Source organism: Lytechinus variegatus, chromosome 9 (genome assembly GCF_018143015.1).
Source record: "Lytechinus variegatus isolate NC3 chromosome 9, Lvar_3.0, whole genome shotgun sequence".
NCBI classification, from domain to species: domain Eukaryota; kingdom Metazoa; phylum Echinodermata; class Echinoidea; order Temnopleuroida; family Toxopneustidae; genus Lytechinus; species Lytechinus variegatus.
In genome coordinates, this window is record NC_054748.1 from 14,280,967 (window position 1) to 14,353,055 (window position 72,089).

The 72,089-nt window shown below is 37.1% G+C and overlaps 3 protein-coding genes across 5 annotated transcripts in view; 2 read left to right on the forward strand and 1 right to left on the reverse strand.

The window, feature by feature from the left end:
• LOC121421409 overlaps positions 1-5,028 on the reverse strand; it is a 6,562-nt gene extending 1,534 nt beyond the window's left edge. The window contains exons 1-2 of one of the 3 annotated variants that reach the window (XR_005970969.1): positions 2,397-3,325; positions 692-758 (exon numbers count right to left, since the gene is read on the reverse strand). Coding sequence is in view for 1 of the 3 variants with exons in the window: in XM_041616106.1 (XP_041472040.1) it covers positions 3,854-4,867 (1,014 nt within the window). In the remaining 2 variants the exon portion in view is untranslated. Of the gene's footprint in view, positions 1-691; positions 759-1,729; positions 1,908-2,396; positions 3,326-3,730 lie in introns of those variants that run through there. The other 2 variants (XR_005970968.1, XM_041616106.1) reach the window with 2 other exon arrangements.
• A 22,264-nt stretch (positions 5,029-27,292) lies between these two features.
• Positions 27,293-39,153, forward strand: LOC121421787. The gene is made up of 3 exons (XM_041616587.1): positions 27,293-27,516; positions 36,232-36,421; positions 38,728-39,153. Exons 1-3 carry the CDS (start codon positions 27,369-27,371, stop codon positions 39,044-39,046), a joined length of 657 nt encoding a protein of 218 aa, XP_041472521.1. The 5' UTR covers positions 27,293-27,368; the 3' UTR covers positions 39,047-39,153.
• Positions 39,154-42,058: 2,905 nt separating this feature from the next.
• Positions 42,059-45,505, forward strand: LOC121421826. Its single transcript, XM_041616627.1, has 3 exons — positions 42,059-42,067; positions 42,944-43,711; positions 45,074-45,505. The coding sequence occupies exons 1-3, from the start codon at positions 42,059-42,061 to the stop codon at positions 45,503-45,505; spliced, it is 1,209 nt and encodes a 402-aa protein (XP_041472561.1).
• Positions 45,506-72,089: the final 26,584 nt, after the last annotated feature.

Sequence of the window (72,089 nt, forward strand, 5' to 3'; positions counted from 1 at the left end):
TAGCTTTCAGAGCAATGCCTAATGGGGAAATAATGTGTTTATTTCAGAAAATAAAATTCCAGCAATTATGCATGAAAAATGAAAAAAAAAAAAAAAAAAAAAAAAAAAAATATCAATCATTACTGGAAAGAGCCAAACAATCTAGGATCCTGTAATAATGAGAGGAAATGCAGTTGTATTGACTGTTTTATACATGTAGGTAAACATGTATAGTAATCATGACAACATAAAATTTTAGAATTTGTTTCAATTTCGGCTGACATGATTACTCAAGTTTTAAATCATAATGAGGGGGTCATTATTCTCATCTTAATGGATGAAAAATGGGACAAGTTTAATTTCATTATTGGAATAGCTCCATCATAAAACCTGTCCAATTGGTTATCAAGTCAAAATCAATAGCGATAGCAAAGTTTTCTCTCATTTTGATGAAGAAAAACTAAAAAAATAATTGTATTTCATATGATTAGCATAGCAAATAATGGTGAATAAAAGGGTGTTGTAATAAATTAAAAATAAGGATTAAAACAAATTAAATAGCCATGCATTGTAATAACAGTTACTGTACCATTAAACAACATCACCATTTGGATGATATTGAAGAGAAAATAGATAAATAAATATGATGAAATAAAGGAAGCATGCATGACATGACCAGAGGAACATACATTAAATAGTCAATATTACTTACATGTAACTGTAAACTACCAGTCTACATAACCTACTATGGCTTTCTGGACTAAGCACAAAATCTTTATCTAAATATAAAAGGGGAAATGCAATAATGTATTCATTAAAGACATAAAATTCCAATAATTTGTAAAATGAAATGACATTAATTATTGGAGAGGGTCAAACGAAACTAGAATTCAGTAAAAATAAAGAAATGCAGTTGTATTGACAAGCTAAACATGTACTATAATCATAGCAATAGAGGTTATTGTTTCAATATATCAGTCAACATAACCTACTATGACTTTCAGTGCTATGCCCAATAAGTATAGTCAAATTGTAAAAGGGAAATAATGTATTCATTTCAGAAAACATAAAATTCCAATTGTTATGCATGAAAAAAAAAAAAAAATGACATTAATTATTACTGGAAAGGGTCAAACAGTATAGGATCCAGTAATAATGAGAGAAAATGCAGTTGTATTGACTGTATTACATAGTCGTAGTAATCATGACAATATAAATTGTTTGAATTTGTTTCAATTTTGGCTTACATGATTACATCAAGTTTCAATTCATAATGAAGAGGTCATTATACTCATCTTAATGGATGAAAAAAAAGGACAAGTAATTTCATTATTAGAATAGGTCCATCATAAAACCTGTCCAATCAGTGTACCAGTCAAAATCGTATCCATGATCGGCTGAATAGTGATAGCATAGTTTTCTCTCATTTTGATGAAGAAAAAATAGAACAATAATTGTATGTCATTTTGCTTCGATTTGCTTCATTTCATTCTGGTTTGATTCACTTCAATAATTTGTGATGCCAACAAGGAAATGATTAGCATAGCAAATAGTGGTGAAAAAAGGTGTCGTAAATAAAAAATAAGGATTAAGACAAGATAGTCATGCATTGTAATGATAAACGACAGTTACTGTACCATTAAATAACATTACCATTTGGATGATATTGGTGAAAAAAATAAAATTGAAATAAAGGAAGCATGCATGACATGACTAGAGGAACATACATTCAATAGTCAATATTACTTACATGTAGCTGTAAAGTACCAGTCTACGTAACCTACTATGGCTTTCTGGACTAAGCACAAAATCTAATCTAAATATAAAGGGGAAATGCAATAATGTATTCATTGATGACATAAAATTACCAACAATTTGTAAAATGAAATGACATTAATTATTGGAAAGGGTCAAACAATCTAGAATCCAGTAAAAAAAAGAAATGCAGTTATTGATTAGCTAAACATGTACTATAATCATAGCAATAGAGGTTATTGTTTCAATTTACCAGTCAACAAAACCTATGATGATTCAGGGCTATGCCCAAAAGTCTAGTCAAATTGTAAAATGGAAATAATGTAGGCCTATTCTTTTAAGAAAACATAAAATTCAAATTATTATGCATGAAAAATGAAAATGACATCAATTATTACTTGAAAGGGTTGTGCAATCTAGGATCCAACAATCTAGGATCCAGTAATAATGAGAGAAAATGCAGTTGTATTAACTGTATTACATAGACATACATGTAGTAATCATGACAATATAAATCGTTTAAATTTGTTTTAATTTTGGCTTACATAATTACTCAAGTTTCAATTCATAATGAAGGGGGTCATTTTAATGGATGAAAATGGGATAATTAATTATTTAGCAATTATCCAAATGGGGATAGAACATGATGGGGTATATAATACCTGTATCGAAGATGGATCAGGCCTACTCCATTCGTCCTTGCAAAGTTATGGGGATTGAATGTGACTCGGTCTCCAATGATATTCATAATTACCATAGTCATGATGTTGCATGTGATAAGTAAATCTACTCAGTCCAAGTTGACCACTGTGAAGAAGGTGCATTAGGGTTTTTAGTCTGTAGCAGTACTTTGGTTCCTTGAATCCTTATCCTGGTTTTCAATTGCTTGGTTCTGCGAATGTTATATGTAACTGATGCTAGATGACCACGCTCGCGTTTCATAGATGGGGGGTAGGTCAGTACGGACGGTTACACGGTCGCCATCCCTACGGTTGCCGTCAGTAGCCCGGGGTTGCCTTGGCTGCTCGAAGGCGCGAAGAATTCGGTCCCGGTCGTATATCTATGCAAAACGGACTATGATGGGATCAGAAGCTTCAGGGGCCGGGATTCCGCTGGCTCCGTTGTGGGTCCTCTTCGTAGGTAGACGATGAGCATTGGTAATTTGAATTTGGTCTGCCTCTTCAACGGGAATTTCCAGTAACTTGCCCAATGCAAAAGATGTGGTCTTGTAAATATCCTCATTGGTTTGTTTGGGGATGCCGTAGAACAACAATTTTTTTTTGTTTTTTTGTGTGGTGTATTTCTAGGTTCAGTAGCTTGTCGTCGAAATCAGCTCTAACTTTGGCAATAAAACGTTCTATACCAGGTAGTAATATCCGCTTCTACGGTAGATATTCTCGCTGAAGTATCCGCTGAAGAAATTTCAAAGTCATGTACAGCGGAATTCACCATCCTGATGTCTGATTTAACAGCATTAAGATCCGAAATTACGTGATCCAATTTGATATCAAAATCACGCTGGAAATCCGTGAACATTTTCCGCATTTCAAGTAGCAAGTAGTCATCTTTATGGTCCTTAGGCGTGTAGGGGTCTGAAGCGGGAGAAGAAGTAGGAGGGTCAGCTTGATGGGCTGCCATGGCTCCGGGGGGTACGGCTGTAGGCAGGTTGGCCACGAGTTGGGGGGCTTGTTGGAAACAGTTACGGGAACTGGCGAAGGTGTTTTGGCACGTTGATTACCATGGCTAGAGTCCTTTTGGGTGGAAGGTTTTAACTCAAATTATAGTCACGACTATTCGAAGAATTCTGCATTTTGCAAACAAAATGTAGTATTATGTAGAATATATGTTCAAACTTGCAGTCAGAATTAGAAGTCAAAAGGCATCTCTCCAAGTTTCAATTCATCATGAAGGGGTCATTTTAATGGATGAAAATGGGATATTTAACTATTTAGCAATTATCCAAATGGGGATAGAACATGATGGGGGTATATAATACCTGTATAGAAGATGGATCAGGCCTACTCCATTCGTCCTTGCAAAGTTATGGGGATTGAATTTGACTCGGTCTCCAATGATATTCAAAATTCCATAGTCATGATGTTGCATGTGATAAGTAAATCTACTCAGTCCAAGTTGACCACTGTGAAGAAGGTGCATTAGGGTTTTTAGTCTGCAGCAGTACTTTGGTTCCTTGAATCCTTATCCTGGTTTTCAATTGCTTGGTTTTGCGAATGTTATATGCAACTGATGCTAGATGACCACGCTCGCGTTTCATAGATGGGGGTAGGTCAGTTCGGACGGTTACGCGGTCGCCATCCCTACGGTTGCCGTCAGTAGCCCGGGGTTGCCTTGGCTGCTCGAAGGCGCGAAGAATTCGGTCCCGGTCGTACATCTTTGCAAAACGGACTATGATGGGATCAGGAGCTTCGGGGGCCGGGGTTCCGCTGGCTCCGTTGTGGGTCCTCTTCGTAGGTAGACGATGAGCATTGATGATTTGAATTTGGTCTGCCTCCTCAACGGGAATTTCCAGTAACTTGCCCAATGCAAAAGATGTGGTCTTGTAAATATCCTCATTGATTTGTTTGGGGATGCCGTAGAACAACAAATTTTGTTTTCGGTGGTGTATTTCTAGGTTCAGTAGCTTGTCGTCGAAATCAGCTCTAACTTTGGCGATAAAACGTTCTATCCCAGGTAGTTTATCCGCTTCTACGGTAGATATTCTCGCTGAAGTATCCGCTGAAGAAATTTCAAGGTCATGTACAGCGGATTTCACCATCCTGATGTCTGATTTAACAGCATTAAGATCCGAAATTACGTGATCCAATTTGATATCAATATCACGCTGGAAATCCGTGAACATTTTCCGCATTTCAAGTAGCAAGTAGTCATTTTTAGGGTCCTTAGGCGTGTAGGGGTCTGAAGCGGGAGTAGAAGTAGGAGGGTCAGCTTGATGGGCTGCCATGGCTCCGGGGGGTACGGCTGTAGGCTGGTTGGTCACGAGTTGGGGAGGCTTGTTGGAAACAGTTACGGGAACTGGCGAAGGTGTTTTGGCACGTTGATTACCACGGCTAGAGTCCTTTTGGGTGGAAGGTTTTCTCAAATTATAGTCACGACTATTCGAAGAATTCTGCATTTTGCAAACAAAATGTAGTATTATGTAGAATATATGTTCAAATTGCAGTCAGAATTAGAAGTCAAAAGGCATCTCTCCAAGTCGAAAATTTAGGCGTATATTCCATGTGATAAAAAACGTAGCGGAGCGGAGCTCACTTTAGACACGTCCGTTCATGGCGAAATCTCAGTCAGGCTTGACTTGAGGTTCCCATGCTACAATTGGGGCATATTTAACATAATTCAAATCTTTATGAAGCAAGTGCTGGACATTAAGATGTTGAATTTATTTTGGGGGACAGTGAAAAGTTGCACTGTTTTGTTTTCAATCTCTTTTTGTTCTTGTAACAGTGTATTGTCCATGCCCTGAATCATGAACTGAATTATCTCCGCAAATAAATAAAATAAATTGTTGGAAATAGAACACAGCTCTAGCAGCACTTCACAACAATAAACAATAAGCAATTTTGTTACTGATTTACTATTGTGCAGATTTGGGAAGTCACTCTTTAGAGAAATGTGGCAATTTGCTCCCCTATTTGGTGAAGTGCCCCCGGTTAGATTAGCATGCTATTTCTTGTTAGCAAATGCTGAAAAAATGACTTGATATTTTAGTACCCGACTTTGAATGAGAGGTATAACGTTAATCTTTTTTAATGACATTCTTGATGTCCCCTTATATTAACTATATAATTAAGGCTCATCAATACTTATGAAAGTGAATAAATGTACTCTTTTTTCCTTTTTTATTTTTTCCCTCTAGATTTTACAAAAAAAAATACATCCCCTCCCTTGTAATAGCTCTTCAATTTCTGTTGCATTCATTATATGCATTTTGCTGATGTAATGTGATGCTTTGGCGAGAAAAAAGGATAGGAATATATTTATCACATATTCAAAATTGATTTCTTAATAAACATTTTAATTTGAAATTTACTTTCTAATCATGATATTTGTGATTTTTTTCATCCACCAATTCATGTTGCGTGAAAGCTATGTGATGATGATGTTATTGCTACCAAACTCTGTTATGATGAAATGGCACTATTTAGATGATGGTATTGATGATAATGAAGAATACTTCTATATGACTGTACAATATGATGGTGCTACTCGGATTGATTGATTTTGTTTGTCAGGTATCTATGGGTATAATACTAGTACAAAATGTAAGATTATAACATTAAGTATCAAACTACCATGCATGCATGGCAAGATAGCCCATAACATGGCATAATGTGACATTTCAGATCAGGCGTAGCCAAATTAAATATTCTTCCTAAAGAGATAAATGAGTTTGATTGAAGAGTGGGATAGAAATAATGAGAATAATGGTATACTTGCATGATTATGTGGTATTAGTCCAGGATAGAAGAGGCATAACCTGTTTTTTTTTTTATATACAATATTTTTTTATGGTTTCTTGTCAATTCAAGGGTGCTGATTACGAATCTGAATGATGCAACTCGTGTAACCTTGAGCATTTTCCGCAAATTGGCAAAACCCAATATGGCTGCCAAAATATTCAAATTACCCATGAAAATCATAAAATTGTCTGCACATTGGCTAAGGAAATGCATGGAATTGTGTGGCAGGAGTGAAATACTCTCTGAAAAAATAATTTTTGACAAAATATTTATTTTCCTGATATTCAAAATGGCCGCCATAGGCCCTTGTATACTCTGTTATGTATAATATGAATAGAGGAAACTAATTTTCACAAAAATGAGCACTAAACTGCAAAAAATTGCGATGTATGAACGAAGTAATTTATGCAAAATCATCATTACTAATGAGATATATCATTTATTATGTAATGTATGGGAACATTGCTGTATTTTGATATCTAAAATAGCCGCCACAGGCCCATACCGTATTGCGTACAATGGCAATGGGGGCCCAAAATTCACAAGAGTGATCACTAAAATGCATATTAAGATTAAGCGAGTGGAATACTGACTAAAAACATAATTGTTTACGAAATATATTATTAATATGCCATGTATGTGTTGAATGTTGTATTTTGATATTCGAAATGGCTGCCAAAGGCCCTAAAAGTATTATACACAATGAGAAAGAGAGATCAAAGAAATCACAAGAAGTGAGCCCTAAAATGCATATGTGATGAATTAATGGGATACTGTCTAAAAACGTATTTTCTAACAAAATATATCATTCAGGTTTCAAGTTTGTGTTAAATACTGTATTTGACTTTCAAAATTGCTGCCATATACATTAAAGGACAAGTCCACCCCAACAAAAGGTTGATTTGAATAAAAAGAGAAAAATCCTACAAGCAAATTTCATCAAAATCGGATGTAAAATAAGAAAGTTATGACATTTCAAAGTTTCGCTTAATTTCACAAAACAGTTATATGCACATCCTGGCTGGTATGCAAATGAGGAGACTGATGGCGTCATCCACTCACTATTTCTTTTGTATTTTATTATATGAAATATTCAAATTTTCTCCTCATTGTCAAGAGATACAATGATTAATTCCTCCCTGAACATGTGGAATTGGCATTGTTTAATACTATATGGTTCAGTCAAGTTGGTCCTTATTGTCAAATCTATAAAAAAATGAAATATATATAATTCAAACAATAAAAAACAAAAGAAATAGCGAGTGATGGACATCATCGACTAGTTGTGCATATCACTGTTTTGGGAAAAATAAGCGAAACTTGAAAATGTCATAACTTTCTTATTTTACATCCAATTTTGATGAAATTTTCAGCACTATGCTAGTTTGATTTTTATCTATTTATTCAAGTCAGCATTTTCCTGGGGTGGACTTGACCTTTAACAGTATTGTGTACAATGCAAAGGGGGAAACCAATATTCACAGGAGTGAGCACCATAAATGCACGTAATAGTGATCTATGAGTAAAATGTTGTCAGAAAGCATAATTTCTATTAACCCTAATCTCCCGGGGTATTTTAATTCTTGTCATTCCGGGGGGGGGGGGTCCATTATGGACCCCCCCCCTAAAGATCTCAGCCGCGGATTGCGTGATCACAACGAAAATTTGCATGATGGTAGAGAATGACGTAATCTTCGCTGTTGCATTGGTAAATTTCAGTGAATTCATATATTCTTATTTTATATGAATCATGCTAATTTATTATTCATGAAATCATACTTTTTGCTCTGATTCACTAAATAAAGCTCCTAGAAAGATATTTTTTGTTGAAAATATTCTTTATAGCATTCGTTACAATTGTGAATGAAAAAAAATTTGGTACCAAGACCGATTTATATGTATTTTATTTTTTTTATTTCTTATGTATTTCTTTTTTTTTCTTTTTTTTATTGTTTTTTTCTATGGGAATCGTTCCAGACTTAATTCTGATCATAAACAAGGCAAAATTAATTAGGTTTGATCAGTAAAAAGATTTATTTCTTTATTATATCTTCTAAGAATATTTCAAATATTTCTATAAAATTTTATTTTCTTTTTTTTAAACAAATATATATGTATAAGAAGCTAAATTGATTGATACATTAAAGAAAGATATAATGTTGGGTCCATTACCACCATGTCTACCAATCACAATGTCTTTATAACCTATATCGTTATTTTTAATATTCAGATTAATGGTAGCACAAAATTTACTGAATTTTAAACCAAAAGAGTCTAGAATAATGGCAATCATAAAATAGGTGATAATAATTGTTAATAGTTTTATATTCTAAAACAAAGTGGGGATTCTGCCAATTTAAATCGAAACAAATATTCATTTGACATCAAAAGTTTATACAAAAATTTAAAGTTGAATTCAGCTAAACGAAATCCTACAATGGAAGTAACTTTTTCTTTCCAGATATTGTTCCAAATCAAATTTTCTTTGAAATAAAGTGACCAATATTGTTCAACATTTGGGGTTGTAAACTTTTTATCCACAAGAAAATTGTATAATCTTTTAGAAAGTGCAATTGATAAATGTTTACTTTGTTTCATATGTAAAACATGATCATGGTCCTTCAATTGAAAGTAGCTAACAATTGAATAATTTGAGAAATGTTTATCTTTAACCATTCCCCCCCATTTTTCTGGTATACAACTCCAAATTAATTTCGATTCACTTAAATAATTCCCTTTTTTCTCTATAATTTTGCATGAACACACACTATATCCAATAGTCCATCGTTGTTAATATCTCCAATGACAAGAATGTCTGAGCATACCCAATGCTTCAAAAATAAACACTTATTCTTATACAGAATGTTTTTATTACCCCATAACAACTGCTGTGTAATATCTTCACCTGTATTCTCAAAAGATGGTTAGTTATTACACATTTTCCAAGCAGTTATACATTTGACGATAAAATAATGGAAGTTGTTTCATTTCAGGCATTTGGCTGAACTTCGCTAGGTCACGGTATTGTAACTTCCGTGACTGGTTGCCCCGAGGCCAAGGTTCTTTGAGGCAATTGATACACAGTAAGAGGATACGTGAAATCAAATGCAGGTTTCAATATTTTGGAAAATAAATTAGTCCCCTCCCCCCGTTACCCAACATAAACAATAATGTCTTACAATTGCTTCTTCCAAAACAAACTGAACTTTCACTAACTGCCCCCCCTTCTCTCTCTCAGAAACTTGACACACAAATATATGCATACAAGCAAACAATTCTCCTGTCACTTTAAATACTTCCTGTCCCACTCTAATCCTTATTTCTCTTGAAGAATATTTCAACTGACTCATGATGTCACAGTAGCATATCACATTTCAGTACACTGTGCAACATCTTATGCCAATTGTGCTTAACAAATTTCGGCTGCAATATATCATCACAAATTGGTAAATGATAAATGAAAATTACAAGATCAGATAATTTCATTCAAAATTAAAATGTTTATTAAGGAATCCATTTTCTAAAACATTGACAATAACATAATAATAATCAGGATCTACCAAACATTAATTTACATTTAAAACAAGTGGAATGCCTCTGCCGGTCTCACCTGCATCATGAGATTCAATATTGCACGGTGCTGACTTTGACAACTACTATAAAATAATTATTCACAAAAACACCATTCATATAATGATACAATACTATGTTCATTGATATTTGACCTTGATCATGTGACCTAAAACTTGTCAGTGATACTTGATTACCCCTATATCCACATTTTAAACACTAAACCTTAGGTTAAGATTTTGATGTTGATTCCCCCACCATGGTCTAAGTTCATTGACCCTAAATGACCTTTGACCTTGGTCATGTGACCTAAAACTCGCATGAGATACCTGATAACTCTTATGTCCAAGATTACAGATTACAGAGTTTAATGGTAATTAAAAAATACCCCCGACATGGCCAAAGTCCATTGACCTTTGACCTTGGTCATGTGACCTGAAATTCGCAAAGGATGTTCAGTAATACTTGATTACTCCTATGTCCAAGTTTTATTAACTAGACCAATAAACCGTCAAAGTTATGATAGGAATTCAACAAATACCCCTAACTTGGCCAAAGTTCATTGACCCTAAATGACCTTTGACCTTTCATCATGTGACCTGAAACTTACACAAGATGTTCAGTGATACTTGGTTACTTTTATGTCTAGGTTTTATGAACAAGACCAATAAATTTACATAGATGTGATGGTAATTCAACAAATACCCCCAACATGGTCAAAGTTTATTGACCTTAAATGACCTTAGACCGTGGTCATGAGACCTGAAATTCGCAAAGGATGTTCAGTAATACTTGATTACTCCTATGTCCAAGTTTTATGAACTAGACCAATAAACCGTCAAAGTTATGACAGGAATTCAACAAATACCCCCAACTTTGCCAAAGTTCATTGACCCTAAATGACCTTTGACCTTTAATCATGTGACCTGAAACTTACACAGGATGTACAGTGATACTTGATTACTATTATGTCCAAGTTTCATGAATCAGATCCATAAACATTCAAAGTTATGATGGTAATTCAACAGATGCCCCAAATTCGGCCCAAAGTTCATTGACCCTAAATGACCTTTGACCTTGGTCATGTGACGTGAAACTCAAGAAAAATGTTTAGTAATACCTGAATAATCTTATGTCTAAGTTTCATGAACTAGTTTATATATTTTTTAAGTATGACATTTCAAAAACTTAAACTTAGGTAAGATTTTGACGTTCATTCCCCCAACATGGTCTAAGTGCATTGACCATAAATGACCTTTGACCTTGGTCATGTGACCTGAAACTTACACAGGATGTTTAAAAATACTTGATTAACCTTATGGCCAAGTTTCATGAACTTGGTCCATATACTTTCTAAGTTATGTTGTCATTTCAAAAAAAGATTTGGTGTTGATGCCGCCGCCGTTGGAAGAGCGGCGCCTACAGTCTCACTCTGCATCGCAGGTTAGAAAAAAAATTGAAGGCAATGCATATCTAAAAAGGCTGTTACTGGTTGGGGGTAGTATGGGGGGGATAAATGTATAAAAATAGGATTTAGTACATTTCTTCTACACTTAAATCATATTGCACAATGTGTATTGGAATTTCATTCAAAAGATGTCGATGAGCCTAATAGTTAAAATGAGGGATGCATCCAAGATTTAATAAAAGAGCATAAAAATCTTTGATATTGTGTTGATTTTTCCACAAAATTTTGTCACTAAAAAAAAAAGAAAGGCAAATTCCTTTCAAATTTGCTGGCAAGAAATAGTCTACTCATAAAGTGGGGGGGGGGGGGGGGGGCTAATGCCGGAATCTCCCTAAAGAGTGCCTTTCCAAATCAATACATTAGTGAATCATTAACAAAATTTGATATTGTCTACTGTCACTGTGGTTAGAATTCAATCAATTTTTAAACTATAGTCTATATATTTTTGCATTTACATTTTAAAATATTTCAAAGAGTAAGATAACAAATAAATGGAACTTAATATCCCTACATAATTACTCAAGCATCATGAAGATTTGCAATCACGGTAACTTTGCCCCAGCCTGTTGCAGCTACTATAAAAAACCTTGATTTCTTGCTCAGCCCTGTTAACATGGTAATTGTCATAATGACAAGATTACAATAGTAATAACTTGTTTATGAAATGAGGTCCAGGAGCGATACATTTTTTAATCCTCTGATCACTGTTATATATAAGAATAATTTTAGAAGAATTGTAAAAGCAATTACATTCATCTATTAGTTATTTCCCTTTAAGGTTAGCCAAGAATTGTAAAGAACATTCAAGAATGTCTTTTTATTATGCAGGCCTTGCCTATTTAAAAGGCCAAGGAGTTGTATTGTTATTTCTGAATAGAGATTAGGAACAATAGGCTTAGCTATGCTATTGACACTCTTGATTTCAATGAGGTCATTCAAGAGTCTTCTGGATTTTTGACTGCTCCATTATAGGAGAATGTTCTTTTGAAAGAAGGTGTTAGAACCTTCTATGGTGGTGACATTTTTTTAGAAGCTTCTAGATTAGTTGAAACTTAGTATATATAGCTGCAGTTTCTTTAATCACATCATCATATCATCATATCATATTAGATCACACCATCACATCATATGAGAGCAGGAGATCACATCACATCATATGAGATCACTTCACCAGATCAGATCAGAGCAGTTTATGCATCAATGAACTGTTTGCAGTTATTTTAAGAGAGAAATTATCAGTTCTCATCGAGATCATCAACATCATCAACCTGTTCAATGAACACGCTTCAACCCATGGATTGCTGAAATTGACTGTTAATCATCATCAACATCGTCTTCACGGACATTTCAACTCGTTGCAGTGACTCTTATTATTCATCGGACTTCAACATCAGTTTCATCATCGCCATCATTGTGAATTTTCGCCAGTCAACTGGGATTTTATCATTTGGATTATTACTTGGATATAGTATCATCACTTCGGGATTTTACATCGGACACTTCAAGAGATTTATGTAAGATCATTATTTGTTTTATTTATGTACAATTATTTCCTGTAAATAAAAAAAGAGGAAATTAAAAATCAAATTTACTTGTTATTTGTTGCAGTATCGTAACAAATAATTTTGGGGGCTTGTCCGGGAAACGAAAACCAAATTTGTACAAGCCAAGGCAATTTTGAAACAAAACCAAATTTGTATAAGCCAATTTGAAATTAAAAACAGTTTTTCAGGAAACGAAAGCCAATTTGAGACGAAAGTCAATTTAAAACAAAAGCCAATTTGAATCGGAAACATTTTGGAAATTTTTGGAAAGTTCTAGAATTTACTGTACTGTGTTATTACGTGCTTGTATTTGTGTATATTCACTATGGCTACATTTGATGTTGAAGAATTTCTTGCAAAGACAGAATTGTCATATGATCATTTGAAGTCACTGAAGAAGGATGATTTGATAACAATTTGTGATCATTTGGGTGTATCTCTAGCCCCAGGATTAAAGAAGGCAGAGATAATTGACTTGTTAGCTAGTCACATGAAGCTTACAGAGGAGTCTGAAACTTCTGTTACTGTTTCAGATGATGCTCAGATTCAACTGGCAAAGTTTGAGATGGAAATGAAAATGAAAGAAAACCTTGAAAAGGAGGAAATGAAAATGAGAGAAAACATTGAAATGGAGAAAATGAGATTGGAGTACCAGTTAAAATTGAAAGAAATGGAGTTAGCTCATGCAAATACTAACTCTACTAAAGATAAATCTCCCCAAGGCTTTGATGTGGCGAAAAATATTCGCCTTGTGCCAAAATTTGATGAAGAGGGAGTTGATACATATTTTGTGTCATTTGAAAAAGTGGCCAAGAGACTGAACTGGCCCGAGGAATACTGGACTCTTCTCCTCAAGTGTTTTTGTTGGAAAGGCTGCAAAAGTCTATTCTTCGCTCTCTGAAACGCAATCATGTGACTATGCTACAGTAAAAGAAACAATTCTCAATGCATATGAGTTAGTACCAGAAGCGTACAGACATAAATTTAGGAACATGCAAAGACAATCAGGCCAGACGTATGTTGAATTTGCTAGGGAACAAGAAATGATGTTCGATAAGTGGTACAGATCACTGAAAGTTGACAAAGATTTTGTTCACCTTAGGGAAGTTGTCCTCCTAGAAGAATTCAAAAAGAGTCTTCCTTTTGGCATTAAATCTCACTTAGATGACCATAGAGTTACTGAAGTCAGTAAAGCAGCCATAGTAGCTGATGAATTTGAGGTCACACATAGAGGTAGTGGAGATAGGCCTCCTTTCAAGAATTATTGGAAAAAGAAAGGAAAACGGTCATTTAAATCCCACAGTAAACCTAGTGAGGGAAAATATGCAAGCAAGGACAAAGACGCTAACAAGAATCAGGCTAGTGGGGGCACAGAATCAACCAAAAGGTCTGAGAGTCGTAGTTCCAAAATTTTTACTCATTGTCATAAATCGGGACATTTGAAAGAATCATGTTGGAAATTGGTTGGAATGCCAACCAAAACTAAGAAAGACATGGGTTTTGTCAAGCAAACAAGTGTTCCCTCGATGGAGTTTGTTCCATCAGAGCCCAATCGAGATGTTGAGAGTGTTTCTCTAGAATTTGCTGATAAAGTCAAGCAGGTTGATGAAACTTTTAGAAGTTTTTTGCATGATGGTGAAGTATCCCCTGTTCGACTGGTGCTGCTGGTAGGTCAGTGGTGATCCTTAGGGATACAGGGGCTGCACAGTCCCTGATGGTGCCAGGGGATTCGGCTCTTCCTCCGGAGAGTTCAGAGAATGCCAACGTCTTAGTTCAAGGTATTGGCCCAAATTTCATGTCGGTTCCTTTGCATAAGGTCGACTTAAAGTGTGACTAGTTAGTGGTCCTGTGACTGTTGGTGTCGTTCCAGAATTACCCATGAAAGGTGTTGATTTCTTGTTAGGTAACGACTTGGCTGGAGATAAAGTTGTTGCATCTCCAGTGGTTTCGGAAAAGCCCGTTGAGGTAGCTGAAACTGAATTGTTGCAGGAAGATTTTCCAGGGATTTTCCCGGATTGTGTTGTTACTAGGTCTCAGACTCGTAGAGCTGAAAAGGATGATGCGGAATCTGCTGATGTAGAGGAGAGTACTGATGTCTGGTTAGCTGAAACCTTTTTCAAGGATTTGAATGGGGATAGTGTTGAAGGCTCTGTTGCTAACAATGATAGTTTGTTTAGTAAATCCTCCCTTGTACAGGCACAACAGGCAGACCCAGAATTAAAAAGCTTGTCACAAAAAGCATGTTCTGAGGCTGAGCTGATAAGGTTCCTGAGTGCTTTTGCTTTTATGTCAAAGATGACATTTTGATGAGGAAATGGAGACCTCCCCGGAGACCAGCTGATGAAGATTGGTGTATAATTCACCAGGTTGTAGTTCCTCCTTGTTACCGCACAGATATTCTGAAAATGGCTCATGAGTTACCTATGGCAGGTCATGTCGGTATTCGGAAGACAGAAGATAGAATTATGAGGCATTTCTATTGGCCTAAGATGCACAAAGATGTTGTGCATTTCTGTAAGACATGTCACACATGTCAGATTATTGGTAAGGCACAGCCTTCTATCAAGCCTGCTCCATTGATACCCATTCCTGCATTTGATGAACCTTTTACTAGGGTTCTTGTTGATTGTGTCGGACCCTTACCCCGAACGAGGTCGGGTCACAGATTTCTCCTGACGATTATGGACTTGTCTACACGGTTTCCAGAGGCGATACCTTTGAGGGGTATCACTGCGAAGACAGTGGTGCAGGCGTTAGTGCAGTTTTTTACTAGGTACGGTCTGCCGAAGGAAATTCAATCTGATCAAGGGTCGAATTTCATGTCAGGAATATTTCAGCAAGTTATGAAGGAGTTGGGAATAAAGCAGATTAAGTCCTCTGCTTATCACCCACAGTCCCAAGGAGCGTTAGAACGCTATCATCAGACCCTGAAGACCATGATTAGGGCTTATTGTGAAGACTATCCCGATGACTGGGATAAAGGGATCTCATTCCTACTGTTTGCAACTAGGGATTCCCCAAATGAGTCCACAGGTTTCAGTCCATTTGAATTGGTCTATGGTCATGAGGTTAGGGGTCCCCTAAAGCTTATCAAAGAGAGGTTTATGGTTCAGGATGATGATGTAAACCTTCTAGACTATGTGTCAAAGTTTAGAGAAAGGCTCTCAAAAGCTTGTGATGTGGCTAAGGAACACTTGAAAGAGTCGCAGGGAAAAATGAAAGCTCACGCTGACAAAAATGCAAAAGAGCGAAGTTTCAAGCCTGGAGACAAAGTGTTAGTGTTATTGCCTTTGCAAGGTGAGCCCTTGAAAGCTAGGTTTAGTGGTCCCTACATAGTCAAAAAGAAATTGAATGATGTCAACTATGTGATCAGTACCCCCTGATCGAAGAAAGTCTCAAAGAGTTTGTCATGTAAACATGTTAAAAGAATACTTTGAGCGAGAGGCTAGTCAGCCAATAGGTACAACACAGGTCAAAGAAGAAGAAAAACATGTAGATGTACATGAAGAAGAATGCTATGGAAAGACAGATAATGAATTGTCTTATACAGATGTGTCTAAGAACGAACCATGTGGTGTAAAGTTGTCTAACTCAGAGATGTTAGGAAACATGGATGAGGCATTAAAACACCTGCCTGAAGATCAAAGAAATGATATATCTGGCCTGTTAAGAGAATATGAGAATGTATGTAAAGACAAACCAGGTCGTACACCTTTAACTGTACATGATGTAGACGTAGGTGATGTAAGACCTATCAAACAGAATCCTTATAGGCTCAATCCAAGCAAGTTGGAAATGGTGAATAAGGAAATACAGTTTATGTTAGATAATGACATAATCGAACCGAGTCAGAGTAGTTGGAGTTCTCCCATTGTAATGGTTCCAAAGCCAGACGGCTCTCAGAGATTTTGCATTGATTACCGAAAGGTAAATGCAGTAACTAAGACTGACTCGTATCCAATTCCTAGGTTAGAAGATTGTATTGATAGGGTTGGAAATTCTGCCTATATCACAAAGATAGACTTGCTTAAAGGATATTGGCAAGTGCCACTGACTGACCGAGCCAAAGAGATATCAGCCTTTGTCACACCTGAAGGCTTGTTTCAATGCAAAGTCATGCCTTTTGGAATGAAAAATGCACCTGCAACCTTCCAAAGGTTGACAAATCAAGTGATTGCCGGACTTGACAATTGTGTCGTATACATAGACGACATCCTAGTATACAGTGATACTTGGAATGATCATTTGAGAGCACTGTTTGACAGGGCTGGACAAAGCCAATCTAGTAGTGAATCTGATGAAAAGTGAATTTGCCAAGGCAAAGGTCACATATCTTGGTCATGTGGTTGGTCAAGGGCAAGTGCTACCAAGAGAAGCCAAGATACAAGCTATCTTAGACTTCCCAATTCCCACAACTAAGAAAGAATTGCTCAGATTCTTAGGTATGAGTGGCTTCTACAGGAAATTTGTTCCAAATTACAGTACTGTGGTTAGTCCTCTGACAAACCTGCTGAAGGCAAAAGTGAAGTATGTTTGGTCTGACGAATGTCAAAGATCATTTGAGAAATTAAAGGCCATTTTGGTGAATGAGCCTATTTTGGCAGCTCCAAACTTCACAAAGCCATTCAAAGTAGCAATTGATGCATGTGATGTTGGAGTAGGAGCAGTATTGCTCCAAGAAGATGAAGAAGGCATCGAAAAACCAGTGTGCTACTTCTCTAAGAAACTCAATCGGTTTCAAAAGAAGTATTCAACTATTGAAAAAGAGGCCCTGAGTCTCGTACTAGCCCTTCAGCAGTTTGAGGTGTATCTAACCAATGGAGAGATTACAGTCTATACAGATCACAATCCTCTTGTGTTTTTGGAGATATTCAAAACAAAGAACCAAAGACTGTACAGATGGAGCCTAATGCTCCAACCATTCCCTTTGAAAATTGTACACATAAAGGGAAAGAATAATGTAATTGCTGATGCTCTATCAAGAGTATAAAAAGTGAAATTATTCATGATTTTGACCAAGTGTGTCATTTGAAGAAAACATCTTTGATGTTCATTTATTTTAACATGTTTGTTAAGTACTATATCTTTGTACACGATAACTGTAAATGATTTATCAAGATAACTTTGAACAGTTAAAAGAAAAAGTAATCCTAAAGAAACCTTTACTACGGTAAAGCTTTCTTTTCCCCGGTGGGGGAGGTGTTATATATAAGAATAATTTTAGAAGAATTGTAAAAGCAATTACATTCATCTATTAGTTATTTCCCTTTAAGGTTAGCCAAGAATTGTAAAGAACATTCAAGAATGTCTTTTTATTATGCAGGCCTTGCCTATTTAAAAGGCCAAGGAGTTGTATTGTTATTTCTAAATAGAGATTAGGAACAATAGGCTTAGCTATGCTATTGACACTCTTGATTTCAATGAGGTCATTCAAGAGTCTTCTGGATTTTTGACTGCTCCATTATAGGAGAATGTTCTTTTGAAAGAAGGTGTTAGAACCTTCTATGGTGGTGACATTTTTTAGAAGCTTCTAGATTAGTTGAAACTTAGTATATATAGCTGCAGTTTCTTTAATCACATCATCATATCATCATATCATATTAGATCACACCATCACATCATATGAGAGCAGGAGATCACATCACATCATATGAGATCACTTCACCAGATCAGATCAGAGCAGTTTATGCATCAATGAACTGTTTGCAGTTATTTTAAGAGAGAAATTATCAGTTCTCATCGAGATCATCAACATCATCAACCTGTTCAATGAACACGCTTCAACCCATGGATTGCTGAAATTGACTGTTAATCATCATCAACATCGTCTTCACGGACATTTCAACTCGTTGCAGTGACTCTTATTATTCATCGGACTTCAACATCAGTTTCATCATCGCCATCATTGTGAATTTTCGCCAGTCAACTGGGATTTTATCATTTGGATTATTACTTGGATATAGTATCATCACTTCGGGATTTTACATCGGACACTTCAAGAGATTTATGTAAGATCATTATTTGTTTTATTTATGTACAATTATTTCCTGTAAATAAAAAAAGAGGAAATTAAAAATCAAATTTACTTGTTATTTGTTGCAGTATCGTAACATCACCTTTATTATCATTTAGCTATGCATTATTTTTATTTCCAAATACAATATTTTTTTTCATATAGAACCCTAAGTATGTCACTGAAAGAAGACCTTTAGGCCTTTAAACTGGAAAAATAATACTTAATTCCACGAAAACTACTAAGAACTAGTAGAAAAGTAGAAAATATTAATAAAAGGTGAAACATTTGCCCATTGCAAAAATATTTCTTTTATGTTGTGTGAAATTTGTACCTAAACTAGTATACTTTAATGTTATTGCCCGGTGATGAACCTGAACTTGTACTGCATTCTTTTCTACAGATGTGTAGTTTAAAGGACAAGTCCACCCCAACAAAAACTTGATTTGAATAAAAAGAGAAAAAATTCAACAAGCACAACACTGAAATTTTCATCAAAATCGGATGTAAAATAAGAAAGTTATGGCATTTTAAATTTTCGCTTATTTTCAAAAAATAGTTATATGAACGAGCCAGTTACATCCAAATGAGAGAGTTGATGACATCACTCACTATTTCTTTTGTCTTTTATTATATGAAATATGAAATATTTTTATTTTTTTGTCATTGTCATGTAAAATGAAGTTTCATTCCTCCCTAAACACGTGGAATTCCATTATTGTAACATTTTGTGCTTCAGGCAAGGAGGTCCTAATTGTCAAATTCGTAAAAATTGAAATATTATATAATTCAAACAATAAAAAACAAAAGAAATAGTGAGTAAGTGACATCATCGACTCTCTCATTTGGATGTAACTGGCTCGTTCATATAACTATTTTGTTGAAAATAAGCGAAACTTTGAAATGTCATAACTCTCTTATTTTACATTCGATTTTGATGAAATTTTCAGCATTGTGCTTGTCTGATTTTTTTCTATTGATTCAAATCAACATTTTTCTAAGGTGGACTTGACCTTTAAGTAACATTAAATGCTTAATTACTAGTAATATATTTATTCAAAATGATTCATTGTTTAATGTCTTATTGCAGTGAAGTAACTACTTTTTATCAACTTGGCCTTCATATTTCTTCTTGGCACTTGTGATACTTAAACAGCTTGGGAAGTGGGAAACCTGCATGGTAAAAAAAGAGAAAAAACAAAATGAGCTGCTGATATAAATTATTCTTACTCATCTAGTCTAGTTTATCAAGAAGATTTAAACTTTTTATTAGGCCCTACTCTTCCATGCAATATTATTTACATAAAGCACATGATATACAGCCAGATAAAAATCACAGATCACTCTTTATAGATCATAATTCATAAAGCTTTTTTGATTAAGTGTGTAAACTCATTCCAATATATATCATAAGATTACTCTCAATATTTTGTCCTTTTTTATTCTGTCTACAGAGTAACTGAGTTTTAAAGTAATTTTATGTATGACTAAAGAGACATAGACCATAAGTATGCATTGATGAGAATGGAAATACTGGTAAATCTGGTAAATCCAAATAAATATTAACTCACAATGGAGCTTTACTATCTGGGATAGCATGATTCAGAAAAATTTGCTAGAGTCCCCCCCCCCAAATAAAAAGGAATCAGGAGGCCTTTTCGTACGAAAACAAGCATACCTTGAAAGTTTTGAGTTCAGATATCCTGTTCTTCATCAGATTGTAACTCTTGGTGATGTGAGAATGGTAGTTGTACTTCTGACTGGGCTGGGACTGCTAGGAACTTGATCCCATTTGATCTGCAATTCAAAATACACACAATACTTTTACAGTTACAATGTAAGTCATTTCCAGCTAGTCATATCCTAAGCCTATGAATATTTCCAACTAGAAAAAGAGCTGGTCTTGACCAAAACTTCCTTCTCTCTGTATCTGTTCCACTGACGAAATATGCTTACCTGGCTCTGTTTCCACTGACCATCTTCATTGTCAACAAGAGTCAGTAAATGCTTCAAGCACAGATGGACTACTATAGCAAGGCCTTTTGTCAATCTTCATAATAGTACATCAGGCCAGCTTTGATAGATGTAGGATAATTATTATTTGTGTGATAATTTGGCTCTCACTCATTCACCAGTGCGAGACAATTAATTTTTTTTGCACTCATCTATAAACATGTGAATCTGTACGTCTAAGTGAGTTCCTCTTTAAGGTTAGCTTGCTCGCAAGTTTCTCCACCTATACTTATAAAATTTGAAATGGGGCACTATAAATTTTCTCAACCCTTCCCATTAAAATTACACACTCATGATATACTATAATTGAGCAGTTTGAAACCCGACAAAAAATGTTGGCCCCCCCCCAAATAAAAATAATTTAACTCCGCTATACTAGGCTAGATCTAATTATAATTTTAGTCCAATGGTACAGACAGAGACTAGAATAAAGTTATATTAAATCTTCATAGAGAAAAAGAGTAAAACCAGATCTAGGGTGTCTGAAGCCACACTGAAAAGTGTCAGCATGAAACAGGCTGATTTAGGGGAAAATATGGCACATGTTTTTCAGGAAGTTCAGGCTACTAGAAAAATGTGATCTGAATTGATTATGAACTTGTGTTTGGCATGTATGGAAAGAGTAAATTCAGGGGCTTCTTTTGACAGTAAGGACAAGTTTATATAATCATATTAAATGAGGATTTAGAAATAAATTGCAAACCCTTATTTCTGTGTGTGTTGAGATTGCCATTTCCCCATGCGTTTTCTATGGGAAAATGAAATTTCTGTTTTGCACAATTTTTTTCACTTTGTCGCAATTTTTCATTGTGATCTCGTTTCCAAATCTTTATAAAAATCATACCATCAGACAGAGCATAAAAAATCCTATTTGACTCTTTATGGACAAGTTTTTGGCATTAATAATAAATTTACAACAGCTCTCGGAGGCTAAAAATTTGGATTTGTGTGTGTCCATTTCTTAACTACACAGTCTATGGCAGAGAAATGCTGAAAATTGACCTAATATCATTCTTCTTTTTTGCAGCCAATAATTTGATTTTTTTCAAAAATATTACATTTCTGTCAGTCTGAAGGTCATTTCTCTTCGAATTCACAAAGAAAATGTGATATTTTCTTGAAAAAAGAAAAATAATTCTTTTCTCCAGACACCCTACCAGATCTAGAAATTCCTTTTTAGAAATCTAGATCTAAATTAGACCTATCGTAGGGCCTCACTTTTAGTAAAAAAGAATCAGAGATGCCAAGTTCAAAGACCGGCTAATAGCTGGTCTTTGAACTTGGCATCTCTGCTATGCGTGAGGTTTTCTGTGAATCTGAGTGAGATCACAGACATTGTGTACAATGTATATGGGGATAGGCTGTGATAGTTGCGTGAGACAGAGATTTGAGGAGATGAACAAGAGTCCAAAATGCTTAAGTATCACACATAATGCGTGAGACTTGGGTAGCTCTGAAGAATAACGTTAAAATCTGTCTCAAGCTCAGTCGGTAGAGCGGGGGTTTCGGATTCCGGAGACCCAGGTTCGATTCCCACCCAAAGTGGAGCGCTAGTGCCCTATGGTAAGGCATTTATCTTCATTACCAGGTCCCTAGGAAAGAACCTTAAGCCCCGTTGGTCCCCTGGTTGTTTGCTCACAGGCATTCGTGCTTCTTGGCAGTCAGGTAAAAAATCTCGGTATAACAAATCATTCCATGACCGTCACCATGGGCAAGGCAAAATCTATCAATATCGTTCCGAATAGATTTAGTTCATTTAAATTTAATTTCTTTTTAAAGGCAGAGAATTATATTGATTCATATAAAGATGAAATAGGGGTGTCCAAAAATCAGTAGGCACTGGCACAACTTTAATTAAACTTCAACTTAAGCTTAATTGTTTGACACTAATTCCCAACACCAGTACCTAATGACCTAACCCAGGGAGCTCCGGCCCACTTCATGGGCTGGAGCCCCCTGGGTTACTATAATGACCTAGCTGGCCTATATATGTATCGGTAATTTCGCATCCGGCTGGCACCGGCGGTATTAGACAGCTGGCAGCCGTCTGTTTCGAGTTTTTTTAACATATTTTTTTTATTTTCTCCTCGTACACAGACGGCTCGCTATCGTGCTCCCACCATTAGGGGACTCGCAATGCAAAATCCCCCCGTTGGGGCTCTCCAATTTTGTCTTTAATGAATAAAAATTTTGAAAATTAACGCGACCAAAATGCAAATTAATATTCCCTCTTGACATTAATTGCCAAAAAACAGAGAAAAATCAAGTTAAAAGGAACAAAAACAGTGACTTACCTCGGCTGTCGCGCAAATTCACTTCCCCGTTTTATCCGATCTTAAGTACATAAACATATGGCCATTGAGTCCCCTGTACAGATCGCGCTAGAACTTCGGTCTCTGTATTTGGTGAGAGAAGACAACGGAGTTCAGCTGAACAACCAACATAACAGAGACCGAAGCTCTTGGTCTACGGCGGTATCAACGGCCAGCGCGTTTCCGTTTTACACCCTGGCGAAGGCATTTTCCGGAAAAGTAGCCAAAAAGCGACTAGTGAAGAGTCTACACACGTCGCTGGTTGCACGCAGCGTGCGACACAGGCGAGTCCACCACCGCATGCAATTTGCACAGTTACTGATCTCGGCACTTCATATACAGAGAGAGCGACAGTCAGGAGTGAAATCCGAACATGCTTTTGCAGTCGCGTTGTTTATGATAGTTTTTTTTTCTTCTAAAAATATGACAGACAAAATCAAAATAAACAGATACTTATAATGGAAAGACAAATTGAAGTTTGATGGATTGATACACTTAGAATCTGCCGAAAGATAGATATAGAAGACTGATAAATAGATAGAGACAAGATAGACAGATAGATAGATAGAAATAGAGAGAGAGAGAGGTGGATAGATAGAGAGAGAGGGAGGGAGAGATGGATGGATAGATAGATAAATAGAGAGAGGGGGAGAGACAGAGAGGTCGATATATAGAGGGAGAGGGGAGAGAGAGAAAGAGAGAGAGAATGATAGATAGATAGATAGATAGAGAGAGAGGGAGAGAGATGTTGTAGATAGAAATATGGACGGACAAAGAGAAAGAGAGAAAAAAGACAGACAGATGCTCGAGAAGGAGAGAGATAGAGAATTTGAGAGACAGATAGATAGATGTTAGATAGATAGAAAGATAAAGAATGAGAGAGACAGAGAAGATAGAGAAATTAACAGATAGATAGATACATAGATAGATAGATATATAGATAGAGAGAAATAGAGAAAGACAGACGATGGATAGATAGATGAGAGATAGATAGATGTTAGATAGATAAAGAGGGAGAGAGACAAAGAATATTAACAAATTAACAGATAGATAAGTTAAAAAAATAGACAGATAAATAGATAGAGAGAATAAGAGAAAGACAGACAGATGGATGGATAGAAAGATAGATAGAGAGAGATATTAAATAGATAATTAAAGAATGAGAGAGACAGAGAAGATTATTAACAAATTAACAGATAGATAGATACTCTAGTTTAAAAATAGATAAATAGATAGAGAGAAATAGAGAAAGACAGACAGATGGATAGAGAGATAGATAGATAGAGAATTTGAGAGATAGATGTCAGATAGATCAAGAATGAGAGAGAAGAGCGACAAATTAACAGATAGATACTGTAGTTACATAGGTAGGTAGAGAGAGAGAAATAGAGTATAGACAGACAGATGGATGGATAGATAGAGAGAGATAGAGAATTTAAGATGGATAGATGTTAGATAAAGAATGAGAGAGACAGAGAAGATTATTAGATAGATAGATAGATACTGCAGTTACATAGATAGATAGAATTTGAGAGATAGATATATAGACAGATAGAGAGAAAGACAGACATCAGCAAATCGGCAAGGCAAATGATCAAGGCAAACATTCGTATTGAACCTGGACATGCTGGAAAGTATAAGCTCAGCTGCATAAATTCAAGTACGGTATGTTCTGCGGATAACTTCGGTGCGGACTTTGGATCGCGCGCCCAGCTGATAATGTAAACAAACGTAGACTCTTCACTAGTCGCTTTTTGGCTACATTTTTCTGGAAAATGCCTTCGCCAGGGTGTAAAACGGAAACGCGCCAACGGCCATATGCTGCTACGCTCTGCCTATTTGGCTTAGATTTGATACACTTTTGCCGTTACTGAACAAGTACCCCTGATATTAGAACTAAAAAGTGAAATAAGGACGGACATGAACCATTCCAATTAACCAACATAGTTCTACGAAAAACTGTATTGTTTTCTGAGAAATCATGTCAGTTAGATGATCAGATCTCACAGTCAGAAATGGAAATATGAACATGATGGATATTGACTTTTATTGTGGTTTACGAACAAGGCCCTGCATACTCATGGACCTACATGTAGGTCCATGGCATACTAAACCTTGCAATACGTGAGTGGCATGACCCTGGCTTGCCCCGGGGACCCCGACGTGTTCGGGCTGCCGCAGTATTGGCCCTGGCCTGACTGAGACGCCGAACCCCAAGCAGCAAACACACTAACGTTACAATTACAACTGAGATCAAAGCACGAAATTAAACTGAACTTACTTTTTTGGTATGGAATGCCAATAATTTGATGTCGATGGTCCCTCAAAGATTTTCTGTTCAAGTGAAGTTCACTCAGAAATCACGATTCCGAACACTAATTCTATAAACAGATAATTAGTCTTGCTATATATTTCAGAAAGTTGAATTTCGCAGAGCACAGCTATCGTAGGAAATTGCGCCCTCTCTCGCTCTCTCATTGCCAGTTTGTTGACGAGCTACACTTTAATTCTAAGCTCTACTTTATTTCTGCGTTCTCTTATTTTCGACGAGCTAGCGCTATTTGCGATGGACTATAATTCAGTCGTTTTGTTTAATTTTGCGGTTGTCTGTATTTGTGAGGTTGCCTTTATTTCTGTTGTTTATGTTTCTGAAGTTTTCTTTAGTTTTGAGGTTGTCTATATTTCTGTTGTTTATGTTTCTGAAGTTTTCTTAAGTTCTGTATTTATGAGGTTGTCTACAATTCTCTGGCTGTCTATATTTCTGAAAATGTTTTTATTCTGTGGGTCTTTTTCCCTCAAGCTGTCTTTATTTCTGCGGTTGTCTATATTTCTGAAGTTCTATTTAGTTCTGTGGATGTCTTTACATTTCTCAAACTTTCTCTATTTCTATATATGAGCCTTTATTTCTGTGATTGTGTTCAATATACATGTTATCTACGTATTTTTTATCATTTATTATTTTTTGCGATTGTCTTGTTTTTGTGTTTGTCCTTATTTCTGCACTGATGTTTGATTCTGTGAATTTCTATATTTTTGTTATCTTTATTTCTAAAATTTCTTTATTTTTATATATATTTCTGCATTTTAGTTTATTTTTAACAGTATATATATATTTCTCAAATTGTTAATTTTGGCACTTTTGGCCGCCCATACTATTAAAGCCTCTTTATATCCTATCTATTGTCAACGATGAACGGCATTTGAATATTAATTATTCAGAAGGAAGAGGATCGAGGGTATTTGAATTGCAGTTCATCATGACTTAGCCGTGAACCAGAATAGCCTAGTGGTTGAGTCGCAGCCAGGCAAGAAGTAGATGACAGGTTCGAATCCAACTGGTTCCAATTTTTTCTGACTTATGATTTTCATTTAAGATCGAGCATGCGATATCTTAAACCCATATGAGTAATCAGTGGCGGACCGTGACCCCGAGGAGACAAAGCATTGGGGGGGGGGGGGCGCACGGCATTGTTCACAAACAATGCAGTGCCCCCAATGCTTTGTCTCCTCCGGGTCACGGTCCGCTACTGTGAGTGATGCCGAAAATTTGTTCACAAACATAATTTTTTTACAAAGCATTTAAAAAAATAGATTTGTAAATCAAACACAATGATAAAAATTCGATTTCCGTGCTGAAATATGTTTTGTATATCGACTTCAAAATTTGATATGTTAAGCTCGATATTGAGCAAGATATGTAAATCACAAAGCGACATGAACTTTTTTTCCAAGTCTTCCCCTCATGTTATTTCATTCACCCGTCTTCCTCCTCTTATGTTTCACCTTCTTCTTTTCTCCTCTTTTTTCCCTTCTTTATTCTATCTTTGAGTTTCGCCCTTGTTTTTTTGGCTCCGCGAATAAGGGGGGGGGGGGGGGGGGGCTCGGGCCTCCTGGATCCGCCTATGCGTTAGCTTAGTAGAGCCATGCAAAATCCAAGAAACTGAAATGAGCATGGCCATCTTGTTAATAAAGGTTCCCGCTTAAACATATTTAGCTTTGAAGTATAAAAAAGTGAGCCATCTATCAGATCTAAGAATTTACTTTTTCTTTTAGGATGTATATCAGTGATTTCGTTAATTAGGCCTGTCGCCTAATGCTTTTTCAATTTGGTGATTAGATCAAAATCAAACCAAAATCCTTTCTCATTTTCTGTGTGTAGCTCAGGAGTCCTCAATCTCCATCTCAGTCAGCTCCGGTGAGGGTCTTTTGCGGTGTGTTCATCGAGGAGAACCATTCATGCACGGCGAAACGTGGGACGTAGACGAATGCACTGCCTGTTCCTGTGATAACGGTACGATTACCTGTGTGACTGAGGGTTGCCAGCCAGCATTCTGCATTTCACCAGTAAAACCTGAAGGAGAATGTTGCTTACTCTGCCCATACAGTACGTGTTGTGTTAATATCATACATAATTAAAAGATATTACATTTAATGTAATCTCCAAATCACTCACATCACCAGGGGCGGATCTTAAAATTGCGCAGTCTTACTACTAGGCTTAACCCTTGATTGAACCAAATCTACTAGTATACATATAAGGCACAATTGCCTTTAAAATTGAAAATTCGAACAAGTGTATAGTAGTTACATGTATTTCAATTCCACCTGAAAAGATATTAGTTTCCAAATCCTAAATTCCCTCACTAAGGGCCCTTCTTGAAAATAGTAGTATTCATTAAGCGAGCGAAGATTGTGGTTGGCCATTGAAAATATTCCTAGCATCACCAGGGCACTGATATTTATCCAGTGATTGAGTTTTGACAAATCACTTATCATTAGCAGGAGCGAATCTACCCTTCGCCAATGGGGGGGGGGGGGCGGATTTGCAGCCACATCTGTGAACATTTTTTTTTTTTTACAAAGTATTATTACCTCCTATTGAAGCCTCTTTATTAACTAGTCTGGTCTGTTAGCGTCAAACATGCCCTACTTGTGGACACGGTGGACAAAAACATGATTTTTTCTCCAGACCTTTGTTTATGTATAAGAATTAAGAATGGGGTATGCTCCAAAAAATCTGGCTGCAGGAACAGTGAAAAAAATGGGTGAAAATGTCAGAATTTATGAGTTCAGATTTATCTGATATATAGACTAGCGCTAGTGCAAAACTCAATAGCAGTGCATTATTTTACGTTGGATTAGTTCTTGAATTCAGACCCTTTTTGAACAGATCTTCTGTTTGTCCTCGCATCTCAATGCACCAAATATTTAAAGCAGATGCTAAACAAGCCGAAGGGTGACGGTGGAGGGGGTTGAATGTTGGTGTGTATGTACATATTTTGGTCTTGGGGTAAAGATGTGCAAGACACATTTTTTTTGTATTGGAAATTGTGTTGCCATGGTAACAGTGTATCATTGCAAAAATAAGGTAAACATTTTGCAGTTGGAACTACTTCCTCTGTTTTCATCCGATTCTCATGAAATTTGGCACACACATTGATCTTGAGGAGAAGATGTCCAAGACTTATATTTGTGTGTCTTTCAGAAATCTTATTGCCATGGTAACAAAATATTATCTGGTGAAAATTGGGGAAAAACCTTACAATTCAAACTGTTTCATCAGTTTAAAATCAATTTTCATGAAATTTGGCACACACATTGGTATTGAAGTAAAGATGTACAAGGCACTTTTTGTGTGTGTTTCCAAAATTGTGTTGACATGGAACAACATATATTATATGGCAAAATTGCAATTAGAACTACTTCATCAGTTTTTTGTTGTTGCTGTTTTGAACCAATTCTCATGAAATAATTATGGCTCACACATTGGCCTTGAGGTAAAGATGTGCAAGAACCTTTTGTCAGAGAGTGCATTGCCTTGGTAACCACATTTAGCCAGAAATATGGGGAAAACTCATTGTGGATCAGTCTACTTCTCAGTTTTCAGCCTGTGCTCATAATAGTTGACACAAATATTCATTTTGGGTAAAGATTCATATTCAGTATTAAAAGGGAATCAAGCCTTGGTCATAATGTTGTGTGCATGGACAAGGAGAAAAATAAGAATGGTGAAAGTTTTAAAGAAATCGGACAAGCAAAATAAAGTTATGGCTGCTTTAAAATTAAGATCCCTAAGGCTACTAGTATGTCTAATTCAAATTGGCAACTGGGTAAATAAATTATGACAAGGGGTGGGGCCGCAAGGACAACTTTCCCATAAGACTAGCACTTAGTTATCAGGATTTTAGGTTTTCTCCTAAATCCCTATTCCATGGGGCCGTAATATAAACCCGGTAGTATGTTTTATGTCCTCATGAACGAAAGACATAATTTGAAGTAAAACTTTTGGAAAAAAGAAATTTTAGCTGATTAATTATTCCAGTACATGGAAGAGTGGTCCTTGCCTTCTTACATCACTATGACATCACATATGCGGTCGATTTGAAGTCTTCATGGGTATAGTGATTACCAATGTTTATAACTTTAATATGTTCACAACTTTGTTATGGTTTGTCCGATATTGTTCAAACTTTGCCCAATAAACTTATCTGATTTTTTCATTTTCCTCAAAAAACAAGTGTTTATTTGGGTTTGATTCCCCTTTATAAAGTCATATAATAGCGCAGGGTATTAATCACCTTCAATAATATCTATAGGCTTTTTTGGGGGGCGGAGAAGGTCCTTAAAATCTGACAACATAAAAATATAGAAGGTTAAAGGCCATGACCATGAGGAACTTAAACACTCTTAAAAAAACACCCCTTACATTTTTATTGGGGGGGGGGGGCTTTAGAAAATTGCCACATAAAGAGTAAAAGGAAATCATAACGACTAGGAACTTAACCCCCCCCCCAAAAAAAAGGGGGGGGAATCCTTTACACTTCAGCATATTGATTTAAAGCCTCAAACATTCTGCTTTGAAAAAAAAAATGTTTCCGGTGTCCAATTAATCAATGTATTATTTGAAGCATGAAGCAGGGGCTGTCACAGAAATATACTGAAAAAAAATAAATGAAAGCAAATATAAGGCTAAAATCTATTGTGCACATAGGTATATTTTTGATATGGTACTGAGTCATGGATTTGCAAGTGAATTTCTAAAAGAAGTGCAGAGATTTTTTAAAACATTTATATTTCTATAATTAGTTGCATGATTAAAGGTACATTTTAAAATATGTCAGAAAAAGTATTCTTAGAGAGAGACAGGAAACAGAAGGAGATGGCATGGTGAAGATCAAAATCAAGAGTGATGTGAAAGTTAAAAAGAAAGAGTCGGAACGAAATATGAATATGAATAAAAGACTGAGTAGGAGAATATCAATAAACAATGGTTAATTGGGTACTGTAAACAATTTTTTATCAAATCAGAATGCATTAAACTTCAAATGAACGGTGAGAAGTGCAAAGGACTCTTGTTAACTTTCAAGGGGGGGGGGCATTTTCTGCTAAAAAGTATATCATCCCCCTATTTTTTCGGGGGGGTAAGTTCCTAGTCATAATCCTTTAACTGTAATTTTTATGAGGTCATTTTCTAAAGACTCCCCCCCCAAAAAAAAAAGAGTAATGTCTAGCTTTAAAAATGCATTGACCCCTGATGAACAAAGGTGTAGACTGGTTTGAGCATGGGGAAGTAGAACTAAAAGTGGTATGGGGAGGGGTGCACATCTTGGGGAAAAGGAAATAAGGTTTGGAAAATCAGCTGTTGAAAGAAGAAGGGGTACACATTTTGTTTTGCTTGCCAGTGTTGGAACTCCTCTGCTTCAGCGGAAGGTTTCATATTCACCCAGTGTACCTCCAGCCTGTATGCCCTTAAGGGGAAGCGTTTTTTAAGAGTGTTTATCATTTTTATGTTTCTCATGGCCACTGCCTTTAACCTTCTTTGATGTCAGATTTAAAGGACTAATCCTGCCCCTTCCCCCCAAACCCAGAAATATTAATGAAGGTGATTAATACCCCCACATTTTAATGCAAATAAGACATTTAGAATTTAATATGAATCTTTATCCTAAGATGAATATTTCTTCCAATTTTTATGAGCACTGACTAAAAACAGGGGAAGAAGTTTGATCCACAATACGTTTTCCTACATTTCTGGCTATCATATGTGGCTACCCTGGTAATGCACTCTCTCACAAATGCAAAAAAGAAGGTTCTTGCACATCTTTACCCCAAGGCCAATGTGTAAGCCAAATTTCACGAGAATAGGTTCAAAACTGATGAAGTAGTTCAATTGCAAGTTTTTTACCTAAATTTTGCCATATGATATTTTGTTACCATGACAACACAGTTTCTGAAACACACACAAAAAGTGCCTAGTCCATCTTTATTTCAATACCAATGTGTGTGCCAAATTTCATGAGAATTGATTAAAAACTGATGAAGCAGTTTGAATTGGAGGTTTTTTCCGCAATTTTCACCATAAAATATGTTGTTACCATGGCAACAAGATTTCTGAAAAACACACAAAAGTGTGTCTTAGACATCTTCACCTCAAGACCTATGTGTGTGCCAAATTTCATGAGAATCGGTTAAAAACGGAGGAAGTGGTTCTAACTGCAAGATTTTTACCTTATTTTTGCAATAATACACTGTTACCATGGCAACACAATTTCCAACACATGAAAAAATGTGTCTTGCACACCTGTACCCCAAGACCAAAATATGTACATACACACCAACATTCAACCCCCTCCACCGTCACCCTTCGGCTTGTTTAGCATGTGCTTTAAATATTTGGTGCATTGAGATGCGAGGACAAACAGAAGATCTGTTCAAAAAGGGTCTGAATTCAAGAACTAATCCGATGTAAAACAATGCACTGCTATTGAGTTTTGCACAAGCGCTAGTCTATACATCAGACAAATCTGAACTCATAAATTCTGACATTTTCACCCATTTTTTCACTGTTCCTGCAGCCTGATTTTTTGGAGCATACTCCATTCTTAATTCTTATACATAAACAAAGGTCTGGAGAAAAAAATCACGCTTTTGTCCACCGTGTCCACATAATTTCGCTAACTGACCAGACTATACTATCTATTGTCAACGGCGGACGGCATTTGAATATTAATTATTCAGAAGGAAGAGGATCGAGGGTATTTGAATTCCAGTTCATCGTGACTTAGCCGTGAACCAGAATAGCCTGGTTCTTGAGTCGCAGCCAGGCTAGTCCAGATTGGACCTTGTTGTTTGAAAATGCCCTTTCCCCAAAGCTAACATAGAGGGCACAAGTCTGCCAATCTCTAATCAGCGCCAATCCACTCATCTTCGCTCCCCACCAAGGTCCAGTACAAAACTTTGTTACTGCAAAGTTTTGTACTGGACCTTGGTGGAGAGCGAAGATGAGTGATTGGGAGACATGTGCCCTCCATGCTAGCTTTGGGAGAGGGCACTTCCAACCAACAAGGTCCAATCTGGACTACAGCCAGGCAAGCACTGTAGATGACAGGTTCGAATTTTCATTAAAGATCGAGCATGCGATCTCAAACCCATATGAGTAATGCCGAAAATTTGTTCACAAACAGGAATTTTAACAGAGCATTAAAAAATAGATTTGTAAATCAAACACAATGATGAAAATTTGATTTCCGTGCTGAAATATGTTTTGTATATCGACTTCAAAATTTGATATTTTAAGCTCGATATTGAGCAAGATATGTAAATCACAAAGCGACATGATTTTTTTCTTCCAAGTCTTCCCCTCATTTTATTCACTCGTCTTCCTCCTCTTATTTTTCACCTTCTTCTTTTCTCCTCTCCTTTTCCCTTCTTTATTCTATCTTTGAGTTTCGTCCTTGTTTTTTAAGGCTCAAAGGGGGGGGGGGGGACTCCTGGCCAGGTCCGCCTATGCGTTAGCATAGTAGAGCAATGCAAAATCCAAGAAACTGAAATGAGCATGGCCGTCTTGTTAATAAAGGTTCCCGCTTAAACATATTTAGCTTTGAAGTAAAAAGTGAGCCATCTATCAGATCTAAGAATTTACTTTTTCTTTTAGAATGTATATCAATTATTAGGCCTATCGCCTTATGCTTTTTAAATTTGGTGATTAGATCAAAGTGAAACTAAAATCCTTACTCATTTTCTGTGTGTAGCTCAGGAGCCCTCATTTCCGACCTTTCGTTTGAGGACGCGTACGCTTATTTAGAACGGTAGTTCATTTTGGGAGAGACTTTTGGGCCCGTCGTCATGGTCGTAAAACTCCGCCCTGTAATGCAAATTGTGTGACATGAGATTTTTTTTCGTTTCGCATCTGGAACGGAAACATTCAATTTGCGTTTCGTGTGCAAAATTCTGGTTGCTACTATGGTAACAGCGATATATCTGATTTAGGACGACTTTCCAAATCCAAATTTGGTTCCTCCCAGAGCTCGAGATGCCGCCCGGGGGACCCACTTCCATTGAATGGTGGATACCAGGCGCGACCACACGTACAAATGGAAAGAGTGGGTATACGTATAGGCCTATGTAGCGTTATGAGGGTGTGAGAAACAATGATTAAAATACTGAAAAGGGATATATTATTTCCACTACTTGTAGGGTGTCACAACCCAAATACTTGTTGAGAGATGCATTTTCATAATCTGGAAAAGACCTTCCCTTGTTTAGGGTGCTTTTCGAAACCCATAGTCGCGCCTGGTATCCACTCATCAATGGAAGTGTACCCCCGGCAAACCCCCCATTTCTGCGGAAAAGTAAAACATACTGCCCATTACATCGTGTGCTAGAGGCATATCGTTCATGTAGAAGGTGCTGGCAAAAGAAAAAAACTCCGCAAATTCAGACGGTTTATGGCCTGTTGCATGCTGTGTACATGTCAACGCATGGGAAATGATTCGACTTGAGAGGTGATCTGACTCATGGAATCAATTGCCAGTGATCCACAAATAATGCACATTAAATGCAATATCGATTCGATGGACTGTAATGATCTATATCTAAGCCTTAATTTGGTAAGTTTTTCCTTACTCAATATGTACTCGATTTGTTTGAAAAACCACTTTCTTATCCATGTCATAATCTACATTTCGCATGTCTCCAGCCAGCTGGAGTCATAGCCATGATACAGGTACAGTCCCGCCGCGAGCTTAGGCAGGCAAATGGTATGGTATGGCATGCTGGTATCGTATGAAAGAGCTTTGCACACGAAAAGCAAGATCTATAGGGCCTGTAACACAAAGCTTGGCAATGATTGTAAAACAGTTTTCTACGTTTGATTGTATTGACTGTAATGTATAATCAATCTAGAAATTCGAGTCTATGATTAATCGTTAACTTTTGAGTTACCCGACTCTAATCTCGCGTTGTAGAGATTTTCGAAATGTGCCTATTATCACTCAGCTCCGGTGAGGGTCTTTTGCCGTGTGTTTATCGAGGAGAACCATACATGCACGGCGAAACATGGGACGTAGACGAATGCACTACCTGTTCCTGTGATAACGCTACGGTTACCTGTGTGATTGAGAGTTGTCAACCAGCATTCTGCACTTCACCAGGAAAACCTGAAGGAGAATGTTGCTACCTCTGCCCATACAGTACGTGTTGTGTTAATACCATGCATAATTAGAACACATATAACATTCAATGTTATCTCTAAATCACTAACATCAGTTACCCACCATCCACCATTAAGCCTATATCATAAATGGGTAATAAAAGAGGGTTTCGGCGTAACCACTTGATTGTTGTTAGAAAAAACAAACATAACTTAAATACCTATTATACAATATCATTAGCTATCACGGTCATAAATTCCATGATATTTTTCGAATATTTTACATCAATAGATCACTAGGCCTATATATTCTTTTGAATGAGGCGTCCGCACCCACAGCGTGTGTGTCTCCCATTTTCATAGGGAATTAACACTCGATTCTCTCCGAAGCTACCGGTCAAGGAACCATCAAGAGTGCACCTTGTGCATGATTAAGACGTAACCGAGTCCTGTCAAGATAGGGTGCCAACCTCTGCGGACCAGGAAACTCACAGGGCATAAAGATGGTGCTAATAAAGACACAATGCCGGGAGAGGACTATGCAACTTGTGACTGTAAATCATTCGAGCGATATACCGCTTAAACTGCAGCAATATCTCAACCAATATAGTAACCGCATTTTATTTATAAAAATAATGGTAATCGATAAAGCAGGACATATTTTGATTTGAGGATTTTTAGGAAGGCACTTTAAAAGCCCACATAGCACCTGAGGCCACTTTCTTCATCAATTCTGTAATCAAGATGAGTACAAGCTAATAGTATGTATATATTTCACAAGCTTAAAATGGAACATCAAATAACAAATGATTGTACAGTGCGTCCCAGAAAAAACGAAACCGAGATTTAGCGATGATTTATCATAACTTAATCATAAATAAAATAGACAAATGACCTATCAATGTAACTACTACTTACATTATTCCTAATTCACGCATGAGTGAGTAAAAACAATTCGAAGAGAGGACGCCAAAAACTCACTTGGCGGGGGGTATCTGAATTTCAAAAAGAAAATCACATGACTAAAAAGTTCAATATCTGCTCTTTTCTTTGATACCTCAATAACAGAAAATGGTCGAGAATAAAAAAGTTATGATCCCTCAAAATAATGCTTGTATTTCCCTAATTTCATTAAATAAACTTGTTTTCACCGGTTTCCCACAGAAGCTATCGCACGGTAACAAAAGACTTCATGCATTGCTAATCGTTTACAAAACGGAGTGTCGAGTGAGTTTGAACGCTAGCCTGTAAAACCTCTTCATTTTCTGAAATTATTGAAATTCAAGCCTTATTTCAAATAACCAGAACTTTGTTATTTCTTGACCATTTTCTGTAATTGAGGTATCAAATTAAAGAGCAGATATTGAACTTTATAAGAATGTGGTTTTCTTTTTAAAACACAGATACGGCCCGCCAAGTGACTTTTTGGTATCCCCTTTCAAAGTGTTTTTGCTCACTCATGCGGGAATGAGAAATAATATAAGTAATACCGGATGAAAGAGGAGATTCTAAGCTTTACATTGATAGGTCATTTGTCTATTTTATTTATGATTAAGTCATGATAAATCATCACTAAATCTCGGTTTCGTTTTTTCTGGGACGCACTGTATAAATTTGGTCACCCAATATCCTAGGATTAAATTAGCTTTTATTTCTAAACCTTAACAGATGTCGTGGTGAAGAAAGTCCGGCCTGAAATCACAAATGGAGATACCTTCACAGAGGAAGGGGACAATCAAATAAGCGTTAAGGTTTCCATCAAGTTTCATGATGCCACGGACACCACCGGAGTCTCAGGAGAAGACCTTTGGAAGCTTTCTGCTTGGGCTTCAGCCAACCCAGACGGCAATGGACCAAGGTAAAGCCCTTGGGCGGTATTCTGAGGTCATTTTATCTTTAAAATATTTTATTTTATCTCTTAAAATGAAATTGGTATTCTGAGATGACATTTTATCTCTCAGATAAAATCTAAAATTTTATCTTGCGTACAAATTTTATCTTGCGTATCTATGATGATACGCAACAGAGCGGTGGCAGCGTAGACATACCCATCGCGTATCTGGACATTGCAACGCGGATGATGTGCTTGCGCCCAATTTACTTTGAAGAAAAAATGAAATAAACTTAAAAGAGGGTAGGGGCTATTTTATCTCCGCGACGTTGATTTCGTCAATATTTCTACATGAATTAACTCCAAATATTGACATGAAAATGATGAAAAATGATATATTCATTGAGAACAACACCTTAAAGTCATTCCTGTACAATTAGGAAGTATTTCTTAAGACCTTTCTTGACTAATATTGTCTATGAAACGATGCTTGAAAAGATGCGAAATAGACTTCGAAAAAAAGAGGAGAGTATTGTCATTTTTGTTAAAAAGAAATCTCTGAAAGACGCGTAAGCGTATTGTGCAAGCGTATGTGAAGTGAATGAATTGACGCAATCTCACTTCTTTGCCACACCTCCTAGCGGAATGGACTTCCATTGGTTGAGTAATATCAGAGAGCTATAAAAGCGCGTTTCTAATTGTATATTGATTAAAAAATAGGTGTGTCTTACAGAGATAAAAAGAAGATAAAATTGTTCTCAGAATACCAATTCGGAGAGATTTTAAGGGTATTTTATCTCACTGATTTTAACGAAGATGAAATATTTTATTTTATCTGAGATAAAATTGATCTCAGAATACCACCCCTTGAAATTTAAAAACGCCTACGAACGCCGTACGAACGTTTTTCTTTTGTTAGACCATTTAGTAAGACCTTCTCAATATGTCCTATGATGCCAGCGTACACAGACCGTTTGTAGACAATTCGTAAGTTTCAACTCGGTCGATGGTTTTGTCCAAGATTTTTTAAACATTTATCCAAAACCCTTTCTTTGTAAGCCGGCCTTACCAACGTCGTATGAATATCGTACGGACCAAGCAATATTTTTGGAAGATCGAGAAAGAATCCTAGAGGACATTAATTCTTTACATTGGTCGTAAGAACGGATAAGGCTGTTCATATAATGCTCTTACGACGTCCGTAATAACGCCTTAAGAACGGAAATTCGAACAGCGCCATCTTACGAGCAACTCTTGGGTCTTTAATGCCCCTATCATTACTGGCGGTGCGAATGCCAACAACCGTTGCAATTGTGTGCAACATATAATGTGAGTAAACGATCCCTCCAACCATTGTAAAAGCCCCTTAAGGGGACTGCAAGAAACACGTAGTCTTCTTGGAACTGCTGCCATGTTAAAATTACTTTGAACGGTAAGTGGACTTTCATTAGGGCACGGTAGTGTCTTTTTTTCAGAAACAAACAAAGTATACATGAAGTCCGAAAGAAAGCCTATCACGAATGACTTGAAAACAAAAATCGTAAGATGGCTTTAAGTCTGGTGAAAGAATAGTTGAGGGCATTTTTACGAAAATGTTACAATTTTAGGGCCAGTGAAAGAACAGAAATCATTCCGTTTCCCGAGATGGCCTTCAATTGCTCTTGCCACCTAAAGGGCGCTTGAACGAATCTCTTCTACGAACCCAAGAATTTCCAAGAACCGTCAGATTCGTACGAACGCATCTTTCGTACGAGTTTGTGTGACTGTATATTAGCATAATCAATAAATAAACAACGTAGCTAATTACCCAATCACCTGGATTCATTTCAAGTGTATCTGGCCTTATACGCCCTTGAAGTAGGTGTTCAAGATGAAAAATAAACAGTCCCTTGAGGCGTCCGAATTTTCCATGTGTTGCTTTTGAAGCAGACCCCCAATTTCATATTTTCTTTTCTTCAGGAAATATCTACTTGTACTTCAATGAATATTATTTTAATTCTTTAACAATTCTGCATGGCTTACTTGAAAATAATGTAAACGAATAGTAACACACTGTATATTGTTATGTAGTATGTCCCATTTTGTAATAATATAACAATAATAAAGGATATTTATATTGCGCACATTTCCACCTTGTTAGGTGCTCAAGGCGCTCCTATAAAAAAAATCCTATTGACAATTTTACACCGAACGAAAAGTGAACCTCGATCATTTTTTCTGTCTAAACCTGTATATGAATAACAGTGCTCAGATAAAAGAATGCGTTAAATCTTGCTTAAATTGTAACCGTTTCTGGACCCAAATTTGCAAACGTGTTATTGCTTATTACAAAGGATTGGATTCGAAGAGGACATTCTAGATCTGAAACAAAAAGACCAGTCCTTGAAGAGAAGAGAAAAAATCGAGTTTACCAATCTGGACTTCTCCTTTTCCGACCCAATGGCCGAATGCGTAGACATGAAGTATATCTGTGTGAGGATCGAGAGGGGAGATGACCCAAGGACTACCGGGTACATTGGCTATACTTTAGGAGGATACCCTGGCCCCAATGCACAGACTGGTTGTACAAGAGCTCCAGAATGTCGACGTAGTCAAGGTACTAATTTGTTTCGTTCGCTACTGTCAAAAGTATTTCAGCATACTCGTAAATAGAGGTTTACGAATGTATTTGTTGACTCAGTCCCGACTGCTGATTAACAATGTAATGGAGCGTAGTATTCAATATCCGTAACTGAATTCAGAAAATCATTCGTACCAATTGAAAGTAACAAAGAAGCTCTCCACCTTTTACTACTGCCATGTCATGTAAGCCAGTTATATAAAGCATCCTATAGGAAACAGAAATAAATAAACAAATGAACACATCGCAATGTAATAGTGAAACATCTTGACACACAAGTCCGAAAGTCTCGGTCTTTAAGGAAAATTTCCTGAATTAATTTCAGGTTAGCAAGGCCGGAACCTATGGAGCAGTTTAACCTTTGACCGTAACCTGCCGTTTCCGTTTCGGTTAACGTTTGCATTTTCGTAAAACGAGAGAAATTCCGGCGGTGTTCAATGGGCCCCTTGTCGTTTTTAGATTCGATTTCGAAAAGAACCGGTGCCCGGCGGAAATTATTTTCCCACAGTTCCGGACCCAATATGACTATTCATGACTGTCTTCGACATATCAAGTCAATTCAAAATTTATTTCAATCAATCATAATAATAGAGGTATATACAAATTAGGTAAAAACTTGGGATTGTGAGTGTCAGATCTTGGGACTGAAATTCCCAGTCTGGTAATAGATTTGGTTCTGTTTGAAACGAAAGTAGTTACCACTTGCAATAATCACACAATCATTCAATATCTATATGTAACATAAATTTAATTCAGAGAGACCAGCTATATAAATGTACATATAGTTAAAGAAATTGAACAATCAGAATTAAATCATGAATCACATGCATATCAACATAACATCAAACTGTATTTAGCAGTTAGCATCAGCATGAATTAACCTATACTGAATATGTTGCAATATGTATCTAATGAGAGTGATTTATTAATATTTAATCAAGGCCTAATAATTTGGCATCCAAACGTGACAATATTTTTGGTTATTAATTCCACCAATTAAGTTTCATCAAAAGAGGGTTTATACTTGGATGAATACCTACACTGGACCGTAGTATATCTAATCTGGTTATAATTTATATAGTTCAGAATAAGGACCCCTTCGACATCGTCAATGACTATCGTTGGTCCGATGAATATAGTCGTCTAAGAGCGAGCTGTGGTGGCTTCGACGACGCGAAGTAAAGCGAGCGAACTCTCGACGAAAAGCCAGTCCAGATTCGCGGACGAAATGATGGGGGCTGAGAGCCACAGTACGAAGATTGCTACGATGAATCACAAGTCACGAACTCTGAGTTCGAGGATGAAGTACGAGCCCAGCTCGTCCCTAAAGAGAGTAAATAAATAACCATCTCCTAATAGACAAGGTCCAGTAATAACACTATAACTCTTCACAAGTCAGTTACGATATACTAGCTTGAATTCACTGAGCTACTTACGGAAAATAATGTAAAAAAAAAAACTACGGTATCTTTTATCCCTAAATAGCAAAAGGAAATCTCTCTTCTCATAGAAGTATAACTTCTCAGTTCAATGAATATTTACATCAACTATATCATATACAACATCAATAAACTGATCCTGGCTATTACTCTTGTTCAGTTCACAAGCCATATATCACATAACTATCAGTTTAAAATATATGGGAATCGTCATTGTCATTGAGCGTATAAACCAACAACTCTTCCATAATAAAATGTCTACTTTAATAACATTTAATTACTTCATCTTTATATCATTACTTCATGTTTAGTTGGTTTCTCCTTGGTTTGATTTCACAAAGTTTTCATTTATGAAATATGATTTACTATACAATACAACAAAGCATTTAATATTCTTTGCACTTTAGTGTTCAATACTCCAACATTAATCATAAGCAAAATAATTACTGAATTTCTTTGAAAACACTAAGTTTTGCTTTTAATTAAAATAATTAATTATACCAATAAAATAGTGAACTTACAGTTCTTTGGAACAGTCGTGCCTGGTGAGATGAGGGCAGATGTGGTGGCTTTACCTGGCCTGTGCTGCCTGGATCCAGCCTGCCAACGATGGGGATTAAGACTCAGCTGTGCCTGCACTACACAGCCTGCAACATTCACCCAAAGTAATGGCCTACGAGAACCACACCCTCACACTCCGAGTTAAGACCAAATGTGGAAGGGTCTTCCTCTCCCGAGAATCAAACGATTTCTGATTTGCTTTTACTCAAACACCACTCCATCTTGACTCTCACAAAGACAAAGTCATTAACATTCTCAATATTCCTCTGCTTTACTCTTCCACGCTGAACATATCCAATTAAAACTACTTAACTATCCAAGCTTTAATTTCACCTATTCAAAACTCCCATCTCAAACATTCTCAACAATCTTTTCATCTCATACATAAAAACAAACATCTATAGAATTTTAGAGCCCCATTGAACTTAACTAAATATATCAAGTTAAATGACCCAATGCTCATGACCTAAGCTTGTCAAGAAGTCAAAGTAAAATTCTAATCCTTACACCCCAGCGGGTTTGATCACTTACTTAAAGATACAGTTGATTGACTCTGGGACTATGACAAGAGTCAACCACCCAAATTCCTTTTATTATATACAAGCTGAATGGTTACTAGGGGTTAACACTAAATAGACTTACAGTCGCATTGTGACAGTGAGCCCCTAGAAGTTTTCATTAAAAAAAACTTGTGGGTGGGGCACCACCATGGTACGATTAAATACAAATTAATATGATACATACATAAAGAATGAACAACAAATAACATAAGAGCACGCATGGGTGTGGACTTTTGCATAATTGTGGTCGTTTACGGTGCAGACCATGAATGAATCAGCATCCTCAATTTGAAGGTGCCGGGTAAAAATGGCAGAGGTAATAATGGCAAAGGTGAAAATGTCAGAGGTAAAAATGGCAAAGGTAAAAATGGCAAAGGTAAAAATGGCAGAGGTAATGGCAAAGGTAAAAATGGCTGAGGTAATAATGGCAGAGGTAATAATGGCAGAGGTAAAAATGGCAAAGGTAATAATGGCAGTGGTAAAAATGACGGAGGTAATTAAAGATCATGACATGCAAGATCAGCAAGGAAAATATATAGCCTTTCTATTAATATCAGTCATAATTATTGACCTTGAATGGACAAAATGAGTATTATGAACAGATGAGATATTATTTGGATTTCTTTCATCATTTTAGGTCTATACTTTTTCGTTGATATGATTAAACTCAAACATTTTCATGTCAACATGATTTCAATTAGTGAGTGGTGAAAGGATTTATCTTGCCCAGTTTATATGGTAGAACAACACTTCATCACATACATACCAAATGAATTGTAATGTAAACACCAATGTGCGCCACCATAATAGACTAACATAGACGATGTCGGGACTTCTTCGAACACTTGCATATATTAAATGGATTGACTGTTTAGTAGATAAAAGTGTGTGAGAGGGAGAGGGTGAGGTTTTGCGTGTGCGCGCGTACGAAGCGCGTGCGCATATTACTGCAAGGTTAAATTGAGGGGTAAACATTGTGCAGACAGGCTCCTTCCTCGAAACTGGGAGGTTCACAGCAATTTTAACAATCCATCTCAGCCCTAGTTCAGACAAAAGTTCATTCGAGAACCCTCGATTCTTCTCGACTAGAATACTAGTCGAGAAGAGAGCCGACTGAGAAGTACGTCAACAGGAGAGCTTCACTCGGTCCATATTATACATCATGTATAGCTTTGGGGAACAATTACCTCAGCCCAAGTGGTTGGCCCTTTTGGGGTTCCAAGTCGTATTCCTACTAGCAATTCATGTGCACAAGGTAAGACGCGTTTGCGAATATTGCCCAAATAGCCCGTAATCTGAAATCAGGTTTATTTTAGACCACTGTCTAGCTCTTTGTTAAAATTAAACTGCCCGCTATCTCCTCCCCAAGATCCACAAACCTGGCAACCCTGGTCGACCCATCCTCTCAGGAAATGGTTCCCCAACAGAGAACATCTCCCTTTTTGTTGATTATCACATTAAACCCCTTGTCTCACGTGCACCCTCTTACATCCACGACACTCCAGAATTTCTCAGGAAACTCAATGACATCAAGGACCAGATACCCGAGACTGCGATCATCGGCACTTTAGACGTTTCTTCACTGTATACCAATATTCCCCACGATGAAGGTATCCAAGCATCATGTGAAGCCTTGACCGCCAGTGGCCATTCAAGTCCCCCCATATCCGATATCAAATCTCTGATGTCTCATGTACTCACAAAAAACAACTTCACTTTCATGGATCAGCACTACCTACAGATATTCGGCACAGCAATGGGCACCCGGATGGCTCCTTCATTCGCCTGTCTCTTCATGACCAAGCTGGAACAGCAGATGTTAGATTCCGCCCCCTGTCGCCCATGGATTTGGTGGCGTTACATAGACGACATTTTCTTCATCTGGACCAGGGAGGAAGATAGCCTCCACACATTCATTGACCACATCAATTCCTTCCACAGGACCATCAAATTCACTTCTGATTTCTCCCAACAGGAAACCCACTTCCTTGATGTCACAGTCCAGAAAAAGCCTAACGGTATCACCACTACCCTGTACACTAAACCCACATATACCCACCAGTACCTCCACTCACCCAGCTGCCACCCCGTCACTGCAAAACTGGCATCGCTTACAGTCAAGCCCTCAGACTTCGCCGTATTTGCTCCGAGGACCCTGATTTTTCCTTCTACAGTGCGTATCAAAAAAAAGTTTACACTTTTAAAAAATCCTGTAAAATTATACATTTGTAATATCCTGAAGATTGTTCCACATTTTAACATTGGTACAGGTCCATTAAAGCAAATGACGATATAACTGTCGAAAAATATTTCCGCTTGAGTGAGCACCACTCACTTTTGAAAAGTTAGTGAAAAATGATTTGCGCAGAAATTTGAAATAGTTATGCGAATAAAAGTCCTTAATCATGAAGAACACATGGAATTTAGCTAGTAAAATTGATTTTAAGATATCTTCTACATTGTTTGACTTGTTTCCTTGCCCAAAACACTTCGAAGAGTGCATTTTGCCCCACCCCACTCCCCCACACACCGAGGCCATCGTGACGATATTTGCTTTACACTGAGCTGTGATTTACATGGAATGGTTTAAGCTTGATTTTCATTTTGTTAATCATTGCTAAGCTTGGGAAAAGTGTGGAGAAACAAGTATTAAATGAAAAATGATATGTAAACCAACTTTCAATGACAAAAACTTAGTGAAAAATGCTGGAGATGTCTCATATAAACTTTTGTTCAGATTCAGTTATGTCCTCAGATCCAGCTGGCACAAATAGGGTAAAGGTTGTGCTTATTGAGTGTTGAAATTTCAATTTGGGTGGCAAAATTGTCACAAAATGCTTGAATGTATCCGTTTTATTCCAATTGCCTAAAAGTGCAAGGAAAATGTATGATAAATCTTTTGTAGTGTCAGTTTGATTTCGTCCTTTCGACTTGACACAGCATGAAAACAAGCATTTCTGCGCAAACAGATTTCTGCGAGCTTTACAGAAATGGACAGTGCTCACTCAAGTGTAACATTCTGACAAAACTTTTACTTTCATTGGATAGATGAGACCCAAACCCAAGATTATATGTGAAAAAATTACCCACGTGTTGTGTATTTTTTAATTCCCAGGACTTTTTCAAAGTGTAAACTTTTTTTTGATACGCACTGTATATCGAGAATTTGCAGAAACATCTCTGTGCCAGGGGCCACGGGGCCAGGGCAGTCCAACTGGCAATCAACAAAGTTCGTTCTCTCCCTAGATCTGAAGTTCTCAAACCTAAAAGTGACAAGAAGACCACCGACAGAATACCGCTTGTGACCACCTTCCATCCCAATCTACCCCCTCTCCGCAAAATCCTGTGTGATAACCACCACATTTTACACACTTCTGATCGTCTCCAACAGGCCTTTACCGATACTCCCCTTCTAGCATACCGTCGCCCACCGAATCTCAGGGACTTCATTGTTCGTGCTGAATTGCCCTCCCTCACTAACCATTGTTCTCCCATACAGCATGGCACCTTCAAATGCACCAGCAAAAGGTGTATTATATGTGAAATACACATTCACGAGGGCGACACTCTCACCAGCAACTCTACCAGCCTTTTTCACCGAACTAAGGGCAACATCACATGCACTACCACTAATGTTGTATATCTCATCACTTGCAGAGTTTGTAGGGTACAATACGTAGGGGAAACCAAGACCACACTCAAGAAACGATTCTACGGGCACAGATCAACCGTCAACACAGCAAAGCTGGACACTCCAGTTGGCCGCCATTTTAACCTTCCCAACCACTCCATCACTGACATGATGCTACAGGGCATCGAATCTTTAGGTACCCGTCCTGACTCAGTACGCACTAGCAGAGAGAAGTTCTGGATGAGACGACTTCGCACCATCCAACCTCATGGCCTGAACATCCAAGAGGGGAACGACTGATCAATCCTTCTCACCCACTTTCCATCTGTAGACACATTTTTTCCCCCTCAGCTCTTTTAGATTAGTTACATCATAGTTTTTGCCTCTACTTTCCTCCCATATCTCATATAAGCTCAACTCCAATTTTTCCTCTCTTTTTCAGGTGATATAATAATTATTATATATATATATATTCTCTCCCTTCATCTCTTAGATTTACCACTTATTTATTTTGCTTATTTTCATGTTTACTATGTTTTTTTTCTTAATACACCCCCTTACTCATACAGCATCAGTTTCCTTATTTGCTTTTACCCTTTTAGGCTATTGCTTCCCTTCCATATAATATACAGGTTGTGTTTTTTTTGTTTTTTTTCTACTGTATAGTCTTCTGTTTTTTCCCCTCACACCCAGCGGATTACAATATCAGTTACACCATTTCCTTTTTGGATATGTTTATATAATTTCATACTTACAGATTTATTTTTACACTTTCTTCTCTTAGTTTGTTTATTGCTCTTACATACATACTCATGTCCTTTGCACATTATCAGTTGTTCTTCATTCTTTCCTTTTTCCCCCACTCTTATGCACCAGTTTACCAGTTTATTATGCCTTTCTTTGTTACCTGTTTGACCCACCTCTCACTAATTCTCTTGTTATTCATCTCTTCCTCACACCCTCTATCACTGTTTTGTTCCAGATCCTGTTTGATGTTGCCTGCCTCATAACTTAATCTCTCTAGGCTTGAGGTCTTTCTTTGGCCTTACTTACAGTACACTAACTTCCCTTTGTGTCTGCATACTCCTTTTCTTTCATCCCCTTCATTAACCTGATTGGTCATCTCTTCTCACTAATGCCCCTTTTGTCTCCCTGTTTTCAGTGTTGCTGTTGAATGTCTGTGGTCTATATTATGGTTGTTCCACTTTATATGTTTATCATTTTGCCTCCGAAGAAGATTCTGCTAGGATCGAAAGCTCAGGCCCCTTTTGACTCTCTAAAATTATAGAGAGTCAAAAAAATCAAAATCATGTTTATATTGTAGGCCTATATTTGTCATGTTCAGTATTTTGTATCCTTATGCTTTCATAATGAATAAAAATACTGCAGTTATCATTCCCAGACAATTATGAACTATGTGGATGTCAAAATGAATGTGTACTGTAAGGGATTTGTGCTCCAATTGGCTGTCCATGGTTAAACCAGAGCTTTAAACCAGGGTTTAATTTAAACCGGAGTTCAGAGTACAGGCCATTTACACGAAAATCTAACTTCGACTGACGCAAACTCTTTAACTACTATCTAAATGCATTTGAACCCAATTCTTTTCAATGTCATTTTTAAATGAATTTCCTAACTATGCATCTCGTCAACTGATAAACAAAGAAGAGTTTAAATATTATTCTAATCGGAGATTGAAATGTTCATAGATAGGCCTACTGAATATCAGATTTGATCAGGATAGCATTGCATAGGTTTAGGCAAAAGTGAATAAATTTATGCAAATTTGACTAGAATTCAGTTCATTTATTTAAATCACCCCCTTCTTTTTTCACGATCTATTCCCTCGTCTTCGTTAATATTCGCACCATTGCTCACTGTCCGTTCGTCTTATTGGGTTGTATCAACCCTTCGCTCGCCTTCGACTGCAATTTACTCAAAGAGGTGAACCGAAAAATCAATGTTCTTCGCATGCCATATTTATTCTTTGCTTACCGTTTGTTGATAAAATTTGACAATAGTGATTGAACGCATGATTTGGCCGAAATTTTTATTTTAATTCGTCGATTTCACGTGCATTTCGTGCATTTTTTCCCATTCGTCACCCTTCGTCAGCGTACATTCGTTGAGGTGTGAGTGGGCTTTTAAGCCTACAAGTGGAATGCCTCTGGCGGTCTGTTGCACCCACAAATGTAATAACGCCCACAAATGTAATAACACTTTACCCACAAATGTAATAATTTTTGATCGCCCACAAATGTAATAATGACTTTGCCCACAAATGTAATAAATTTGAAGGGATTTTTGGCGAATCCGTTCTAAACTAAAATCCTATAGTAATGGGTACATATAGCACAAAAATGCAAAGTCTTTTTTCAGACCGGGTTAATAAAACATCAAAGTACAAGTCCAAAGTCTTTCTTCCAGACCGGGTTGTTTCAAAAATTATAATATAAATCCAAAGTCTTTTTTCCAGACCCGGTTGTTTAAAAAAATATAATAAAAGTCCAAAGTCTTTTTTTCCAGACCCGGTTGTTTAAAAAATTGTGATATAAGTCCAAAGTCTTTTTTCCAGACCCGGTTGTTTCAAAAATTATAATATAAATCCAAAGTCTTTTTTCCAGACCCGGTTGTTTCAAGAATTTTAATAAGTCCAAAGTCTTTTTCCTGACCCAGTTATTTCAAAATTTATAATATAAGTCCAAACTAAGATACGATAATGATATTCCTGTGAAAAAAATGGGAATCGAGCTTAGTCTTTTCTCCAGACCCAGTTAATTAAAACTTGTGGAATTAATGTCTTTATTGTTGTTTCAACTTATACGGTGTATATTGTGAATATATGCAATAAGAGTAAATTGAGAATCAAGCGTAGTCTTTTCTCCAGACCCGGTTACCTGTTATTTAAACATTATGAATAACAGTATTAAGACCCTATAATCTTATTAATGCTGGATATAGCGTAGTCTTTCAGCCCGACCATTTTTTCTTTAAAAAAAACGCTAATAGTAAGAATTATAAAAAATCAAAGTCTAAGACCAAACAAACCTTCAACCTAAGAACCGGTTTTAAAAGAGGTTTAGAGTGTTGTCTTTATTCCAGACCTAAAACAGTTACGAAAAAAAATCTTCTAACATAAGACCTTATATTCTTATTCTCGTGGAATAACACGAGTTTTAAAACGTACTCTTTCCTCCAGACCCGGCTATTAAAAAAAGTAACTGAAAAACTTCGAATCTAAGACCAAATTTCCAAAGTTTCACCCAGTAAAAATATGTCTTTTTTTAAATATTACTACTAACCCTACAAAACATTGTAATAACGCGTGGGTAAAGCAGACATCCTTTCTCCAGACTTGGTTACTATTTGAAAAATAAAATAGTTTTTACAAATATTCTAAAACGAATACCCAATATCTAATTACTGTGGAACAACATGAAGACCGATTTTCCTCCAGACACAATTATTTCAGGAATAAAAAATCAATAAAACTCAACCCCCAACAACGAATCTAAGAACCAACAAATGAACAATCCTCCAAATTAAGACCATGCATGTAGAAAAACACATGTTTAGAGCGTTGTCTTTATTCCAGACCCGGTGATTTAAAAATGATTTAAACAATCCTAAAAACAAAAGACTCATATTCTTATTCTTGTGGAATAACACGAGTATTATGCTTAGTCTTTCGTCTGGACCCGGTTATTTAAAAGATAAAGAAATATTGAAAAAATGACAGCTGAGACCAATCTTCAAAATTAAACCCACTTAAAATGCTTGGGCTTAGAGTGTTGTCTTTACCCCTCACCGACGTATATTATAACTTTTGAATTAACCGGGTCTGGAAAAAAGACTTTGGACGTATATTATAATTTTGAAACAACCGGTTCTGGTAAAAAGACTTTGACGTATATTATAATTTTGAAAAACCGGGTCTGGAAAAAGACTTGGACTTGTACTGTAATATTTAATTAACCGGGTCTGGAAAAAGACTTTGAACTTTTGTGCTATATGAACGCATTACTATAGGATATTAGTTTAGAACGAATTCGCCAAAAATCACTTCAAATTTATTACATTTGTAGGTAAAGTCATTATTACATTTGAGGGTAAAGTGCATTATTACATTTGTGGGTAAAGTCATTATTACATTTGTGGGCGATGAAAAATTATTACATTTGTGGGTAAAGTGCATTATTACATTTGTGGGTGAAATTATTACATTTGCGGGTAAAGTGTTATTACATTTGTGGGCGTTATTACATTTGTGGGTAAAGTGTTATTACATTTGTGGGTGTAACACGGTCTCACCTGTATCACGCGATTTAATATAGCAGCAGCACTGACTTTGAAAACTACTATAACTCGCACAAGATGTTCAGTGATACTTGGTTGCTCTTATTTCCACTTTTTATGTACTAGACCAATACACTTACAGAGATATGATGGTAATTCAACAAATTCCCCCACTATGGCCAAAGTTCATTGACCTTTGAACTTGGTCATGTGACCTAAAATGTGCACAGGATGTTCAGTGATACTTGATTGCACTTATGTCCAAGTTTTATGAACTAGTCCAACATACTTTCAAAGTTATGATGGTAATTCAAAAAATACCCCCAATTTGGCAAAAGTTCATTGACCCTAATTGACCTATGATCTCAATAATATGACCTGAAACTTGCACAGTATGTTAAGTAATACTTGATTACTATTATGTCCAAGTTTCATGAATCAGATTTATATACTTTTAAAGTTATGATGGTAATTCAACAGATACCCCCATTTCGTCCAAAGTTCATTGACCCTATTGACCTTTGACCTTGGTCATGTGACATGAAACTCAGGCAGGATGTTCAGTAATTCTTGATTAACCTTATGGCCAAGTTTCATGAACTAGGTCCATATACTATGTTATGATGACATTTCAAAAACTTAACCTTAGGTTAAGATTTTGATGTTGATTGCCCCAACATGGTCTAAGTTCATTGACCCCAAATGACCTTTGACCTTGGTCATGTGACATGAAACTCAGGCAGGATGTTCAGTAATTCTTGATTAACCTTATGGCCAAGTTTCATGAACCAGGTCTATAAACTTTCTAAGTTATGCTGTCATTTCAAAAACTGAACCATAGGTTAAGATCTGGTGTTGACGCCGCCGCCGTCGCCGTCGGAAAAGCGGCGCCCATAGTCTCACTCTGCTAAGCAGGTGAGACAAAAACCGCGTAGAGGAAATTGTACACGTATGAGTGCAGGGCAAGTGAGAACAGGACGTGGTGTACTGGGAAGTGTAGAAAGTGATCAGTATCTTTTTTTAATTTATGTATTTAGATCTCGTGGGATGGAACGCCTTATCAGCAAATGCTGTTTTTCGTAGGAGTCCATATAATGAAAAGCTGCTCGCACGCAAAATTATATTACATGTACGGCATTTCATTACTCTACAGTGCGTATCAAAAAAAAGTTTACACTTTGAAAAAGTCCTGGGAATTAAAAAATATACAGCATGTGGGTAATTTTTTCATATATATTATTGGGTTTGGGTCTCATCTATCCAATGAAAGTAAAAGTTTTGAAAGAATGTTGCACTTGAGTGAGCACTGTCCATTTTTGTAAAGCTCGCAGAAATCTGTTTGCGCAGAAATGCTCGTTTTAACGCTTTGTCGAGGGGAAAGGGCCAAATCAAACTTATCTTGCGAAACATTTCTTTTACATTTCCCTTACACTTTTAGTCAATTGAAATGAAATGGATACATTCAAGCATTTTGGAACAATTTTGCCACCAAAAGTGAAAATTTCAACACTTATTAAGCACAACCTTTACCCTTTTTGTGCCAGCTGGATCTTAGGACATAACTGAATCTGACCAAAAGTTTATATCAGACATCTCCAGCACTTTTCACTAAGTTTTTATCATTTAATGTGGGTTTGCATTTCATTTTTCATTTAATACTTGCTTTTCCAGACTTTTCCCAGGCTTGAAAGTGATTAACAAAATGAAAATCAAGCCGAGGCCATTTCATGTGGATCACAGCTCATTGTAAAGCAAATACCATCACGATGGCCTTGGTGTGTGGGGGAGTGGGGTGGGGCGCAATGCACTCTTCATGGTGTTTTGGGCAATGAAAAAAGTTTAAAAAAGTAAAAGATATCTTCAAATCAATTTTATTAGCTAAATCGAACGTGTTTTTCATGATTATGGTCTACTTTTATTCGCATAACTATTTCAAAGTTCTGCGCAAATCATTTTTCACTAACTTTTCAAAAGTAAGTGGTGTTCACTCAAGCGGAAATATTTTTCGAAAGTTATATCGTCATTTGCTTAAATGGATCTGTACCAATGTTAAAATGTGGAAATTTTTTCAAGATATTACTAATCAATAATTTTACAGGATTTTTTCTAAGTGTAAACTTTTTTTTTGATACGCACTGTATATCACAAAAAATCCATTACAATAAAGAAATCGAAGACAATTATTATAGGTTTTTACCTGAAAATGGTAGTATTATTATGTCCACGGTTATATACCCCGTATACCTAGCCTTTGGTGTGGAGATGTCCCCGCAATTCGGAATTTTCAGGTCAGTATATTGCTATCATCCCCCCTACTCGGAACGGATTTACGCCGGTCACGCGGTCGACGCCGACATCGAAGTAGGGGGGGGGGGGGGGGTGGGCGGGCGAAATTAGCCCCCATTTTTAATGCCTTAAAATTGCGCAGTCTTCCTACCAGCCTTAACCCTTGTTTGAACCAAATCTACTAGTATACATATATAAGGCACAATTGCCTTTAAAATTGAAAATTCGAACAAGTGAATAAGTAGTTACATGTATTTCAATTCCACCTGAAAAGATATTAGTTTCCAAATCCTAAATTCCCTCATTAAGGGTCCTTCTTGAAGATAGTAGTATTCATTAAGCGAGCGAAGATTATGGTTGGCCATTGAAAATATTCCTAGCATCACCAGGGCACTGATATTAATCCAGTGCTTGAGTTTTGACAGATCACTTATCATTAGCAGGGGCGAATCTATCCTTCGCCAAAGGGGGGGGGGCCCTTATGGAACAAACACAGTGTTACCACAGTGTGTTCACATAGTTGACTATGTGTAAACTATGTGTTAACTATGTGGTCACAGTGTTGTCACAGTGTGAGACTTCAGATCACATAGTTAATCACATAATGGCCCACATAGTTGGGTAAGAAACACAGTGTTACCACAGTGTGTTCACATAGTTGACTATGTGTAAACTATGTGTTAACTATGTGGTCACAGTGTGAGACTTCAGATCACATAGTTAATCACATAATTGCCCACATAGTTGGGTAACAAACACAGTGTTACCACAGTGTGTTCACATAGTTGACTATGTGTAAACTATGTGGTCACAGTGTTAGACTGCAGATCACATAGTTAATCATAATTGCCCACATAGTTTGGCAACAAACACAGTGTTGCCACAGTGTGTTCACATAGTTGACTATGTGTAAACTATGTGGTCACAGTGTGAGACTCAGATGACATAGTTAATCACATAATTGCCCACATAGTTGGGTAACAAACACAGTGTTACCACAGTGTGTTCACATAGTTGACTATGTGTAAACTATGTGGACACAGTGTTAGACTTCAGGGGCCCGTTGCAGAAAGAGTTGCAATCAAACGCAACTCTAAAAATCATGCGCAACTTGATTTTCAGCCAATCAGCAGCGTGCATTTTGGACTTGCGATTGATTTTTTGACTTACGTTTAAACGCAACTCTCTCTGCAACGGACCCCTGGGGTTCGTTGCAGAGAGAGTTGCGTTTAAACGTAAGTCAAAAAATCACATAGTTAATCACATAATTGCTCACATAGTTGGGTAACAAACACAGTGTTACCACAGTGTGTTCACATAGTTGACTAACTATGTATTCACAGTGTTAGACTTCAGATCACATTGTTAATCACATAATTGCCCACATAGTTGGGTAACAAACACAGTGTTACCACAATAAGTTCTTCAATCGTACCCGAAAAGCAAAAAAGGGTCTTCAAGCTCGTCGGGGGGGGGGGGGGGGGGGCCGGGGAGCAGGGAGGAGTACTAAACTTGAAAAATTGTTTGATGCACTATTCCCAATACAATCTCCATTTAGTTTATAATTTACACTGAAATTTTGCCGGTAATTTGATATTTGATGATTTTTTTATTTTCTTTTAAGATCATCATCGCAATGGATAAACTATCAGTAAAGGCTATAACGTTCAATAGAGTTATAGATCTATACTAGATATCCGGAACTCTTCGGTAAATCTCGGCCTCGGAAATCTATTTTCGGCGAGGCATGCTACATACCGCTAGCGCGCTCGTGTACATGTGCGTTTCAAATTCAAAGCTCACCGATCGACGCCCGTTACAGTTTATCACTTCATCCAATATTTACGCCCGTTAGAATCTGATCTTACTGCACTTTGTCTTAATCTTCTTGAATTGATAAGGATATCAACCATGTGGGTTTTAGAACAACACTGGGTGGAAACAAGGAACGGTTAATAGTATAGTAATCGGTAAGATTACATTGTAGGGCAGGAGACCCTGCCCCTGTTTCCCCCGATCAATAGCCCTTGCTGCCCAGTCAGCCGTAGGCCCGGCAGCCCCGTATATAAAGAGCTGCCACGCCGGGCCACGGCAGAGACCATTTCAAGAGACCATTTACTGAGACCACTACAAGAGATTATACCAGAGAGTTAGAGCTTTTCAAGGAACTTCGTCGTCGGATACCGGTGATGTCTCTCGTCTCTACTACCAAGGTAAGCAGGATTACCTTATTGGCGCTGCGTCTACATCGAAACTGCGCTATTTAATAACATTTTTTAGCTCGGTTATCGAGTATTTTGTGATTTTGAGAATTTCTTATTTTTGCATGTCCGTGTATGTCACCGCGCTGCCGTGTACGTGTGTCCAATTATCGGACACGTCAACGCGCCGCCGTGTGTTCAGTTATCGGACACGTAAATCCGCAGACATACGAGCTGCATTTTGATCATTTGGAATGATATTGTATTTTCACTGAGATTTAATTCGGAGTGAAGCTATTTTCTCGTTAAGTAGGGGTTATTTTGCCCATAAACATAAGTATTTTTGTAGCGTAGGCCGTAATTGTTAAAATTTTCGCGCTGTGCTGCACTGCTATTTACATGTGCAGAACTGCATAGAGCTGCACAACGCCGTTATCGTACGAGTTTGATTTTAGCTTTCAGATAAAGCAAAGTAATTGTTTTGGGGATCAATTTTTAGTATTTTTCCGTGGAAAATAATAAGTTTGAAGATTATTTGGAGCTCATTTTGATTTTGGGTGTGGCATTTTCTGGTGAGAGGGATCGCCGTGCAGGTCATTGACCAAATATTTTCTATTGTGCTCGCGCCCGCTTCTTCCAATTCATAAATTCCAACACGCGTTTCTGGCGCGAATCTGCTTTTGTTTTTGAAATTCCTGAACGTATTTGGTACATCGGAGTTTTCAATTATCAATTCCAATTTATTTTCCAAGCTGAATTTTCTCCTCCTTTCTTGGAATTTTCTCTCTTTTTAATCAACAGAGGGAGCAGATTTCCAAGACAGGGGCCAGTAATTAGTTTTTGATAACCTTTCCCCACAATTTAAACCTCCGTTAGCTCTTGCAAAAAAATAAAAATAAAAGAAAGGGAGTGGAGTGAGTTAGAATTATCTTTATTTCGATAGGTCTTTTAATTGAATTAGCCTTCAATTGACTGTTCAGATGTTAGATTGTGGATTTGCCCCTGTAAATTCAAGGTTGGACATCTCACTAGCCGGAATTGAAAGTGACTTTAATAATTAGCAGGCTCTTACCGAATTTATTAAGCTTTCCCCTAATTAAAAGATAAATATTAATAGTTTGGGGTTTGTTTAATATTAATAATTGTTTCACTGTTTGAACTTGTTAGTAAATTTAATACTTTAAATTTTGTAGTTGCCTCCCTACATGATAGTCGTGGGCTCCTCTAATTAGCAGGTTTAACCAGTTGGCAATTTATATTATTATTTATTAGCTTCAACAGGAGATTGCATTTGGAATTTAAAGTTTTGTCCACTGGATTATTAAAACATATTAGCTTGATTAAAGCGTATTTTCAGCTTCGACTTGGCTTAATTTCCAATTGTTAATTCCTGTGGTGGCAAGGAACACCATGTTATATTAGAAGTTTCTATTTTTAGTGTTGAAGCTAGATAATCCTGACTTCTTTTTCACCTTTTTGGCGATTGTCATTATGATAATTCTTGGGTGTTTAATAAGTCAACGTTGGGGGTTATTTGGTTTTTAATACCTTTATATTTAATTGCTTGATTCCATTCATCTCACTCCCTCGCTCCAAGTAATATTTCACTGGAATTATTGGAGACATTGAAATTATCTATTAAGGTATTTACCAAGGAAATATTTAGGATTTATTGCAGCGATTACTTGTTTGTTTCTTATGTTTCAGGATCATCATCATTGTAAATAAAATTCGGAAACTCAAGAATTTGACATAATTTGTTATTGCTGTACTGTTAGATGAATTTGCAGCAGTAAAGAAATTCAGTACCAATAAGAATTTACCTCTTGCATAACAGTTTATTTTTATTTGTTATACAGTCAAGTAGGCTGAGTGTTCTTTTAGTTTAGTTGGTGAAAGAACGCCTGAATCAAAGCCAAGTGGGCTAATTGAAGTTGTTTAGTTCAATTAATTATTGTTTGTTGACAAGCAAGAGTTTCTTGTCAATCGATACTTGTATAACTTGTAAATAAATATAGTTTGTCCACTTTCCAAGAACAAAGAGGCGTTCAAGATATTGTTAGTGCAAGAACTTATGCATAAATAAATAATAATTATGGGTGCATGAACATATCAATTTGTAAATAAAGTATACACATTGATATTTCTTTTGCATCTTGTGCGAGCGGAATCCTGAACTTACTCAGTATTCCGAGTGCAGATCTATATTACTATTAGTATTCAACTGTTTTCATTGCAAATATTTTCATATCGTAGTTAAGACTTGTGTATGCAACTTGACAGCGCTGAGTACACTTAGCGTTTATTTGAATTGCGTGCTTTATTTATTACTTGCCCCAATTTTGCTGATCGTATTACCAGGTCAGTAATTGGCTTTAGCTACGCGAATTGCGTAAAGTCAAGCATTATTATTGTTTTGTGCACTCAAATTTTCAAGTTGGGTACAGGTCATACCATATACAATTTGCGGCTTGTACTTTCTTATTTAACTTACAAATTGATTTGTGACTTGTATCTTACAATTCGCAACGTATCTTGCGACTTGTAGGTTGAATATTTACAATTTGCAGCTTGTTTATAAGAATCTGTTGTAATACTTAGTATTGATTCGTAGGTGAATTAGTAATTGTAATATATAGATATATTTTGTACAAGTTATCTCCAAGAGACTTCGGTAATATTTCATTGTCCCACCTCCTGTTGAACTTTTTGGAATACAAGTTTAAACATTAAATTAACATGCATAGGTCAAAGGACTATGACCATTACCATTCAAATTCCTCCAGTGATGATTCCTCCCATATGTCAGATAAGTATCATCATCGCTGGTGGAATGAACGTGAAGTCTCGAGTAGATATGATAATTATTCAGATTCCCCTGAAAGGAGGAATTCTAGAGATGTAAAAAGAAGGTCGATGGAAGATCATGATACTTCCCCTCAACGTTCACGGCATTACCGCAACGCTCATTGCGATGCAGTAAGTCATGACAACGGCCAAGGGGAAAAACCCAAGGCTAACAGAACTAGGGCTAACCTTGACAGATCCCATTCGCGCCACAATCGGAGAGATCGCTCCATTTCCCCACAGCATGATTACAGGGGAGATGATTATTCTAGCGAGACTCCATTGCTGGGCGAATGCGATCGTCATCAATATGATTCAAAGGGTGATCGTTATGAGTCTTCCCCTCGTCGCAGTAATAGACCGCATTACGAATCCCCATCAAGATACAGGGATGATTATTATTACGACAGTCATTACAATTCTCCATCGCGAGATAGGGATTTTTACCATTATTGTGATTACCCAAGTGATCACGATCATTCTCCTCCACGTCGTGGGCGATGTTACGAATCCTCACCCCACTCTTATCGGGATGATTATGATTATGATCGTGAATCACATTCGCCTAGGTATCGAAACAAACATAGATCTCCATCACCTTCTGAAGAAAGACGGAGGGGTGAAGAATATAGGCGGGATCCCCCGAGAGAATCATTTTATGATTCAAGGATGCGAGGATGGGATACTCGTTTCTCTTCACCTGTTCGTCGTTCTCGATCACGATATGAAGAGCGGAAGGATGACGGGCATAGTTGGTATCTTCTTGGCGAATCATTTTCTGATTCTTCCAGGCAGGATGCTTCCTCCCCTTCATCCATCCGTTACTCAGAAAGGAAGGGTAAAGGCCAAAGGCAGTCTTCCCCTCGAGGATCGTTTTCTGATCCTCACCGGTGGAACACTCCCTCTCCTTCGCCCGTCCATTCTCGAGTAAGCACAGAGCACCCTAGCACATCTCATTCCCGAGTACGGAAGGATGAAGGACACCATGGTTCACCCCCTCGATCCTTTTATGATAATCAGTATGATCAAAGGCGTGAGACTCGGTCCCCTTCATCTTCTCGTCCTTCAAACAGCAATGGGTACTCAAGGGCTTCTTCATCTTCTGAAGAATGGGCAGTCGAAGACTGTAAACGGTTAACCCCGCAATCACCTCATGAGCGTTTGAGGGATACTCGTTCCCCTTCATCTGCCCATCTTCAGGGTATTAGTAATGGATACCAGAGTGATGTGAGTAGTGGTGTCAGCTCAGTGGCAACCTCAAAACCAAAGCAAACATGTCAAAGAGCAAAACCTTTGCCCTCTGTTACACACACCTCCTCACTCAAGCAGATCAGGGCAACCCCAGGTTCATTAGGATATAAGGGACTGAGTGGGGAAAACAAACAATTTCCCCCTCCCTCTGAAGCTCTAACTAAACAGTCTGGTTCATTAGAATATAAGCATGATAAGGGACGGAGCGGGGAAAACGAACAACTTCCCCCTCCCTCAGAAGCTCATTCTAAACAGTCAGAAATACTTGAAAGAGTAAGTGCTTATTCTATCAATCATAGGTTAATTGAAAATCGAGTTACTCTTTTGGAATACAAGATGGACTTTGTGCTTCATCGCCTTAAAGCACTTGACGCATTAGAATCATCTGTTGAATACCTGACAGCCAAAATAGAGCAACTAACTTCAGAAAGGAGTACAATACAAGAACCTAGCATGGGTAACCCTAAGGGTCTTCCTGAGGCTGCTAAGAATCAGACCTCTTCCATGGACTTAAAGAAACCTGTGATATTAGTGCACTCAACACCAGATCAGAGTGTCTGTTGCCATGGAAATGAGAAGCCTGGTCCTTTTGAGCCCAAGACCCTGCTTAATGAATCGGTATCCAACACCTCTGAACAAAATCAGGGAAACGATCTGGGATCGGAGGAGTGGGTCCGACCTCGATCCCAATATGTAAGGACCAACCCTCTCCCCCTGTTTCAAAGTCGCAAAAGATCACAACTATCATAAAAAACAACTCTTCCTGCCTGGGTAGAAGTTTTTCAATGTTTCCGGCAGATGATTGTGATCAATTGAAACAGTTGAACATGTACATGTATGGCCAGCAGACGATTAGGGATGCACTTGGGATGCAAGGTAGACCCTCCACATCTCATGATGGAGAAGGGACTCTCTTGTATGCCTATATCTTGTTCTCCCTTGGGGATACTCCATTCTTCTCTTGCACCCCTTGGCTGCTACCTCCATGGCCACCACCTGAAAAAAAAAGATGAAAGGGAGAGGGAGAAGTGTTAAGATAAAGTAGAGAAGTGTTAAGATAAAGTAGAAGGGATTTTCATTGCAATATGACAGCCAGATTTTACTTGAATTACATTAAAAATTGCATTAGTTTGCATTCAATCAAATTCTGGCACATACCTGCATGCAGTTAAAGGACTTGCCCCTTAGGTCATTTAGGCCTGAGTGTAAGTTTATTGGGAAGGTGATTATAATCAAATAACAATTATGACAGAAATATTACACAATTTGCAATGATATCCCTAACACTTTATCAAGATAAATGAAATATTCATACCTTGCTGATTTTGTAAACCAATTGCCTTTGCTGTGGCAACTATATTTATCAATATATTTTATATTTTATATGGGGATAGGACTTTATTCTTCGAATTTTATGCCTTTCTAGAATTATGCACATGTCAAAACTTGTACCTCAACAAGTCAGGAAACATTTTGATGTTTCACTTGATGTGCATTAACCAGAAGTACCAATTGTCCCACTTTAATATTATGAGGACAAAATTTACCAAGGAGTTTGCGGACAGTTTAAATATTTTAGCAAATCATAATGAATCATCTTGTGAAATTCAATGTGGCAACATTACTTTCGAGAAACATTTAAGTGGCTTTATACGTCGGACTGCCAATTGTTCAAATGCTATATAGTTTTTTGTTTACACTTACCTTTTAAGGACTGCATTGCTCTTGAAGTAAACAAAGGAAATAGAATTTAATTTGCTAAATATGAATAAGGTCCTTCCTCTATTTTAACTGTAGTTACTTTTTAAATGTATGGGTTTACCCAAGAGGTTAGGTCCTTACCTGTTCAGACGAAAAACAAAACTCATTATTATACATTGAGTCGCATTAATGAGACACTGATCATTCATGTAATCATTTTGAAATCATGAATTATAAATAGTAAGTAGACAGTGACTTTCAGAATAACGATCATTTTATTGTGACCCATTGAAAGTTGAATCTCATTGGGTAATCCCAGATGTGCATGTATGCTGTCCATTCTCCAATATTTCTCACTGCATACGCCCTCGAGTTGTGTATTTTAATGTTCATCAAAATCTACTTGTGCTAGGGCATATACTGATGTAGAAGTAGAATACTAGTAGTCGATCAAAGATTATTCAGTACTCATTACATTTTATCAAGACGGACATGATACATGTACATGATGAAAATAGGCCCATGTCATTTACAATTTTTAATATATGGCAAGATTTGCAGTTTTTATTAAAAGGACATTGTCAAGTTTTTAAAAGGATTTTAAGATGGGCCTGGTTTTTGTTGGTTGGGGGGAATATAGTAATCGGTAAGATTACATTGTAGGGCAGGAGACCCTGCCCCTGTTTCCCCCGATCAATAGCCCTTGCTGCCCAGTCAGCCGTAGGCCCGGCAGCCCCGTATATAAAGAGCTGCCACGCCGGGCCACGGCAGAGACCATTTCAAGAGACCATTTACTGAGACCACTACAAGAGATTATACCAGAGAGTTAGAGCTTTTCAAGGAACTTCGTCGTCGGATACCGGTGATGTCTCTCGTCTCTACTACCAAGGTAAGCAGGATTACCTTACCTGGTTCTAGCGATTTTGTAACAAAAAGATGTTGGTCAACTTGGTGGACCCGAACTTGAGATGAGGGCCTGGTGGAGTCCGGAACCCCCGGCAGAGAAACGGCCGGAACATTGGCTGGGATGTGGAAGGCCAAGGTGTTAGTGGCCAGTGGTAAATAATACATTATTATATCCTGATTTGTACCTAATATGTAATTATTTATGCTCTCCCTTTGTCCAGGGGTAATTGTCGAACCGTGTCCGTATGTATATAGATCTATAGGCTATGTGGTGCTCGACTAGCATGACTAGCCTGGAGGCGTCTGAAACTGAAAGTCAGGGAGTTCCCTGGCCTGGGTTACTATGAATTTAGCTCTACACAGTACTCTACGTAGTCGTAGGGTTACTCCCCACTGACGCCTGGGATCACGAGCTATTCACCCACGTACGGTACTGCCACTGGTACAAAACCTGAAACTTTCGCCCCCGAGATTTCTACTTTCCCTCTAATTTCTAAATCTAGCCCTAAAACATGTAAAACATGTAGGCCTACCTGTCATGGGGTTCAACTTATTTTCCAAGTGAAGTAGATTACCGGGTGTAACATTTCTGCGATATTGATTTCATTTTTAAAGAAGAATTCATAAAAAAACGAATCACGCGATTTGCGTGCTGTCGCCAAGCGAAAGACAAAGAAATCAAGATGGCGACACAAACACGGCCGTAAGCTCTTTCCATCTTTTCTACTAGCCAGGAGGCTTCTAAAGAGTAAAAAATCATTTACTAATACTAGGCCTATACTAACGGAGTCTTGAGGAAGCAATGTCAATGATGATTTTTTTAGATATGTCATCTACTTCTTCATCATTGACGTCTTGACAGTCTCTCCATAGTGTCTTAAGCGAAGGACCAAAACAAAGATGGATTTCCCTAGAAAATCCATCTTTTTAAACCAAAATCACAAGAATTCTATTAATTCTATTCATTCTTACACCTTCCTACGCCTAATGCGTAGGAAGGTGTTAAATATTATTATATAAAAATATAAAATTTAGAGATAGAAATTAGAGATAAAAATTCTTATTCAACAAATATTAAAATTTATTTCGTGATCATAAATAATTTATATATATTAATATGAATTATTTATAATCAAAAAATAAATTTTAATATTTGTTTAATAAGAATTTTTATCTCTAAATTGTTCGTTAAGACGGGATTGCTTTCCGGAAGTACGTCATACATAAGCGGTTCAAGGGTCGACGCTATTGTATTGTATTTCCGTTGTTTACATGTGGAAGGGGGGTCTACGCGGCATCAGTTAGGTAAGAAATCTTCATGTTTTATATTTTTATATAATAATATTTAAAACCTTCCTACGCATTAGGCGTAGGAAGGTGTAAGAATGAATAGAATTCTTGTGATTTTGGTTTAAAAAGATGGATTTTCTAGGGAAATCCATCTTTGTTTTAGTCCTTCGCTTAAGACACTATGGAGAGAGTGTCAAGACGTCAATGATGAAGAAGTATATGATAAAAAAAATCATCATCATTGTGTCCTCAAGACTAATACTAACGTATCTTAGGGTGTGTTTATGCTTCCATTGCGAGGACAGAATCAGCGATTTCAAACGTCGATTCAAAACGCCGATCGTAAACGTGGTTCTGGGAGTGCTGTTTATGCTTAACTTTTCATAGCAAATCATGATCTTGTAAAGCGAGGTCAAATTGGGCGCGCCTTTTTTTTTTTTTTGGGGGGGGGGGTTTCCGATTATTGTTTTTACGTAGAGATAACAAGGAGCAATACGACTGTATTTGTCCGCGGATTTTCATCTCACCGGAAGCATGTACCAAATGACGTCATTTAAACACGTTTACGATCGTGGTTCTGTTTATACTTCCCCAGAAAGCCTGATTCTGGTCAAACGACGTTTACAAATGCACATTTTTGTGAGTTTACGATTGGCGTTTTGAAACAGCGTTTAACTGAAAGTAAGCATGGACGCAACAGTGTTTTGGACTAATCACGTTTGGAAACGCTGATTCTGGCTTGAAAAGTGGAAGCATAAACACGGCCTTACTCTCACCTACATTGTAGCCAGGCGGCTTCTAGTTCTAGAGAGTAAAAATCAGTTACTAACGTAAGGATACTCTCATCCGAAGCCAGGTCTTCCTTCCCATTGACCCACACGACGGAAGCCAAAACCTGAAACTTTCACCCCCGAGATTTCTACTTTCCTTAATAGAAAAGATCTAGCCCTAAATCATGTATATTGAAAAAACTTCATTTCCGACATTTCTCCGCTCTCGTTATTTTTTAACAAGAATTCATCAAAAAAATGAGAGAAATATTGTGAAAAGACGGAAGAGACTTGCCCGATCTTACTTCCTATTGTTCTTCGCCAACGTTACCCGACGCACGCGTCTATGAGAAGGAAGACCTGGCTTCGTATGAGAGTAACCTTACGTTAGTAAATGATTTTTACTCTCTAGAAGCCGCCTGGCTACTCTCACCCACGTTACTCGACTCAAGCGTCCGTATCGTGGGTGAAGAACAATAGAAAACAAGATGGCGGTGTAAACATCGGGCAAGTCTCTTCTTTTCATGATATTTTTGTCATTTTTTTAAATGAATTCTTGTCTAAAAATAAAATCCATAGCATAGAAATGTCGGAAATGAAGTTGTATCCCAGGTACATGATTTAAGGCTAGATCTTTTTAGAGAGAAAGTAGAAATCTCAGGGGCAAAAGTTTCAGGTTTTGGCTGCCTACATGCACATGTATACAATAGAAGCCCTGGCTTCGTGTGAGAATAAGTTACGTTAGTAAATGATTTTTACTCTCTAGAAGCCTCCTGGCTAGACTGGATTAGCATTACATCTGCTAATTAACAAATTTGGGGGCAAATTTAATGATGTGAAAGATTCTTACTAGTTTTTAAATAATAATTATGTTATTTAGATCTACTGAAAAATATGTCTACAACTCAAAATAGTTTGTGTGTACAGAATAAAATTATTTACGTCTATAACTTAAAAACTGGTGTCTGAATTCTGATTTGATAACTTGTCTGTACTCTGTAGTAATAAATCTAATAATGCTAAAACTCCATTTTTACAATGCATTTCATAAATGGCTCTTTGAAATTACTCTGATTATTTATGTCTGTCCTTAATGTGCCTGTCCCTTACAGAAAAAAAGCTGATGTACTAAAGAAAGAGAAGGAGTTCCTAAACACCGCAACCAGAGTAGATGAGGCTATGGATGAGTCTGATGCCACAGATGAGGACATGGAGGATGAGGCTTCAACCTCAAAAAAAGAGGTGAGAAAGAGGGTACGTTGAAACTTTACATTCAACTTAAATTTTAAAGACGTGCATGGATCAGGAAATTTTGAAGCCTACTAGCCAGGAAATTCCAAAGTGATAAGTGTTTACCTGAAGCAGGCCAGACTTTATTCTGTGATTTGCAAAAAAATGACTTCTACATAACTTGATATCGCTGCCAGTGGTGATTAAAAAATTGCTCTTAAATTTCTACTTGAAAAAAAAATTGATGGAATTGGAAAGTATTGGTGGTACTACTTCAATAAAAGAAAATTCATTAGAAAAACTAAAAATAATGATACACTTATGAATTTTGTCTGGATTCCTAGTCTAGATACAGAATTGCATTGGATTTGCACATGACCGCGTACCCAGGTGTCGCAAATTTGAACTCAGAAGATATGCGAGACTTAAATGTGAGTGGCGCGGCGCGGTCACCCCAAAAAATCGCAGCTGAATGGTCTTGAAAAATGTTGAGCGGGGGGGGAGGCTCAATTAAATTTTAATTTTTAAAAATTCTAAACATATTCCATATGTGTTCATATTTTATTTCCATTTTTGGTTGCAGGTTGGGAAAGCTGACAGATCTGCTATGGCAGAGCTTCTAAAGAAGAAAAAGACTGAAGACCAGCGGAACCATGAAGGTCAGTTTAAAAGTTTATTATTTACGGCAAGATTCTGTGGCCAATTAAATTAAATGAAAAATCATGACCAGAAAACAAAATTCTCATATGTCCAGAAAGAGTATCTTCTCCAGAGCATTGCATTCATGCTTTTGGTGCAAATAGAATTTTACATCACAACAAAGAATACCTCTTAATTATCGAAGGTTAAACATATACCACATAAAAATGGTATCTGAAATTATGATGGAGTAGATGCTCTTTCAGGACATACATCTATATGAGATGAGAGTTATGTTTTCCGGACATGCTTTTTCATTAAATTGGTGATTTTTTTAAATGTTAAAGTTTTTTTCTGACTTTCTTGGTATATCATTGTAGGATATTGGCACTCTAAACGGATGAATTTCCATTGCTAGCCCTGGCATATCAACATTCACAAATAACACTGTCTCACACACAGATTTGCGTTATGGTAAATTCTAGTAGAAGGGGCTATGAAATGATGTGTCTGATGATATATCCACCGCAAAAATAAAGAAATCACTTTCAATTTTTGAAAAAATGGCATTTTGGGCAATTCATATCGTCTGTGATGTCATAAAATCATATTTAAAAAAATCTCTGTTCTTTAATGATATTTATCAAACCTTCACTGATATATTTCTCAATTTTTTTGCTTCTTATTACAACCAATTATTCATCAGGGTGAACTTCCCCTTTGATAGCTTTTACATTTTCTTGTGTATTTTGCCAAGAATGATTGTCTCTGCGTGAATCTACAAATGAATTCAGAATATCACAATTACTGTAAATAGGAAGATGCCCTGTAATTTCTCATATTACCAAGCTCGTCAATAATTTCAAGGCGGAGGGTTAGGGTGAATCTCCCTGAAAGAGAAACTACATGTACTACATGTAGAATAGCACAGTCTCTCCAAATGGTAATCTACCGTGAAAATAAGTTTTGATGTGGAAACAAAAACAAACGAACAGAAAAAGGAGGAAAAGGACACCGACTTTGATTTGAATCTACGTAACCATAGAAAACATTTTAATTTTTTAAGTAAGTGATTGATCTTCACAAATGTCTTGTCATTTTACAACGATGCTGCCTGTCACCAGTACAATTTCTTCCAGAACGGCGGACCAAAGAAATTAGAAATTAGAGTCAAAGGCTTAGACAATCAACCAGTTTAAGAACTTAATTTCCTTTAAGTCACTTCCTTGTCATTTCATAAGATATTTTCAATCAAGTAGGACTATAGAAATAAGATTACCGAGCCTGAAATCTTGATTTTCTTGCTTTAACTTATCTGCCCCTAATATTATAATCCTGTTTCATGGGTATGCATGGTTTTTTGTTATGTTTGTGACTCTTAGATACTCCACTGCAGCTGAGTAACCAACAGTCACAAACAGACGGAACTTGACTTGGCTTTAATTGATATTTATAAATGATGTAGAGTCTTTGATAAAAGTTTGAGACTTTGAGCCAGTTTTTGTGTCCTTTCATTTTCTTATTTTCAGCACACACAACAAGCAAATTTCCCTGCACTTCCATGGGCCAAGTACGTGCACGCATGGGCCAGAAGCTGAAAGATGTCCGTTCATCTCGAAGACGTGCAGAAAAGCAGGTTTAACTGTGATACCTTTTTTTGTTTGGAAACAAGCCTTAATATTGCCTCATACAAGTCATTAAAAAACCCATTTTATTCTGATCATGGGTATATATTACACGAAAATGTCTTTCATGTATTATGACATGTCTGCTAATACAGCCAACTCAGGTTTATATAGTGTGTGCTTTCAAAATTTATCATGACATTCCAACTCCTGCTTTATCACCTTGTGCTATTCATCAAACTCAGATTGATATATTTTTATATTTATACTATGACAAATCATTTTCTTGCCATGTACCTTCCGTTTGATACTGTTTCCAAGTTCCAACTAATACAAAGGAATACTTATATGCAGCTATATGGACGCTAGTATATGCACTTCATGCAAGAGATTTGTGGACATTTTTTGGCTCTTGTTCATATTTTTCTGATATTTGTCTATAGGTGTGAAAAGGCAAAATATATGCAAAGTGTTCTTATTTTTGAAAAATAAATGTTGGTTACTTCTTCCTGTTTCGAAATTTCACAACTCTCTGTGATGGTAGGGATTTGCTTTACTACATGTGTAGGCGTTGCTTTTCCGACTACGGCGGCGTCGTCGTCAACATTGAAATCTTAACTAAGGTTAAGTTTTTGAAATGTCGTCATAACTTAGGAAGTATATGGGCCTAGTTCATGAAACTTGGACATAAGTGTAACTAAGTATCACTGACCATCTTGCATGAGTGTCCAGGTTGCATGATCAAGGTCATTTAGGGTCTAATTTTTTTTTATGTCATAACTTTAAAAATATAAGGGCCTATTTTATGAAACTTGTACAAAAGTTGCTGATAATCTTACATTAGTGTCAGCCTGTCAGGTCACATGATCAAAGTCAAAGGTCACAGCACTGAAATCTGAACTGTTAATTTTTTTAAGTGTCATCATCATGATCCTATTTCATGAACTTGAACATAAGGGTAATCAAGTACTACTGACAATGAGTTTCAGGTCACATTGTCAAGGCCAATGGTCATTTATGGTCAATAAAATTTGACCATGTTTGGTTATCAAAATCTTAACCAAAGTTTTTGAGATGTCATCTTAACTTTGGAATTTTATCGACCTAGTTCAGGAAAATTGGACATGAGTATTTAAGTTTCACTTATCATCTTGCATGAGTTTTAGGTCACATGATTAAGGTCAAAGGTCACTTAGGGTCAATGAACTGTGACCATGCATGCTCGAGATATTTTTTTAAATGTCATAACTTTGAAAGTTTATGGATCTGGTTCATGAAACTTGGATATAAGGGTAATCAAGTATCATTGATAGTCTTGCACTAGTTTTTAGTCAAATGATTAAGGTCAAATGTCATTTAGCGTCAAAGAACTTTGACTATGTTGGTAATAATTTTGGAAATGTCTTCTTAACTTTGAAAGTAAACTTGAACATTAGGGTAATCACGTATCACTGTTTTTTATTCAAAGTCAGCATTGTTGCTATATTGAATTGCGTGACACAGGCGAGACTGTCAGAGGCGTTCCACTTGTTTTTTTTTCAAGTAACCTTTTCTTTTAAACAGGTTATTTTAGTTCGGTGTTTTCATCACTTGTAACCTTGCAAGTCTTGTTTCGAACGAAGATACTTGCATTTGAATGAAAGAACAACCTCAACGATAAATTTGTCAGAATATAGACTCATAAATGTTAGATACCTTAAAGGGGTACTCCAGGCTGAAAATAATCATATCAAAATAAATATAGTAAAATCCACCGAGCAAAACGCTGAAAATCTGATAGCAAATAGCGAAGTTATAGTATTTCAAGCTTAGCATTATTTTGTGAAAATAGTCATATGCAAGTCATCATGAATGTGCAATAGGTTGACTAATGATGTCATGTCATTTTCCTACATGTGTACACAACATGTCTCCCTTGTAACAAAATAAGTTGGCACAATGATTTTCTTACAAACTAAATCAGTTGTTAATCCCATTTTTTTATTATATCTGGTGACAAAATTTGACTAAATATAATTTTTTGAAATAAAATACAAAAGATTACGTGGGGATATCATCAGCTTGCTCATTGCATATTCATGAAGACATGCATAGCACTGTTTTGCCCTAGTAATGCAAAAGTTAAAAATGTAATGACTTTGTCATCCTTGTCAGATTTTGATGAAATTTGCAGTATTTTATTTGTCTCCTTTTACTTTATTTGTTAAAATTGTATTATGTCAGCCTGGAGTACCCTGTTAATATGTTTACATTTAAGAAATATTTCATACCAGGCTTGTTTTCCCAAACAATTTCATTCCACAACGTATGTTTACTTGTGAAAATCGAGGAGAAAAATTCATGTTTGTATTCACAGTGCTTGTATTTATGACCCAGTTATTTTCATGTTGCTTTTATTATATTACTGTTTATTAAACTGAACAAAATGAATTTTTTTCATTTTTTATTTCTAATTATATTTTCTTGTGTCTTGTAGATTGCTCTCCCTACTCTTCAGATTGGGACCAAAGCACAGTGTCTACCATGATACAACCACCCAAGTACCTATAGCCAGTGACAACAGACAAATTCTCAAATCAATTTTGTTGTGATCAGGAGGATGGAAGTTTTTAGTGTTGATTTTTTTTTTTACAAGTGGGTATGCAAAATGATGAAAGATATATTCTAAAATTTGATTTGAATTGGTGACACTATTATTAGCTTCCACTCCTATTGAGATCAGCACTAATTGGCAATGATGGTATACTTTTGTGGTCAAGATTGCAGGACACTGTGCTTCGTTCCAGTTGGCCTGTGTTGCAGTGGTCTACATGGTATGTGCTGCATGGGTATGTAGTGGACTGCATGTGGTAAACGAGCTAGTGGCACATGCATACCACAGTGTGGTGGACTGTGTAGTCAATGTCCGTGTGGTGGACTGTGGTAGACATCACAGTAAGATGAGCACCTTAGTGTGGGGGACTATGTGGTGTATGTCATAGTGTGGGGGACTATGTGGTGTATGTCATAGTGTGGTGGACTATGTGGTGTATGTCATAGTGTGGTGGACTCTGTGGTATATGTCATAGTGTGGTGGACTCTGTGGTATATGTCATAGTGTGGTGGACTATGTGGTATATGTCATAGTGTGGTGGACTATGTGGTGCATGTCATAGTGTGGTGGACTCTGTGGTATATGTCATAGTGTGGTGGACTGTGTGGTATATGTCATAGTGTGGTGGACTATGTGGTTGATGTCATAGTGTGGTGGACTATGTGGTGTATGTCATAGTGTGGTGGACTATGTGGTGTATGTCATAGTGTGGTTGACTATGTGGTGAATGCCACAGTGTAAAGGACTATGTGGTTATAAACGTGTGGTACACAGTGTGTTTAATATGTGGTTCGGACTGTGTGGCGACTGTGTGGCAACACTGTGTTACACAGTGTTGTAAACACAGTGTTACCACACGTCCCAAAATAATATATTAAACACATGTGGTACACGCTGTGAACACACTGTGGTACACACTGTGGTACACACTGTGTTACACACTGTGGTACACACTGTGGTACACACTGTGGTAACACTGTGTTTGTTCCATAAGGGGGGGGGGGGGTGGGCCGGATTTGCAGCGACATCTGTGAACAATTTTATTTACAAAGTATTATTACCTCCTATTAAAGCCTCTTTATATCCTATCTATTGTCAACGATGGACGGCATTTGAATATTAATTATTCAGAAGGAAGAGGATCGAGGGTATTTGAATTCCAGTTCATCATGACTTAGCCGTGAAACAAAATAGCCTAGTGGTTGAGTCGCAGCCAGGCAAGAAGTAGATGACAGGTTCGAATCCAACTGGTTCCAATTTTTTCTGACTTATGATTTTCATTTAAGATCGAGCATGCGATATCTTAAACCCATATGAGTAATCAGTGGCGGACCGTGACCCCGAGGAGACAAAGCATTGGGGGGGGGGGGGGCACGGCATTGTTCACAAACAATGCAGTGCCCCCAATGCTTTGTCTCCTCCGGGTCACGGTCCGCTACTGTGAGTGATGCCGAAAATTTGTTCACAAACATAATTTTTTACAGAGCATTTAAAAAAATAGATTTGTAAATCAAACACAATGATGAAAATTCGATTTCCGTGCTGAAATATGTTTTGTATATCGACTTCAAAATTTGATATGTTAAGCTCGATATTGAGCAAGATATGTAAATCACAAAGCGACATGAACTTTTTTTCCAAGTCTTCCCCTCATGCTATTTCATTCACCCGTCTTCCTCCTCTTATTTTTCACCTTCTTTTCTCCTCTCTTTTCCCTTCTTTATTCTATCTTTAAGTTTCGCCCTTGTTTTTTTTGGCTCCGCGAATAAGGGGGGGGGGGGGGGGGTGGGCTCGGGCCTCCTGGATCCGCCTATGCGTTAGCTTAGTAGAGCCATGCAAAATCCAAGAAACTGAAATGAGCATGGCCATCTTGTTAACAAAGGTTCCCGCTTAAACATATTTAGCTTAGAAGTATAAAAGAGTGAGCCATCTATCAGATCTAAGAATTTACTTTTTCTTTTAGGATGTATATCGGTGATTTCGTTAATTAGGCCTGTCGCCTAATGCTTTTTCAATTTGGTGATTAGATCAAAATCAAACCAAAATCCTTTCTCATTTTATGTGTGTAGCTCAGGAGTCCTCACTCTCAGTCAGCATCAGCTCCGACGACAATCTTTTGCAGTGTGTTTATCGAGGAATTCCGTACATGGACTCCGAGTCGTGGGACGTAGACGAATGCACTACCTGTTCCTGTGATAACGGTATGGCTACCTGTGTGATTGAGAGTTGCCAGCCAGCATCCTGCACTTCACCAGTAAAACCTGACGGAGAATGTTGCTACGTCTGCCCATACAGCATGTACAGTACGTGTTGTGTTAATGTCATACATAATTAAAAGATATTACATTTAATGTAATCTCCAAATCACTCACATCACCAGGGGTGGATCTTAAAATTGCGCAGTCTTACTACTAGGCTTAACCCTTGATTGAACCAAATCTACTAGTATATATATAAGGCACAATTGCCTTTAAAATTGAAAATTCGAACAAGTGTATAAGTAGTCACATGTATTTCAATTCCACCTGAAAAGATATTAGTTTCCAAATCCTAAATTCCCTCATTAAGGGCCCTTCTTGGAAATAGTAGTATTCATTAAGCGAGCGAAGATTATGGTTGGCCGTTGAAAATATTCCTATCATCACCAGGGCACTGATATTAATCCAGTGATTGAGTTTTGACAAATCACTTATCATTAGCAGGGGCGAATCTACCCTTCGCCAATAGGGGGGAGGGGCGGATTTGCAGCCACATCTGTGAGCATTTTTTTTTTTTACAAAGTATTATTACCTCCTATTGAAGCCTCTTTATATTGTACAACGCCTACTTAGCTTGTTGTACGCGATCAAATGGGAGGCTGAATTTCACACATTCGTACCGTTGCACACAAGACGTACCATCTAAAATGTACCATTGCACGGCTTTAGAGGTGACGTCACAATGCGATTTCATTGAATAAGGTGACAATACGCGTACAGCCCGCTGGCTAAATGTGCAACGCTGTCCAAGATCGATCATGTGCGCTTGTGGGATTTTGCTTTTTGCTTTCAATATTTTTGCTCCCTTTTCATAGATTACTGGAGGGAAAAACTCTTTTTTTTTTTCATATTTTCGCTAGATTCCGAGGCGTTGTACAACACAAATAGCGAATATTCTTATTCGTGCAATAGTGCAAGATTTTGCATTCGGTGAAAGAAAGAAACGCTCTATTCAACTCGGCTACCGCCTCGTTGAATAGAGCATCTTTCT

What these genes read in the sequence shown, in the direction of transcription:
- LOC121421787 (XM_041616587.1), top strand. Translation starts at nt 27,369, where the DNA reads ATGCACGGCGAAACGTGGGACGTAGACGAATGCACTGCCTGTTCCTGT. An exon ending in TTGCTTACTCTGCCCATACA is followed by an intron (nt 27,517 to 36,231) that starts GTACGTGTTGTG and finishes AAACCTTAACAG; the next exon opens with ATGTCGTGGTGAAGAAAGTC. An exon ending in CCAGACGGCAATGGACCAAG is followed by an intron (nt 36,422 to 38,727) that starts GTAAAGCCCTTG and finishes CTTATTACAAAG; the next exon opens with GATTGGATTCGAAGAGGACA.
- LOC121421826 (XM_041616627.1), top strand. An exon ending in TCAAGCCCTCAGACTTCGCC is followed by an intron (nt 43,712 to 45,073) that starts GTATTTGCTCCG and finishes TCTCCCATACAG; the next exon opens with CATGGCACCTTCAAATGCAC.